We start from the raw sequence: 68,832 nt of genomic DNA, 5'->3' as shown, positions 1-68,832 counted from the left end.
CTCCTCCCTGGTTTACATTCAGAGCGTTTCTCCTGATCGACCCGTTAGTGGAGACCTGGTCTGGTTCTGGTCTGGTTCTGGTCTGGTTCTGGTCTGGTTCTGGTCTGGTTCTGGTCTGGTTCTGGATGAAGAGATGTTCCTGCAGCCACGGCAGGAAGTGGTGTCTGGAGCAGACAGGTGACCTCCGACCTGCAGCTGCCCCCTGGGGGGCGACAGGCCAGCAGACAGCAGGTCGTGTCTGTGGTCACAACGTTTGATCTCCACGATGAACGGATGAACTCTGAACAAACCGTCTCTAGTTTTCTAATCCATCTTTTCCGCCGCGTGAAGGACGGCGTTTCCTGCTGGAGCTCCGCCCCCTCCTTTAGTTTGGTTCTGCTGATCCGTCACACTCCGCTGTGATTGGTGGAACCAATCGATTTGGGGCAGAGAGCCGACAAAGAGCACCGATGAAACGAGGGGTCAGAGAGGTCGGAGGTCAGACGCCATGAGAACGGTTCTTCCCAGCATGCACCTGGAGGTTCCAGCCGTCTGTGTCTGTGGGGGGTGACGGGGGTAACCGATGAGGTGAAGGTGAGACCCGTCTCCGTGGCAACAGCCAATCACAGGATTTATGATCTGATTCTAACATCGCTGCAGAACTGGACCCCCGGGACCAGCCGGTGGCCGGGTCTGAACTCCTGGAGCTCCGCCCCCATTTTACTGTCAAGGATGTTCTACGGAGTCTGACTCAGCACCTTCAGGGTGGGCGGGGCCTTCAGGCCGCCGCTTCATGGAACACTTAACGGCCCCCGCCCTAACGGCCCCCGCCCTAACGGCCCCCGCCTTAACGGCCCCCGCCCTAACGGCCCCCGCCCTAACGGCCCCCGCCCTAACGGCCCCCACCTTAACGGCCCCCGCCCTAACGGCCCCCACCTTAACGGCCCCCGCCCTAACGGCCCCCACCTTAACGGCCCCCGCCCTAACGGCCCCCACCTTAACGGCCCCCGCCCTAACGGCCCCCACCTTAACGGCCCCCGCCCTAACGGCCCCCACCTTAACGGCCCCCGCCTTAACGGCCCCCGCCTTAACGGCCCCCACCTTAACGGCCCCCGCCCTAACGGCCCCCGCCCTAACGGCCCCCACCTTAACGGCCCCCGCCCTAACGGCCCCCACCTTAACGGCCCCCGCCCTAACGGCCCCCACCTTAACGGCCCCCGCCCTAACGGCCCCCGCCTTAACGGCCCCCACCTTAACGGCCCCCGCCTTAACGGCCCCCACCTTAACGGCCCCCGCCCTAACGGCCCCCGCCCTAACGGCCCCCGCCCTAACGGCCCCCACCTTAACGGCCCCCACGTTAACGGCCCCCACCCTAACGGCCCCCGCCCTAACGGCCCCCACCTTAACGGCCCCCACCTTAACGGCCCCCACCCTAACGGCCCCCGCCCTAACGGCCCCCGCCCTAACGGCCCCCACCTTAACGGCCCCCACGTTAACGGCCCCCGCCCTAACGGCCCCCGCCTTGCCGCGTGTTGGATCGTCGTTGGTGTGAACATCCTGTCTTCCTGCCGCCAGGCGTGAGCGGCGCCAGGACACGCAGGGCGTGGACCGCATGTTCTGACCCCGTGTTGCCGTCGCGTCGCCGTCCAATCGGGACGACGCGTGGAGGGTCAGTGGGGTCGGCGCTGAACACGATTAAAGAACCCCCCCTCGCCGCGACCTGGTGCACGAGTCAGAATGACTGGTGATCAGAGTCTCCACGTTGCCTCCTGGAGGTCACCTGCGGTCGACATCATGCAGGTCTTCTCCCCTTGGTCTCCAGGAGTCGTTGCTGAAGAACTTCCAGGTCCTTCACTTCCTGCATGGATTATTGATCAGAATCAGTGATTCCCTCAACCTGACTCTGAGCCGCTGTCTCCTGACGCCGCTGGTCCACTGGCGTTTGACTGCCCCTTCAACTGCCCCGCTGGTCCACTGGCGTTTGACTGCCCCTTTAACTGCCCCGCTGGTCCACTGGCGTTTGACTGCCCCCATTGACTGCCCCGCTGTTCCACTGGCGTTTGACTGCCCCTTTAACTGCCCCGCTGGTCCACTGGCGTTTGACTGCCCCCATTGACTGCCCCGCTGGTCCACTGGCGTTTGACTGCCCCCATTGACTGCCCCGCTGGTCCACTGGCGTTTGACCCTAACCCTGACCCAGTCTGAAGATGCTGAACATCACCGACCTTCAGCTGTTCTGTCTGGTGGTGATGGATCTTCTGGGGGGCGTCGAAGGCCCGGGTTGCGGCGCTGGACCTATGTGGTTCTGCTTCATTGCGTAGGCGCGTGAAGTCCTGGGGCGGTTTGGATGCCACGCCCCCCCACCCGGCCCCATCCATCAGCGGGGGCTCGCTCGACGGCGTGTTTATGCAACGTAAAGAGCTTTTCTTTGGTCGCCACAGTGATGTATCGCCACGGAGACCGGAGCAGATGATGTGTGCAGCGGGAGGATGGGAGGATGAATGAGGGCCCCGGGGCCGCCGGCGTGCCGCCCGCACCTCGCTGGCAATAGCAACACTAATAACGGCTGCAAGAGGGGGGAGCGGGGGCTGGGCGATGGGGGAGGGGGGGACTCTACGGGAAGATTTAGCACTCCAAAAGGAGCACGGAGCGCCACAGAGCTAACACTAGCCATGCTAATGTCAGGAGGTGTGTCCCATGGTGGCTCCTCCCATCAGGCTGCTTTGATGCTGGATGATGGATTAGTTTGGTTTAGTTTAGGTTTAGTTTAGTTTGGTTTAGTTTAGGTTTAGTTTAGTTTAGTTTAGTTTAGTTTAGTTTAGGTTTAGTTTAGTTTAGTTTAGTTTAGTTTAGTTTAGGTTTAGTTTAGGTTTAGTTTAGTTTGGTTTAGTTTAGGTTTAGTTTAGTTCAGATTAGTTTAGATTATTTGAAACAATCCAGGGGGATTAACAACTGTCTCTCTCCCTGACCCCCTACCCTCCCACCCTGGCTGGGGGGTTAATACCTCTCTGCGCTGGACGCTTTTGATTGGTTCCATTCACACCTGCTGACTTGCCCTCTGTGGGGCCTCCTCACGCCTGGAGACACCAGCCCCACCCACCAGGAGTCACAGCGTCCCTTCCCCCCAGCGCCGCCCCCATTGTCTCCGTGACGACCCCATGATGATGTCACTTCGGGGCCCCGTCCAGATATTTTTTCCATCCGTCTCTAATTGCCCTGCATGGCATCAGTTTGCCCCCCCCATCGCCCCCCAGATGAGGATAATAAAACATTTGTCGCTATCCGCCGTTGTTTTATCGGCGCGGGAAGATAATCCGATGCAGGGCGGCGTGAACACGCCAGATACCCCCCCCCCCAAAAAAACCCCCCAGTAAGCCGATTTGGAGTCTCATCCCAAAGACAAAAAGACGAACTAAGGCAGAATAAATGTTTGATTGATTTGATTGATCTGAACCAAACGACCAGGAAGGAGGGGGAGGAGCTCGGCTGGGTAGAGGCGGGGCCTCCTGGTAGCGATTATTTTTCCCTACAAAATGGATGTTCTGCTAATGGTAGCTGCTAATGCTAGCCGCTAATGTTAGATCTTTGATTCTTGATGAGCCAATGAGGTGGTTCAGAAACTGCTGGGGTTAAAAACCTTCAGGTTTAGCGTGTGGACTTCCTGTTAGCGTGACGCGCGGCGCTAGCCTGCATCTTTTAAATCCTAGCTTCGCCCCACGTGAAGCGTTCTGGTTCCACCTCTGACCGCAGAGATAAAGGATGACTCTGGAGTCGAGCCGTTTGGCCGCCGGCCAGCGCGGGGGCGCCGGCGAGGGCGGCGCAGATAAACCCCTGAACTCCCAGCATTCATTGTGCTCTGAGGGGACGTCTTATCTCACGCTGGAGTAGTGGTTGTGTAGCGGCAAGGCTGAGCCGCAGGAAGTTGCTGGGAGCGGCTCGGGATCAGGAGGTCCTCCATCGATGGTTCCATGGAGGCGAGCCGCGGCTCCTTTCACCGCTGGACGCTGCAGACGCTTCTGACATCGTTGGGCTCATTTTCCCACAGAATCGTTTTAAAGTCGATCAGACGACAGGAGAGACGATCGTGTTGGTCTGAGAAACCATATCAAACATTTCATGTGACAGGAAACTAAATCAATCAAAGCCGTTTGGCTGCATGGTTCACAACACCACGGATCCAGTTCCCTCTAGATCCAATACCCCCTCCTGACCCGGTCTAATGGTACCACCCTGTACCCTACAATACCCTACCCTACAATAGGGTATTATAGGCTAGGGTATCATACCCTAGCCTATAATACCCTACTTTATGATACCCTACTCTCTAATACCCTACCCTACAATATCCAAAAGCTGTTGAGTCGATCCACTGGACGTCTCCAAGAGACTTCTTCAGTTCAGAGAGTGGTTGATCCTGTCACATGATCAGCCACTCTCATGTCACATGATCAGCCAGTCTCATGTCACATGATCAGCCACTCTCATGTCACATGATCAGCCACTCTCATGTCACATGATCAGCCACTCTCTGAAGAAGTCTCTTGGATGAGAGACGAAACGTCTTCAAGAACGTTCTTAACGTCCAGTGGATCGACTCAACAGCTTTTGGATAACCATGACCTGGATGACTGAGAACCTACACAGATACCCTACAATACCCTACCCTGTAATACCCTATGCTATAATAGACCCGATACCCGCTCTGGACCCGGTCTGATAGTACCACCCTGTACCCTTCTTCTTCTTTTCCTTTCGGCTTCTCCCTTCAGGGGTCGCCACAGCGAATCAATTTCCTCCATCTAGCCCTGTCCTTTGAATCCTCTTCTCTCACTCCAACTACCTTCATGTCCTCTTTCACTACATCCATAAACCTCCTCTTTGGTCTTCCTCTAGGCCTCCTGCCTGGCAGTTCAGAACTCAGCATCCTTCTACCAATATATTCACTATCTCTCCTCTGGACATGTCCAAACCATCTCAGTCTGGCCTCTCTGACTTTATCTCCAGAACCTCTAACATGTGCTGTCCCTCTGATGGACTCATTCCTGATCCTATCCATCCTGGTCACTCCCAGAGAGAACCTCAGCATCTTCATCTCTGCTACCTCCAGCTCTGTCTCCTGTCTTTTCCTCAGGGACACTGTCTCTAGACCAAACAACATCGCTGGTCTCACCACAGTTTTGTACACCTTTCCTTTCATTTAAGATGAAACTCTTCTATCACACATCACACCTGACACTCTCCTCCACCCGTTCCATCCTGCCTGGACACGCTTCTTCACCTCTTTTCCACACTCTCCATTGCTCTGGACTGTTGAGCCTAAGTACTTCAAATCCTCCCCCTTCTTGATCTCTTCTCCCTGTAACCTCACTCTTCCACTTGGGTCCCTCTCATTCACACACATGTACTCTGTCTTACTGCGGCTAACCTTCATTCCTCTCCTTTCCAGGACAAACCTCCACCTCTCTAGCTTCTCCTCCACCTGTTCCCTGCTCTCACTGCAGATCACAATGTCATCTGCAAACATCATAGTCCATGGAGATTCCTGTCTGACCTCGTCTGTCAGCCTGTCCATCACCATAGCAACAAGAAGGGGCTCAGAGCTGATCCCTGATGCAGTCCCACCTCCACCTTGAACTCCTCTGTCACACCTACACACACCTCACCACTGTCTTACAGTCCTCATACATGTCCTGCACCGCTCTAACATACTTCTCTGCCACTCCAGACTTCCTCATACAATACCACAGTTCCTCTCTGGACACCCTGTCATCAGCTTTCTCCAGATCTACAAAAACACAATGCAGCTCCCTCTGGCCTTCTCTGTACTTCTCTATCAACATCCTCAAAGCAAATACTGCATCTGTAGTACTCTGTTTTGGCATGAAACCATACTGCTGCTCACAAATGTTCACTTCTGCCCTTAGTCTAGCTTCCACTACTCTCTCCCATAACTTCATTGTGTGGCTCATCAGCTTTATTCCTCTGTAGTTGCCACAACTCTGCACATCTCCCTTGTTCTTAAAAATGGGCACCAGCACACTTCTCCTCCATTCCTCAGGCATCTTCTCACTATCTAAGATCCTGTTGAACAACCCAGTCAGAAACTCTACCGCCACCTCTCCTAGACACTTCCATACCTCTACAGGTATATCATCAGGGCCGACTGCCTTTCCACTCTTCATCCTCTTCAATGCCCTCCTCACTTCATCCTGACTAATCTTTGCTACATCCTGGTCCACAACAGTCACCTCTTCTAGTCTTTGTTCTCTCTCATTTTCCACGTTCATCAACTCTTCAAAGTACTCTTTCCATCTTCCCATCACACTACTGGCACCTGTCAATAGACTTCCATCCCTATCCTTAATCACCCTAACCTGCTGCACGTCCTTCCCATCTCTGTCTCTCTGTCTTGCCAACCGGTATAGATCAGTCTCTCCCTCCTTACTGTCCAACCTAGCATACAAGTCATCATAAGCTTCTTGTTTGGCCTTTGCTACCTCTACCTTCACCTTACGCTGCATCTCCCTGTACTCCTGTCTACTCTCCTCAGTCCTCTCAGTGTCCCACTTCTTCTTAGCTAACCTCTTTCTCTGTATACACTCCTGTACCTCCTCATTCCACCACCAAGTCTCCTTATCTACTTTCCTTCCAGATGACACACCAAGTACTCTCCTACCTGTCTCCCTGATCACATTAGCTGTAGTTGTCCAGTCATCTGGAAGCACCTCCTGACCACCCAGAGCCTGTCTTAACTCCTTCCTAAAAGTCATGCAACACTCTTCCTTTTTCAGCTTCCACCATTTTGTCTTCTGCTCTGCCTTTGCCCTCTTCATCTTCCTCACCACCAGAGTCATCCTACACACCACCATCCTATGCTGTTTGGCTACACTCTCACCTACCACTACTTTGCAGTCACTGATCTCCTTCAGGTTACACCATCTACACCAGATGTAGTCTACCTGTGTGCTCCTACCTCCACTCTTATAGGTCACCCTATGTTCCTGCCTCTTCTGGAAGAAAGTATTCACTACAGCCATTTCCACCCTTTTTGCAAAGTCAACTACCATCTGTCCTTCTGCGTTCCTCTCCTGGATACCAAACCTGCCCATCACCTCCTCATCACCTCTGTTTCCTGCACCAACATGTCCATTGAAGTCTGCTCCAATGACAACTCTCTCACTTCTAGGCATGCTCTGCATCACTTCATCAAGGTCCGACCAGAATTTCTCCTTCTCCTCCAGCTCACATCCTACCTGTGGAGCATACCCACTAACAACATTGAACATCACACCTTCTATTTCTAGCTTCAGACTCATCACTCTATCTGACACTCTTTTTACCTCCAGGACATTCCTAACAAACTCCTCCTTCAAGATAACTCCTACTCCATTTCTCTTCCCATCTACACCATGATAGAACAACTTGAACCCTGCTCCTAGACTTCTAGCCTTGCTACCTTTCCACCTGGTCTCCTGGACACACAGTATGTCTACCTTCCTCCTCTGCATCATGTCAACCAACTCTCTACCTTTTCCTGTCATAGTTCCAACATTCAACGTCCCTACTCTCAGTCCTATACTCTTGGTGTTCCTCTTCTCTCTCTTCCTACGAACGCACTTTCCTCCTCTCCTTCTTCGACCAACAGTAATCCAATTTCCACCGGCGCCCTGTAGGTCAACAGCGCCGATGGCGGTCGTTGTTAACCCGGGCCTCGACCGATCCGGTATGGAAGTCATAGGTTTGATTCGCATCTTTGATTTGGCAAAAGTTTTACGCCGGATGCCCTTCCTGACGCAACCCTCTGTATTTATCCGGGCTTGGGACCGGCACAATAAGACACTGGCTTGTGTCCTCTTGCGGCTACATTAGTACCACCCTGTACCCTACAATAGCTATAGGCTATGTGGTGCAATATAGGATAGACTGTAGGGTAGGCTATCGGGTAAGCTATAGGGTTTGTAGGGTAGGCTATAGGGTAGACTATAGGGTAGGCTATAAGGTAGGCTATAGGTTAGGCTATAGGGTAGACTATAGGGTAGGCTATCACAGGAGCACCCTCAACCTCTAGTCTAAAATCAAGAGCTGCAATGCATTCTGGGACGCCCGGCATGCTCACACACTAAACACACTCCACCCTCACGTTAGCAATGAGAACACACAGAGCAGGAGGCCCCGCCCTCAGGCTGTTTATAAAAGATAACAAATGTTTTATTCGTGAACATTCCTGGACGACACCACAGAGTTGCATGAGTGGAAAAGTCCACGACATCGACAGAAGCAGCGACGGACGAGCGTACAAACAGTAGAAAACACACATGCGTCTGTTTTAAATATAGACTTCTTCTTTTTCCCCTCATTACAGGAGAACCAGGAAGTGGTCAGAGCCACGCCCTCCCGTGTGAGGGCGTGTCATGCTGACAGACAGGAAGTCGGGAGCGGCGGCGTCTCCCCAGAGGTTTTTTTCAGGTTTCAACATCGAACATCAGGCATGCATCGGCCTCCAGCGCCTCGTGGCAGCGGGTCCTCGAGGACCCGGAGGCTCTTAGAGTCGGTACAACACAGGTAGGTCATCAGCATCATCATCATCATCAGGAAACACCTACAGAATACTGGGGGAGGGGCACACGGGGCGGGTGGGAGGGGCCACTGACATCGCAAACAGTTCAAAGGAGAAGGCCCTCTTTTTTAGACGAGAGGTCTGCGGCCAGCTGAGGAATCTGATGTTTACCAGCAGGTGGAGCTGTTAGCGGGGCGGGGGCTACAGGTGGAGCTACAGGTGGAGCTGTTAGCGGGGCGGGGTCTACAGGTGGAGCCACAGGTGGAGCTGTTAGCGGGGCGGGGGCTACAGGTGGAGCTACAGGTGGAGCTGTTAGCGGGACGGGGTCTACAGGTGGAGCTGTTAGCGGGGCGGGGTCTACAGGTGGAGCTACAGGTGGAGCTGTTAGCGGGGCGGGGGCTACAGGTGGAGCTACAGGTGGAGCTGTTAGCGGGGCGGGGGCTACAGGTGGAGCTGTTAGCGGGGCGGGGTCTACAGGTGGAGCTACGGGTGGAGCTGTTAGCGGGGCGGGGGCTACAGGTGGAGCTACAGGTGGAGGTGTTAGCGGGGCGGGGTCTACAGGTGGAGCTACAGGTGGAGCTGTTAGCGGGGCGGGGGCTACAGGTGGAGCTACAGGTGGAGCTGTTAGCGGGGCGGGGGCTACAGGTGGAGCTACAGGTGGAGCTGTGCTTTGTTTTAAACCTCATTATGGGAGCTGTAGTTTTTTAACCTTTTCTTTTGTAGTTTATTAACTTTTTTATGGGACTTCCTATTTTTAAACCTTTGTAATGGGAGCTGTAATTTTTTGAAGCTTTTTTGTGGGAACTGTTGTTTTAAACTTTATTATGAGACCTGTAAAAAAATTTAGCTTTTTAGGGAGCTTTATTTTCTTTAAAACTTTTTTAAGGGAGTTGAAATTTGTTTATAACTTTTTTATAGTACTTGGTTTTGTTTTTTTTAACTTTATTATGGGAGATGTAGTTTTTTTAAAAACTTTTTTGTGGGAGATGTAGTTTTTTTAACTTTACTATGGGAGATTTTTTCCTGTATTTTGCGGTGGAGCTCATTAAGGAGATCAGGATTATTCTGCCAATCAGCGTCTTGGCTCAGACATCAGATTCCAGCTGGCGGCGTGGACGCCGCCGTTCGGATCTCCAGGCAGGAATAAAAATAAAAACACACACGATGTTCATCCAAGAAGAAGAAAACATCATCATAACAGAAGCAGCAACCGGAGGGGAACACAGAAGCTGTAGGGAGCTACACGCGGGACGGGGGGGCTGGAAAACTCTCTGAAGACGGAGGGGGCGGAGCCACAGATGAGGTCACGCCAGGTCGCCGTGGCGGCATTTGATATCAGCATCTGGGATGTAGCGTGGTGCTCGGCGCCATCGCCTGGAGGCTGACGCCCCCCGTTTGTTCCCTGAACCCCCCTCATCATCATCATCATCATCTTCATCTTCGTCATCATCATCCTCCCCCAACAAAAACATTTCTTTTCCAGCATCGTCCCAACATCCTTGTGTCTTTTTTTAAACACGCCTCCTCGCCTCTCTCTGACTTTGTGTTTGCGTGCCCAAAGGAACATCCCACAATCCTTTGCAGCAGCGTCTGAAAGTCTGCGGTGGGCAATGAAGCACGTTGAAGGAAACAAAAAGAAAAGACATTCTACTTCCTGTTTCATCCAGCAGAGCAGGAAGCAGACGTCCAGCATCAGCATCACTCCATCATCCCTCCATCACTCATCACTCCATCATCCCTCCATCATCACTCCATCATCACTCCATCATCCCTCCATCATCCCTCCATCACTCATCACTCCATCATCCCTCCTTCATCACTCCATCATCCCTCCTTCATCACTCCATCATCCCTCCATCACTCATCCCTCCATCATCCCTCCTTCATCACTCCATCATCACTCCATCATCCCTCCCTCAGCATCACTCTTTCTCTCTCTCCCTCACTGGCTCCGCCCTCCTGTGATGGAGGAACGCTATTGGATCACAAGGTCGTTTCTTCTTCTCTGCTGGACCTGAAACGGAGGAGGGACAGGGGTCATCCTGGGGTCGGTGTGGCTAGGGTTCCAGGTGAAGGGTAATGGTAACCATGGCGACCAGGTGAAGAGGGCGTTATCGGTGGGCGGGTTAATTGCCCTGAGGAGGTGAGTTATGACCCCTCAGTGTGGCAAACGACCTCTGCCAGCCTTCCTGTGGGAGGCTGGTTGTGATTGGCTCGTCTGTTTGCACTGCCTCCTTTAAAGGACCCGCCCACCTGAGCTCAAAAGAATGTCTTTGTTGAGGGACATTAAAGGAAGAGACAGAGGTGTCCCTTTAGTTATGGCCACCTCCCTATCTGCCCCCTGCAGCTGCCCCCCCACTCCTCAGATGACAAATGGCTTCCAGCCAAAAGACCATCATCAATCACTGCACCGGTATAAAAGAGGAAATGGCCTCATTTGCATATTCCCCCCCCCCCAGCTGTCATCACATGTTCTGATCTGTTTCTGCTCTGACGTTTGGGGGGGGGGGGCAACAGGAAGCTGGCAACAGTAAATGGGCGGATCCAGGATCGAGAGTCTAAAGCGTTCTCTGAATGGATCTGGCTAACAACTGGCTAATACCTGGCTAACATCAGGCTAACACCTAGCTAACATCAGGCTAACACCTGGCTAACATCAGGCTAACGTCAGGCTAACATCAGGCTATCATCAGGCTAACACCTGGCTAACATCATGCTAACATCAGGCTAACACCTGGCTAATATTTGGCTAAACTTCAGGCTAACACCTGGCTAACACCTGGCTAACACCTACCTAACCCCTGGCTAACATCAGGCTAACACAGTTAGCTACTAGCCATAGGTCTTTATTGCATGTGCAGTCATTAGTAGCGACTAGCAGTGAGGCTAGCTGTGTGTGTGTTTGCTGGTCACATGACGACCTGTCACCTGGTCACTCATGGGGGGGTGATGAGGAAGTGTGGCGTAAAGCTCCGCCCCCTCCTGCACTTACCTCAGATCAGTCATGAAGTTAACCTGTGGGTGGAGAAACACACCATTAGGGACGTTAGCCTCCCGCCTCCTAGCTGCTAGCCTAGCGTAGCTTTATAGCTTCCTGGTTTCAGTTGAATTAACTTCATTATCTTTCCGAGCATGCCTAGCTAAAACAGCACCGTGTTAGCATCAGTCAGCTGGGGGCGGGTCTTACCGTCGGGCTCGGCGTTGTCGCACAGCTCGGTCTTGGCCTCGCCGTTGGGCCGCTCGGCCTTGTGGGCCAGGCGCGAGGAGGCGGCGGCGGCGGTGACCACCGCCTTGAAGGAGCGCTTCCTCTTCTGCACGTTGAGCTCCGGGTGCAGCAGGATGACGTACACCTTAGGCAGGTAGAGCAGCGCCAGGGCGACCGACGCGCTCAGGGTCAGCGACACCGACAGGGTGGCCGTCTGGATGTACAGCTGGGGGCAGGGGGGTTAAAGGTCAAACAAACAACAAACAAATAAACAAACAAGCTGACAAACAAACAAACCCGCCCCCTCCTGTCCCGTTCAAACAGCCTGATGACCTCAGGTCAGGCCCCGCCCACAGCTTCACGCCTCATTGGCCAGCTTTAATGTCAGCTTTAATGTCTGTAATGATCCTCCCATCATCCAATCAGAACCTCCTGACCGACACAGAGCAACCAGAGGTCACCACCAATGCTCCGTTAGCTCCAGTGTTAGCTCCAGTGTTAGCTCCAGTGTTAGCCCCAGTGTTAGCTCCAGTGTTAGCTCCAGTGTTAACATGTAATCAGATTACATGTTGGAGTGGTAAAGGTTCTCCGTGGAGACCCAGTAGAACCAGTAGAACCAGTAGAACCAGTGAGAAACGCCTCTGAGCAGCTATTAGATCATTATCAACATTAATTATTCATGACTGTCCTGAATGATTCATGACATCACACTAAAGTGGGCGGGGCCAGAGTGAACAGCTGTAATTTCTTCGTTGGCATGGTGACAGCTTTTCTCACGGCGCTAAAAGAATGATTTAACACCAGAAAGCAGATGGTTGCTATCGGCAACCACATCTGTCCTGCGTGAGCGTGATGGACTTCATTTCCCTACATGCACCTGTGTTCAGTGACCTGAATTCACATGGGGATGATTTCCATACGCCTGCCTGCTTATGCATGGGGGGGACGGGGGGGTTACTGCAGGTCAGCGACTGAAATGAGATTTTAGCTCCAACAGAAAAACAAATGAAACGCACTCAAAGGGGGGGGGTCACTTTGAGTCGACGGGATGGATCCAGGATGTGCTCCAGAGGCGCTCATACCCCCCCCATCACTCAGGTGTAAGTAACCCCCTCAGGACCTGCCGGCCCCCCCTCGTAGATTTACTGCAGACGTATTGTCATGACTCTAGTCCTCAGGCTGCCCCCCACCTCCCCGTTACCCCCCACTGTAAACATGTTTACCATCAGACATAAAACACAAACAACCTCTGGACAACAAACCCACAAATAAACAAATAAACAATAAACAAATAACAAATAGAAATAATAATATTGATAAACAAAGGTCTGCAGAGGATCCTCTGAAGGAGATCACAACAACACAGAAGTACAGGCACTAGCATGGCCCGCTAACGCTGATGCTACGCTAAAGATAAAGCTAAGGCTAATGCTAACGCTAGCTGGTGTGTGACGTGTCGCTGCTGTCGAGTGACAGAAATGATTAAAGGAAACGGACGTCAGAGCGACAGGTTGGGGGGGGCAGCAGAGGAAGAGTGATGGATGAAGGGGGGCGGGGGGGATGGATGAAGGGGGGCGGGGGGAGTGAAATATGGGGGGGAGTTTGGAAAGTTGAGGCTTTGAGCAGAAGATTGATGGGGGGGACACGTGGGGGGGTGGAGAGAGATGGATGGAGGAGGGGGCAGAAGACAAAGGAGAGACATCTCAGACGGGTGAGGACCTGATGGGGGGGTCGATGACATAACCTCCATCAGAACCTCATGGTATCGTTACCATGGGAACCTTTGGGTCGGTTCTGTTCTGGTCCAATGAGGAGACAGCTGCTGATTCCTCCCCCTCCTCCCCCACCAGGCTAATCCCTCTGCATTATTCCATACTGCCAGAAGAGCAGTGTGTGTGTGTGTGTGTGTGTGTGTGTGTGTGTGTGTGTGTGTGTGTGTGTGTGTGTGTGTGTGTGTGTGTGTCTGTGTGTGTGTCTGTGTGTGTGTGTGTGTGATAACATCATAAATGTACGAGTCACTAATCACAGATGAAACGGGTAGCATTAGCGTTAGCATTAAAGTATGTCTAATCTAATCTAATCTAATCTGAAGCCTCCAGCGACTCCAGTCGTCAACACGACTCCTCCTTCCTGTGGAGACGAGGCCTCTGATTGGACGTGTGGCAGTGAAAGCTGACCAATCAGACGGAGCCTAAATCCTTTAGAGGAAACTCGTTTCAGTTCTAATCCCAGATCTAATCTCAATCCCACAGCACTAATCCCTGAGAGGGATTAGTGCTGTGGGATTGGCATCATTAAAAGTTGGATATTTGTTTGTTTGTTTGTTTATCTGATTGAATCTCTAAACAATTTCTCTCTTAACCGCTCCGTCTCTCCAGCTAGCTCTGTTAACCCGATGCTAACCTGATGCTAAGATGATGCTAACCTAACGCTCACCCGACGCTAACCTGATGCTAAGATGACGCTAACCCGACGTCATGCTAATGGTAGCTAGGCCATGGATGTTAAACATGTTTTATGTTTGAACAACTTTACTTTCAGAACAAATCATTTCTTTAGCTTCCAATGATGGGGGTGTGTGAGGGGGGGGCATTGTTCATCGCTTCACAACCCACCGTTTCCATGGAAACGCTGCTGGGTGACGGAGGTGCGAACAGCACTGATGTGTGTGTGTTCACGTGTGTGTTCTGTGTTCTCCCCATACATTAGCGTCAGTTACTCTCCAGGGTCTACACACACACACACACACACACACACACACACACACACACACACACACACACACACACACACACACACACACACACACACACACACACTGCGGGGGAGGGTATCTGCGTCTCCTTTGTTGTTGTTATTCCTTACATCAACAACAACAACCTCTTGAACAAACAAACTCCATCTGTCATCCTGCTTCACTGACAGCGTACGTGTTTACATGTTTGTGTTTACATGTTTGTGTTTGTTTTTACATTTTTGTTTTTAGATGTTTACATGTTTGTTCTCCCCTACCCGATGGGGAGGAGTCTGATGGGAGGAGTCTGATGGGAGGAGTCTGATGGGAGGAGTCCGCTCTCCTTAAAACATCCGTCTGAATAAAGGCAGGAGAATGCAGGTGGAGGCTCCTGATTGGCTGATCCTCCCACCAGAGGCGATCAGGTGACTGTAGATGTGACTGTGATTGGTTGGTTGTCGTTATATGTGGATGACAACGTGTGTATCTAGCCTAGCCTAGCCCCCTGGGGTTAGGCTAGGCTAGATTAGATTAGGACTAGATTAGGCTAAATTAGGTTAGGTTAGATTAGGTTACATTAGGCTAGGTTCAGTTAGATTAGGCTGGGATAGGCTGCAACCCCCATTCGCCTACACAGGAAGCAACGACAGGAAACAAGTGGTTAACCCCTCCCCCCCAGGCCTCCAGCCCCTCCCCCAGGCCTCCAGCCCCTCCCCCAGGCCTCCAGCCCCTCCCCCAGGCCTCCAGACCCGTCCCCAGACCTATAGCCCTGCACCATGCCTATAATCCCGCCGCCCTGTCTGTAGCCCCCCGCAGCCCTCTAGCCCCTCCCCCAGCATCTAGCCCCTCCCCTGGACCTCTAGCCCCTCCCCCTGGCCCACCCCCTCACCTTGTCGGCTGACTGCGCGGTGCCAAAGAAGATGGGGATGAAGGCGAGCCACACGATGCAGGTGGTGTACATGGTGAAGCCGATGGGCTTGGCCTCGTTGAAGCCCTCGGGGACCCCCCGGGTCTTGATGGCGTAGACGGTGCAGGTGACCATCAGCAGGATGCTGTATCCCAGCAGGCAGATGGTCTGCAGGTCGCTGATGTCACACTTCAGCACGCCGCGCGCCAGGGCGGGGTCGAAGGTCCTCCGCTCCTCGTAGTCCACCGCCGTGTCGGGGGGGTCGGCCGCCAGCCACGCCAGCACCCCCAGCAGCTGCACCGAGATCAGGCCGGAGGCGATGCCCAGCTGGGAGGCGGGGCTGATGAGGCGGGGAGCCGTCACTGCCCTCTTGCCCCGCTCGAAGATGCGGTAGATGCGGTTGGTCTTGGTGAGCAGCGCGGCGTAGCTGACGCTCAGGCCCAGCCCCAGCAGGAGGCGCCGCAGCGCGCACACGGCCACGCCCGGCCGCGCCATCATCAGGAAGGTGACGGCGTAGCACAGGAAGATGCCCCCCAGCAGCACGTAGCTCAGCTCGCGGCCCGACGCGCGCACGATGGGCGTGTCATTGTAGCGCACAAAGGTGGCCGCCACGCCCACAGTGGCCGCGATGCCCAGCACAGCCAACAGGACGGGCACCAGCGCCCAGGGCGACGCCCACTCCAGCTGCACCACGGGGATGGGCTGGCAGGAGGTGCGGTTGGGGGCGGGGCGCGAGTCGTAGGAGCAGCGCCTGCAGGTGAACTCATCGTAGCGGAACTGGTAGCCGTCGCACGGCTCGCAGTGCCAGCAGCAGGCCACGCCCCTCACCACCTTCTTCCTCTCGCCGGGGCGACAGGGGGGGCTGCACACTGAGGTGGGGGGTCGAGGCCCCGCCCCCGCCCACCGCAGGGCCTCCATCTGCAGGGGGAAGTACCGGGTCAGAGCAGGGTCAGAGGTAAGAGTGGGGTAAGAGCCCCCCCCCCGCTGAAACACCAAAGTTTCCAACTCCCAGCGGGTTTAGAGGTCCGGCTGCCGGACGTACCCAGCATGCATTTCACCTGACCACTGAAATAAAGGAAACTAACTTCCCATTGGCCGATCAGAACCTGTCCTGCACTTCTTGTCTCTGCATCTCGTCACCGTGGCAATGGCTTCCGCTGATTGGACCTGACTTCTGGACTAGAACCTGATTCTGGACTAGAACCTGACTTCTGGACTAGAACCCTGACCTCTGGACTAGAACCTGACCTCTGGACTAGAACCTGACCTCTGGACTAGAACCCTGACCTCTGGACTAGAACCCTGACCTCTGGACTAGAACCTGACCTCTGGACTAGAACCCTGACCTCTGGACTAGAACCTGACCCCTGGACTAGAACCTGACCCTTGGACTAGAACCTGACCCCTGGACTAGAACCTGACCCCTGGACTAGAACCTGACCCCTGGACTAGAACCTGACCCCTGGACTAGAACCTGACCCCTGGACTAGAACCTGACCCCTGGACTAGAACCCTGTCTACATTCCTTCCTGTCTTTCTTCCCATCACTGGTTTCTTGTTGTTTATTCGTCTCTTTTGTCGCGGTGACTTCCTGTCAGACCTGAACTTAACCTCAGGCCTTCATCTGGGAGTCGGGACGCGTTCGGACACGACGTTACCGTGGAAACAGGTCTCTTCTTTGTGTCCACTGACCACCAGCTGTTATCTGCCCTGGACACACCTCCAGCTAGCAACCCCTGCCCTCCTCATGAGGGCGGTCCAGTCTGGCTGGACCGGCCAGAGGGCAGGGGGTCTCAGCCAGAGAAGGGAGATCGTAAAAGAACTGCCCTGGTAGGGGTAGTAAGACAACAACAACACGTTTAGGTCTCCACGAGACCAGATCCTGGTTCTGACGCACACGCGTGAAGGACCAGTCTGTCTGACGCGTCTGACAAGCGTCCACTGATCTGCTGTTCGATCTGGTTTTATTGACGATGACAGTAGCGTTAGCATCGTAGCGCCGCTGCTCTTCAGTGGTTTTGTTGCGTTGTGGTTTCATTTGAAGTGTGAACCTTTGAAGCATCAGACGGAGCTAACCCCCCCAGCATTAAGAATTCTCTCTGTTAAGCTGCGTTTACCCCCCTGCCCCTCCTGCCCCGCCCCGCCGCCACTTTAAGAACAGGAACCCGTTTGTAAAGTAAGCAGCAGGCGGCTCGGCCCCGCCCTAACGCCCTTGGCTTTAATCAGTTCACTCACGTTGAGCTGCAGGCTCTCGGTCCACTGGCCAATCACGCGGTAGCCCGGCCCGCTGCTGTTGCTCCATTGGTACTGGAACAGGTCGTAGCGTCCGGGGGCGTCGCCGTTACGGTTGAAGGTCACCGACGTGCCGGCGCTTCCTGCAGAGAACACATGACGTAAAGTCAGGAGCCCGACCTGCTAGAACACTAACCGCTAACATACAGCTAGCATTGACACCCACAGACAAGCCCCACCCCCTCAGAGGAAGCTCTGTGATTGGATGGTTCTATGGGTGATGACATCACAGCTAACTAATCCTCAATCAGTTGACTGCTAGCTTAGCATCCCTTCTTAGCATGAACCACATGACCAGAATTCAGAAACCATTGCCTTCAGGAAACAGGAGGACGACTTCCTGTCCACAAGGAACTGCAGAGCTTGTCTCTGTAATGCTAACATGCTAACATGCTAACCCATAACCATAACGCTGTTAGGAAACAAACCCAATCTTTATTGTTTTGTTCAATCTGGAAGAGGCGATAGCACTGCTCTCTACTGTTTGTCTGACCTCTGACCCCCGGGATGAGGCAATCAGCCGCTAACGACCCCCCTCTTCTGCACGAATAAAGGTTATTGTTGGAACGCGGTCATAAAGGAGAAGTCGGAGGTAATTTCAGCGCGTTCTCACACCGATCACCCGCTCTCGGCTTCCAGGGGAAACGTTTGTCTCACAGGTGAGACAGCGGCGCAGCCATCAGCTCACCTCTGGCTCATCACAGGGAGGGGGGATCCATCCAACTTCCCCCGAACTACACCTGAGACTACGCATCCCTGCTCAGTACTTCCTGTTCAGTACTTCCAGTTCAGTACTTCCTGTTCATCAGTACTTCCTGTTTATCAGTACATCTCCTTTTGTTCGTTAGCTGCTTGCTAATTACATATTTCCACTCAGCAGGACGCTGCATGCTAACAGATTAGCATAGCTCATTCCATGCTAACCCCTGATCTTTTTTTAACAGTGTTTTAAAACCTTTTGTGACAATGTGTCATGTGACAGTTTAACTGATTTAAACTGACGCCGCTGCTAATTAGCATCCCCGTTAGCATGTGGGACACGTTAGCTGGACGTTCAGCAGCAGAGACTCCTGACGAGTCCATCAGGTGTTTGGTGTCAGGAGCGCCTGATTAATTCCCGCCACGAGCCGACAGCTGCTCTGGATCAATACTCAGGCTGACGCCGCGCGCTAACGCCGCGCGCTAACGCCGCGCCACTTCAAACAAATTGTGTTTTGCTTCCAGGTCAATATCTGGCTCATATTTGTTTCAGAGAATCTGTCTGTCCTGGATTCTGTCGCTCCAGAGCGTCTGTGTCCTGATTGGACGATCACAACCAGGATCAACGCCCGCACGGCACTTCCTGTTTACGTCTGTGTTCTGACGACAAACACTTCCTGTCAAATTAGCATCTAGCTAATTATCTGATGAAACAATCTGCCAGGAGGAAAAAGTCCAGAGACAAACCTCAAAGTGGATCCTGATCCAGAGTGGATCCTGATCCAGAGTGGATCCTGATCCAGAGTGGATCCTGATCCAGAGTGGATCCTGATCCAGAGTGGATCCTGATCCAGAGTGGATCCTGATCCTGGGTGGATCCTGATCCTGGGTGGAGTCTATCTCCTGAAACTGTTCACTGTCACTGTGATGATCGTTTTTAAACATCTCTCTGTACCCATAATGCATTGCGTCTGCTTATACCCAGCCTCCGGTGGCTTTGTGGACGCCCTGGTGGTCATCATGGCGGCAAGGCGGAGACTCACCGTTGAAGGCGACGCCCCGGATGTAGCGCAGCAGCTTCCTGCCCCCGGCCAGCTCCATGTCGGGGCAGAAGCCGGAGCCCTCGGGGCAAAGGTCCCTCTGCATGTGGTGCAGCGCGTGGGCCACGGCGTAGACGGCGTCGATCACGAACTGCACCTTCCCCTCCTGCTCGTACCGCGAGTCCAGGCCAATGCGCTCCTGACCTGGAGACGGGCAGGGGGGTCATAGAGGGGTCACAGAGGGGTCACTGCATGAGGTTTTCAAGAGAGCTCATTCACATATTGAGGGGGGGGGATAATAAATCAAACAATAAATCAAACATTAATTGGGGCGATGAGGCGTTCAGGGCTTGAAGGAAATCAAACGCTTAAACCAGATTCTGTGGAGGAGCCCTGGCTCCGCCCCCTCCCCTCTCGTCTCCATCTTGAGGCCGCTGTTTCTTCCTTCATGGGTGGGGGGTAACATGAAAGCCGGTGGGGGGGTTGATGATGTGAGGAAGAGCTGCAGCGTCGTCACCTGGGACCTCATTACCTGAAGGTGGCGCCGCTGAAGCCACAGCGGACGACTCACGCATAATCACATGACTGAATTATGCATGAGGCCCCGCCCCCACCCACACAAACAAAGCCAGGGTTAAAACACCCCGGTGTGAATGGAGCCGATTAGCGCCTGTTTTCTGTTGGCGTCAACATTCCTGGTAAGCCGCCGCCCCCCCGGGTCCCGCCCCCCCAGGAAGAGCTCTGCATCCGTCAGCATCCGACGCTCCGGCCTCCGACTTCTAATCCAGAAGCAACCAACGTGTGAACCGACCAGCGTTGGATGGCGTCGGATCACTTCAGGACGACGCCCCCCCCGCTGCGTCGTCGTCCCTCAGCCTGCTAACGGATGCTAACAGATGTTAATGCAGCGCAGACATGCTAATGCTGGTATAACAGAATGTGTGGATGAATGAGCCCTTCCAGCCCCAACGTTACCCATAATCCTCCTGGAGGCTCCAGGCAAACGCTTTCATGTCAGATCAATGCGCTTCGTGTCAGATAGGCTCCGCCCCTTTCCAGAATCAACACTGGGCGTGTTTCATGCTGAGCGATTAGTAGGCTAGCTAACTACTAGGCGTCTGGCTAGTGATTAGCCACTTGGTTAGCCATTAGCCACCTGGCTAACCACTAGCTGCCTGGCTAGCGATTAGCTCGTCTCCTGTGGTTGTGAATTGATGAGGCTGAACAGATGATTGAAGCTGATCAAGAGCCCCCCCCCCCCCCCCCCAGTGGTTTTCATTGCTCCATTCGATGAGCAGTAGCAGCAGCTACACTTGAATGCAAATGTTAGCAGCCTAATCAGGTTACCATGGCAACAGTCTGTAGTAAATAAAGACATGTTCAGATGGCATCGAGCCGGTCCCTCTGTCCTTCACATGTTCACGCCCACAACAGCAACAATCAGTGTGTACGGCTCCACCCACTCATCTGTAACTCCACCCACTCATCTAGAACTCCACCCCCAGAACAAACCCCCACCATCATACCACCAGAGCCTGCAGAGCATCGATACACTGGGATGGCGATCATTAGAGCTGTATTAGCCCCTCCCACCACTCCTCTTCCTCCTCCGAGCCCCCGCCCCCCCATCCTCGCATCAGATAACAATGTGAGAAAAACGCTGCTGGAGCTGGTGGTGGTGGTGGAGGTGGATGACCAGGCAGAGCTCACCTGTACACTTCCTGCTGCTGTCGTCCTTCCTGGAGGAGCTCATCAGTTTACAGTTGAAGTTCTCCTCCCAGAACTCAGCAAACCAGACGTTCCTCCGGTTGTTCTCCAGGGTTCTGGACGTGAAGTAGGCGTCGAAGCCTGCAGACAAAGAACAGGGCAAAGTGTTCATGACGCCTGCAGACAAAGAACAGGGCAAAGTGTTCATGACGCCTGCAGACAAAGAACAGGGCAAAGTGTTCATGACGCCTGGAAGACAACCACCAGATAGGTCAGTTCAGGACGTTCTGCACCAATCACAGCAGAGGAAACACAGGAGGCGGGGCCACAGTTACCATGACAACAACAACAGGGTCACGCCAGGAAGCCCGTCAGATGATTCCAGACGGATGAGTCGAAACTCCACCGCATCCGTCACACCCGACAACAGGAACAGGAAGTGGTTGTGAGGGGGCGGGGCCTTGATCTTAACCCCTGCTAATCCGGCGGGGGGAGACACCTCAGGCGGCGCCGGCTCCAGCAGATGGAGCAGTGGGTCCCCGAACGCATCATCAGCAACCGTCCAACATCCGGCGGCGGCTCCAGTTCAGACGTGTTTCTGGCGTGTGATGTCACTAATGCCCCACCTGGACAAACGGCCCCGCCCCCGGCCCCACCCCAGCCACTCCGGGTTCTGTTCAGATTCCCATGAGGCATCAGGGGTTCCTCATTACAGCAAGGCCTGCTGGGAGTTCAGCAGCATGACAGCTGATGGACCCTCAGATCCGCCTCACCGCTAACTAGCTCCGCCCCCTGTCAGATAAGAGAATAAAGTCATGCAAATTAACCGAAGGGGGGGGCGTTTTGACGCCCCTCCAATGAGGACGATGTGACTCACATCACGACTACAAAGTGTCGTTACCACGGCAACCGAGCAGCAGACAACTGTCAGTTAGCTTCACAGCTAGCTGTCACGTCTGAACCGACGTCAGCAAAAAGCACGCTGTCCTCCCATGATGCCTTTCTCTATGCTGACGCAGGCTAACTGTTAGCTCGTTTCCACCATGTCGGCTAGCAGAGGCGCTAGCAGAGGTGCTAGCAGAGGGATTAGCAGAGGTGCTAGCAGAGGGATTAGCAGAGGTGCTAGCAGAGGGATTAGCAGAGGTGCTAGCAGAGGGATTAGCAGAGGTGCTAGCAGAGGGATTAGCAGAGAGGCTGTGATGAAGGTGATGATGATGATGATGATGGTGATGAAGGTGACCTACTGCTGATGGTGGCCCTCTTGGGCAGGATGGTAATTGCCCCCAGGGCGGCGTCCTCCAGCTGCTGGATGGGGCTGCTTTTTGCCCCCCAGCTGTCGGAGCCGATCCACAGGAAGTGCCCCACCTGGTCGGCGCGCCGGCTGGCGTTCAGGAGGCCCCTGAGGTCACATGACACCAGTTACTCCCCCTCCCCACCTCCCCACCTCCAGGTGAGGCCCCGCCTCCTCCCCACCTCCAGGTGAAGCCCCACCCCCCCGGACTCACCTGATGTCCTCGTCAGCGGCGAACAGCACCACGGCGCGGGCGTGGGGCGTGTCCAGCAGGAGGCGGATGATCTTGTCGAAGTCTTTGTGGTCGTGGGGGATCTTCAGCGATTGGGCGATGCAGATCCCACCTGGGAGGGGCAACGAGACAGGAAGTGTCAGATGGCCACTCCCTGTTTGGTCACGAGGCTTCCTGTTCGCCCCCTCGACAGCGCTGCGAGCCACACGCGGCTGTACTCGTGGAGTTCTAGCGCTTCCGGTGGCGTGCGGGCGGCGGCCTACCGAGGGGGCGGGGCCTCCAGGGACCGGCGTGACTAATCACATTTTCATTTGCCATTTAGTAAATGTCACTGCAGACGGAGGTGAAGGGTTCACACCAATCAGAACGCCGTTGCTCGAGAGCCGCCGCCGCCATCTGGCATTTAACCACCCCCCCGAGGACGCCGCCCCCCCTGAGGACCCGACCCCCGAGGACCCGACCGTCAGTAGCAGCTGCTGTCAGCCAGGAGGGGCGGGGTCAACAACCACAAAGGTTCACGCCCACAAACCAGTCAGAGCAGACAGTTCTACTTCCTGTGGGACCAAACCAAACAGGAAGTAGCTCTGATCAGCTTCCTGTTTCCTTCCCTCCTTCCCGACGCCTCCGGCTGATGAGTGGTGAAGCTGCGCCGTGCGTTCAGAGGGATTTACGGCGCTGCTGTCACTGACAGCCAATCACATTCAGCTGACGGATGCCCCGCCTTAATGAGGTTCTTGAGCGGCGGCTGATGGATCGCCCCGTCACGGCGCTTCTGGGAAAACAAATGTTTGTGGCGCCGACGCGTCGCATCAGGATCGCTGACTGACGGCGCCGGAGCCTAGTCCCACCACGGCGACGGTCACGTGACCTTCTGACCCCACCCGCTCCGCGGCGTCGGCTGTAGCTCCTCCCACACGTGATGGATGCACACGGGTGGCGACACCAAGGCCAAAGGTCACCAGAGGGACCTCCAGGTGCGAGATGAGAGGCCTAAGGCGTTTGGGCGGGGCTTTAGACCGCCGTTCTGTGTGAATGAAACATGGGGGCGGGATCAGCGCCGGTCGCTCTCCCATTGGTTGCCACATCGACTGGTCAGGTCTGATCCAGGTGAGCTGCAGGCGGCTGTCGGGCCGCATTCCAAACAGCTGCAGGTTTAACAGAAACGGGCGACGGAATCGTCTCCTAGCAACCGGAGGAAAAAACATCGATCGCTTCCTGATGAGTCAGCGAAACGGTTGCACACACGATAGTTCTGCAGGGCGAGAGGTTTCAACCAATCAGAGACAAACAGGAAGTCCTCAACCTACGGACAGGAAGTCCTCAGCCGGCGAACAGGGGCAGTTGAACCAGAGCGACAGGAAGCAGAAACACGACACCAGGAAGTGACACGTGTAGAGTGTGATCGGTATGGGCGTGGCATCGCCGTCACGGGGCCCCGCCCTTTCCTGATTCCCCCTCCAGGGGGGTTCATCGGCCGCCGTGTCCTCCTCTCATTGTGCGTCGCTCAGAACCGCTTAGCCACACCCCTCCTGATGATGAGAGCACCTTCAGGACGCCATCAGCGCGGGGGGGTCAGTCTGGACCTGATTGCCCCCCTGAGCCCCCCCCCCCCCCCCCCACACACACACACACACCTGCATCTCCTAAAGGAGGAATTGATTCTCCGTCACGCCTGATGAAAATATTGATTTTCAAATCCAAGAAAATAGAATCAGAAAAATAAAACGAGTCAAATCAGATGAAGAACATCATCATCATCATCCTCCTCTTCATCATCATCATCCTCCTCTTCATCATCATCATCATCACCATCTTCATCATCATCCTCCTCTTCATCATCATCACCATCATCATCATCACCATCCTCCTCTTCATCATCATCATCATCACCATCTTCATCATCATCCTCCTCTTCATCATCATCACCATCATCACCATCCTCCTCTTCATCATCATCACCATCATCATCATCCTCCTCTTCATCATCATCACCATCATCATCATCACCATCCTCCTCTTCATCATCATCATCACCATCACCATCCTCCTCTTCATCATCATCATCATCATCCTCCTCTTCATCATCATCATCCTCCTCTCCATCATCATCATCATCATCCTCCTCTTCATCATCATCATCATCATCACCATCTTCATCATCATCCTCCTCTTCATCATCATCACCATCATCATCATCACCATCCTCCTCTTCATCATCATCATCACCATCATCACCATCCTCCTCTTCATCATCATCATCATCACCATCATCATCCTCCTCTTCATCATCATCATCATCGTCATCCTCCTCCTCCTCTTCAACATTTTAATCTTCATCCTCCTCTTCCTCCTTCATGTATATTGAAACAGTCTTCAGGTTTTCCAGCAGGTACATCCAGAGAAACATGGAAAGTTCATCAGACGTGTGTGTGTGTGTGTGTGTGTGTGTGTGTGTGTGTGTGTGTGTGTGTGTGTGTGTGTGTGTGTGTGGACACACTCCTCTGGGGAAACTTTCTATCCTATGACACGAGAAAAATGTCATCCAGGTTGAAAAGAACTATTGGTTCTACGGGAGGAGGGGCGGGGCCAATGGGGCGGGGACCAGAGGAAGAGTGTCTCCATGACAACCATTTGGATGTAAATGAGCTTCATCACTGGTGTCCCGGAGGTTTTTGGGTCCAATCCCCTCACAGGAAACACTTCCTTCATCCCTCCCCCCGTTTCCTAGGTGACGTCCTGTGCGGATGGAGACGGATGAGGCGGAGCATCCGTCTGTCGGACGGGACCGCCGAGGCCTGACGGATCCCCGGCGGTGGCGCCAACTCTGACCTTCAGGCTGACGCTCAGCATCATAAAGAACCACCACACACACGCACGCACGCACGCACGCACGCACGCACGCACGCACGCACGCACGCACGCACGCACACACACACACACACACACACACACACACACACACACACACACACACACACACACAGTACTTAAGTGAAGAGTGATCACCTGGATCAACATTTCCTCTCGGTGCTACTCAATTTATGAGTAGCACCGCTAGCGGCGTTAGCAGGGAATGACCCAGAGACGTTTGATGAAAGTTTACAGACCTCAGAGGAAACACACCAGTGTGTGTGTGTGTGTGTGTGTGTGTGTGTGTGTGTGTGTGTGTGTGTGTGTGTGTGTGTGTGTGTGTGTGTGTGTGTGTGTGTGTGTGTGTGTGTGTGTGTGTGTGTGGTCTCACTGCATCACTCATCCTTCTCTCGTCTCTTCAGGCTCTAGCGCCTCCTGGTGGCGGGAGGCTGTTTGATCTCGCCTCAGGCGGACGTCGCCGAGGGAAACGACGGATGTTAGCGCTGCTGCTGTCGGATGCTGATGCGGGTTGGATGCTGCGGCGTCCAGATTAGAGCGAAGCTGAATTATTAAAGAGCGCCGCTGGAGCCGTGCGACCCGCCGGCCTCGCCGTTAGCCTCGCTATTTACAGCCTGTTAGCGGGTCGCGCTCCATTTCCGTGCTTTGATCGCGTTGGTGTGTCCGTCCACGGGGGCCGACACGCTGCATCGACAGTGAAGAGGACAAAAACGCTTCAGGATCGTTTCCTGACTCCAGGTTTAACCCGCTAAAAATACACCACATAAAAAGTTCACGTCATTTTAAACCACCAGACGTCTGTAGAACGTAAAAACACCGGGAAAAAACACAATATCATGTTTCTGTTCAATAAATCAGAAAAAAACTTTTTTTTTTAAATATACTGGTTTGATCCCCGAAGGGAAATTTAGAACACACACTCTGGCTACTGATCACACACATACATATTAGTGAGTACAGGACCCTGTAATACACACACACACACACACACACACACACACACACACACACACACACACACACACACACCTGTAATGAATCAAATGATGTCTATGCTAATGAAGTGAGCCGCTCCGCCGCGGCGCCGTCGCTAATCTAGCGGCTAGCAGAAGCTAATCAAGGAACCGGAGTCAATTATCCTCCAGAGGAATGATCACTTGATGAGGTCCTGGTCCAGGGGGGGGGGGGCTTCCCGGTTCACCCTGGGGGGGGGCAGAACCGAGGACAATCAACATGCTAGCAGGGTGGGGGTTGTGGGATCTGTAGTTTTTTATTTCTGGCGTGTTGTTCCAACCATGTGTCGTCTTCTCTGTCTGACTCCGCCCCCTCTTCAGGTGCGTCCCGTCGGCGTCTCCTCTTCTGATTGGTCGTCTTTCCTCTTTTTCATGGCTGCTTGAAGAAACGGCGTGCTAGCCCGTTAGCGACAGCTACGTGTTCAGATGCTGATCGATGAACCTCGTCCCTGAAAGGTCATTAAATGCAACAGGAGGCGTCGCCCGGGGGGTGACCCCCCCGACTGAAGATCCACCGCAGGTCTGACTGGAATCCCAATGATTCACACACTAATGAGCCCCGGTCGTCACGGCGACTCACCGACGAGTCACGAGTCAGAGTGAGTCAGAGTGAGTCACTACCTTCACGCCCCCCCCCGCTAACGACCTGAGACGTCTCCGTTTAACGAGCCGTCAGGACGAGGCGTTTGAGGCCCGTAGGAAACCAGGAACCACCTGGACCCTCAGATCTTTGTGTCTCACTGACGGTGCGTTCAGGGTCGGCGCGGACACAGCCGTCCCCCCGGTCCCAACGCCCGTCAGGCGGGGGGGAAGCTGCCGGTTCACTTCCTGTTTGGTTGTCTCTGTGGTCTTCATCGCTCGTGTTCCTCAGACGTTAGGGTGAACCTGGGGGACCGTCGGGGGGGGGAGGTGTTCCAAACGGGGGGGTCGCCTCTGATAGTTTGATGCGACGCAGGGGTGGGCGTGAAACCACCGCGCTGACATTAAACGCCTCTTTAACGCCCCCCCCAGAGCAGAGGCACCCGAACGCATCGCGGCTCCAAGGGAGACAAATAACTGTTAGTGGAGTTAAAGTGGGGGGGCGGGGGGCGTGTTGATGGATGCTGCTCGTCCGACGGCGATCAACTGAGCAAACACCAGTTCACCATGAGAGACCCCCCCTCAAATTGCTCCAGGCCCCTCCCCCCACAAAGTAATTCAGACCCCTCCAAATTGCTTCAGCCCCGCCCCTCCCAAGGACCTCGTGCCGTCGAGGTGAAGTGAAACAACCACTCCTTTGATTTGCAGCCCCCCCACATCCACACCCCCACCCCCCCCTCACCGATGCTAAACACGTGTCACCGCTCCATGTTTACGGGAACAAAAGAGGCTAATAGGGGCCTGACGCGCGCCAGCCGGGAATCCTGGGTAATCAAACAGCAGGATTATTCAGCGCTAACTGGCGCGCTGCTCCTGATAACCCCCCCAGCGCAATAAATCTATAAATAAACGCACGGGGGCGGGGGCAGCTTACGACCAAGAAGGAGGAGGAGGAACTGGCATGCAGCTGCACGCTAGTATGTACGTACGCTAACGGCCACGCTAATGGGTACGCTAACTGGTACGCTAGCTGGAAGGCTAACGGGTACGGCAATGGGTACGCTAATTTGTATGGTAAGGGGTACGCTAACGGGCATGCTAATGGGTACGCTAATGGATCCGTGAAGCAGCAGCATGTAGAGGAGGGGCTGTTAGCTTCTAGCCATTAGCATCGAAGCTGACAACACAGCATAAGCCGGAACACACACACACACACACACGTGTGTGTGTGTGTGTGTGTGTGTGTGTGTGTGTATAAATTAACACTCCATTTCCTTCCAGTTCAAATAGGTGAGCTGATCCCTGATTGGCCGTCAGTGGTTCTGATGACATCACACTCAGGAGTTTAGAACCAACAACCTTTGGATCAATCAAACGATTTACTGTAGACAGACGAGCTAACGGCTAAATGCTAAAGGTTATCTAACAAACTGACGTGTAGCCCACGGATGAAACTTCCTGTTACATCCCCCAGAGCATTATGGGAGCTGTAGTTCCTGTCAGGATGTAATTCTTCCAACGACAGGATGAAGATCAAACAGTAAAAACAGCCGTGGTTCTTAATTCCTGAGCAGCGATGATCCTGAACGCATCTTAGAGGCTGATCTGCACTGTCTGAGGAGACGGAGGCTCTCCAGACCATAATATTCAGCAGCTAATCTGTTTACCGTGGCTACGGCTCAGCCTTGAGGGAACTTCGTTTAGAACCTGAAGGCGTTCCAGGAAAACCAGCGTTAGCTCGTGCCAGCGCGGCGCATCGCAGGGAGTGAACCCTGCAGCTGCTGGTGTTTTCAGACGGTATTCCCTCCTCCAACGTGCTGCCAGGGGCATTAAAGCCCCGTTACCCCGCCAGCACTCTGCCCCATCCCCAAGACACGCCTGTTACGGCGTTTTTTCCTGCCGTGAGGGAACGAGGGCCCTGAGGGCCGGGAGTCTGTGACTCGTTTACCTCGACCGATGTGACTCGTTTGGCTCGATGTCTGGTTCCACAACCCAGGAGAACATGCTAACACTTAGAGAACATGCTAACACTCCAAATCATCGACATGGAGGTGACAGAGACCGTTAGCTAACACTTAGCATCGCCAGCCAATCACAATCAATCAGTGCAGGGATCCCACAGACTTTGACTCTCTTCACGTGAACATGGAGGTGCGACTGATGGGGGACCTCCGGGTCGATACCGGGTGGATTCATCACTAGCAGGTGGATTAGAGCCCAACCTGCTGATAACCTGAACACCTGAGCTCCGTTCACACACAAACACGTTAAGCTCCTCGTCACGCATCCGTCAGCCGAGGGAGCATAGGAGGCATCGCCGCGGCGACTGATAGCATCAGGATCAGAGGATTTAGGAGCAATTACACCAGAATACTGGAGTTAGCATTCATCCGTTAGCTTTAGCAGGGCAGTGGGCTTTCTGGTTCCAGGCCCCACTCCCCGTCTCACCTGCGTCCCTGGACAGCTGCATGAAGGCGTCCACCCCCTTCTCGCCGTAGCTGCCCTCCGACGCCACGGTGGACACGTAGTTCCATCCCAGCGCCTTGACGACGTCCACCATGGCCTGAGCCTGGAAGCTGTCCGGAGGAACCACCCGCGAGAAGAAGTCGTAGCGCCGGTCGTCGCTCAGCTCGGGCGCCGTGGAGGCGTAGCTCACCTGAGGGATCTATGGGGGGGGAGGGGTCAGAGAGGAAACGGATCAGTGAGGTCTAAAGAACAAAGGAACGAAGTCTGAGAACACGAAACCATGTGGTACGATACGAGATACTAGACCATATAAGATACGATATAACATACGATATGAGATATAAAATACGATACCAGATAGGATACATGAGATGAGAATGTCTTTATAAACCAGTTCTTGTTAGCTTTCCGGTGAACTCGACTCGCTACGGTCAGAACTTCAAGGTCAAAGTTCTGAGGACAGGAAGCAGAATGCTCAGCTGATCACACCTGACCTGAATGAGCAGGTAAACATCATAGCCACGCCCCCTGAAGTTCAAAGGTCAAACTACTGGTGAAAACACAAGTCGATGGTGACTGAGAACAATCAAATCTGACAGAGACAGAGATGTAAACCTGGATGAGGGTAATAAAACCCGCCTGACGGGGGAATAAACCAGACAAACAGTAAACGTGGAGTAATTAAAGGAACATCAACAGATTTTGTTAAAGTCTGATGAAACGCAGCTTCCTGGGGTTTGAGCGCCGTTGATGAAGCTAACGGGCTGATGAAGACCTCGTTAGCCCAAACGAGAGAATCCTGACGCTAACGAGAGGAAGAATGGCTCCGCTAAGGGTGTCGGCGGCGTCACGCCACACCTTCAGAATTAGGAGTCCATTAGAGGAACGTGGCTGAAGGCTGATGAGCCAACAAGACGCCGCGTTACATTATTCAGCAGCAGAATTAGCGGAATTAGCTCCGCTCCAGCGGCTTCCTGCTTGAGCGGGTGGCGACGACGGTGGATGAACTTGCTGCACTCAGCAGAGGGGACGTGTTCCATTACATTATATAGATTTATATATTAATTATATTATTTTATTATAAAGACACACCGTCAGCTGACCATGAGGAAGAGGAGGATGAGGATGAAGAGGGATGACGATGTGACATTCAGGGACCCAGAGGGCTCCGTTCACCTGAGCGCCGACGCCTCAGGCGTTGGTGGCGAGCGGCGAACACCTGACTGACATTTTTTGGTGACATTTGAACGCAGCTTCGTCGCTGCCGCCGGCGGATGCGTTGACCTTCTGCTGATGTCATTAACCGACTGTTTGTCTGGGCGGGGCCTCAGTGACCCTCAGCAGCCCCTGGCGGAGTCTGGAGTTAGAGCCCAGAGGAAGCCACGCCCCCAGCTTCCTGGTGTATTCTCTGGAGGCGGAGCATCAGCTGTCGCCAGGTGATGACGATCCTCTGGTTCTCCTCCGGCTGTTGGGATTGGATCAGAACCTGGTGAGAGCTAGCATGAGCTACATGCTAACAGAAGGTCAGAGGGCGGAACAGAGGGCTGTTCCTTTAGACGTCCAGCGGCCGTTCCTTCGGATGAAGCGACACAGGAATGAGGGGGTGGACTTGAAGTCGTGACTCTCTCATAGCTGAGTGTTTGTCTCTCTACTAATTACCCAGCATTCCACATCTGGTTCCATACGACGGTTTGAGACGTGAACCCCATCAGGCTGACACGCCGACGTGGCACACACGGCGCCCGGCGGCAAGCGTCTGTTTGTGTGTGTGTGTGTATCTGTGTGTGTTATCGAGGACCAGCCTGCAACAGCATGCAGTGATTCACAAAGCAACACCAGTCTGACACAACTCACATCCTCCTCTTCCTTCCTCTGCCCTCTACTCTCACCTCTTGGTCTACTGAGAGGAGGAGCCGGGGGAGGGATGGGGGCGGGGCCAGGTGAGGCCTGACGCATCAGCGGAGGTCCAATTAAATTTCCTCTGACATTCACTAATTAAAAGCTGACTTCCTCGCAGTGCACATTTTTAACGCATTTAGGGGTCATCCTCCACAGCATCGGGATTTATTCGTAGACCTTTCCTCCAGCTGGAACACGACTTCTGTTCCGTCCAGAACCCGTTCCAGGATCGGTCCCCGTCTGCTGGCTCCACCGGTGAGGAGGCGTCCCCACGAGAGCAGAAAGTCAAGAACGCGTGTGTGATGAGTGTCAACAGACAGGAAGGCTTCCTGCTGACTGGAGCGCTTTGATGAGTTCCTGGAGGTTCTGGGGGGTCTGGGGGGCTGAAGGTGAGATGAGCAGCGTGATGAGACTCTCTTCTGATTGGCTGAATCAGGAGGGAGGAGTGGGAAGAGATGATGGATGGAGGGAGACCAGATAGCGTGGGATTAGATGAGACTCTGGGTGTATGGCGGGTCTCAGCAGATGTGGTGTGCGCACACACACACACACACACACACGCACACACACACACCAATGTGTGTGTGACGAGCAGTTCTCTCTGATTCAGCCTGTTGGGGAGACGACACTGAATTTCAGCTTCATTCCCATTTCATTAAAATTTAAATTCAACATTTAAATGTGAGAATTGTCGTCCTCTCGTCCAATCACAAGTTGTCACATCCCCGTCAGCCAATCACCTGTTAGCCGCCAAACACTCTCCTTCAGTCTCTGTTGTTGTCCAAAGAAATAGCCACAGTCTGTATATAATCTCCTTATGTAGTCTGTATGTAGTCCCCTTATCTAGTATGTATGTGGTCTCCTTATGTAGTCTGTGGGGGCCACTGAAGGAGCGTTCACGTCGCGGTCCGTGTCAGGTGTTTTTGCACTTGCGAATCCTTTAACAACACTACGCTATCAACAGCAGTTTTTCTATCTGTTGCTAATATGACTCAACAAGACCTCAGATCTTTCGGTGGTGCCCAAGGTTGCAAGCATGGGTCCTTGTCAGGACCGGCCTTGTGTGTGATATCATCGAACATTGAAGAACTTACTGGCGCCAAACAAGATCTCCTGCTGGATTTATGTATCAAGAATAACTGCGACATCCTCTGTCTCCAAGAGACACATCGTGGACCTTCACGCATCCGTCCTCGCATCTCTGGTATGACCCTCATCGCTGAGAGACCACATGACCAGTATGGGAGTGCAGTATTTCTCCGCAGAGGTCTGCATACAGACAAGGTATCAATTTCTGACAACAACATTGAAGTTATTACCATCTGCACAGAGGGAATCTCTGTCACTTCAGTGTATAAACCACCCTCCATTATTTTTGACATTCCCCCTGATCCCACCGATGATCGCATCAACGTGATTATGGGAGATTTTAACAGCCACAGTGTCAACTGGGGTTATGCTGAAAGTAACGAAGATGGTGAGCTGGTTGAGAACTGGGCAGAATCTAATCAACTGTTTCTCATCCACGATGCTAAGCTCCCTCCTTCTTTAAATAGCTCCCGATGGAGAAGGGGATACAATCCAGATCTGATTTTTGCATCAGATGCCATTGCCGATCAGTGTGAGAAGATTGTCCTGGACCCAATTCCCCACACCCAACACCGTCCAATAGGTCTCAAGATCAATGTAGTCATTTCTCCTCGCACTGTCCCTTTTAGGCGACGCTTCAATTTGAAGAAAGCCAACTGGGAAGGCTTTGCCAAAGACCTAGACTCTGCCATTGTGAATCTTCCAGCCACTCCAAGCAACTATGATGCCATTGTAGAATCAGTCAAGACGTCCTCATGTTGTAACATCCCTCGTGGTTGCCTAAAAAATTACATCCAGATGACTCCAAGGTATTATATGATGACTACATCTCGCATTTTGAGAATGATCCCTTTTGGTGTTGACACCATCGAGCTTGGCGAAACACAAGCAAATTCCATCACAGAAGAAAGACGGAAGAAGTGGCAAGAGCTAACGGAATCAACTGATATGACCCATAGTAGTAGGAAAGCCTGGAAGACTATCCGTATCCTGGGAAACGACTACACCAAGTTGCAATCAAGGCCGCAAGTCACCGCTGACCAGGTTGCCCACCAACTCATGCTCAATAGTCGGGGTAATCCTCAACAACGTACACAAGGGCCAAACTTCCTCAAGTGTCTGATGCGCCTTCAGAAGACTCTACAGGCTTCACAAGGCCTTTCACCGTGGGTGAACTAGAATCTGCAATGAAGTCCATGAAGAACAACAAAGCTGCGGGTCTTGATGATATCCTTGTGGAACAGATCAAGCACTTTGGATCAGGTGCACGCAGATGGTTTCTCAGTCTGATAAATGAATGTGTCGCCTCCAACAAGATCCCAAAGATGTGGAGAAAATCAAGAGTCATTGCCCTACTGAAACCTGGCAAAAATCCTGCCATCCCAAAGAGCTACAGACCAATATTGTTGCTCTGCCACATGTACAAGCTGTTTGAACACCTCCTCATGAATCGCATAGCTCCCTTTGTTGATGACTTACTTATGCCAGAGCAAGCAGGCTTCAGACCTGGGAAGTCATGCACAGGCCAATTGCTGAATCTAACCCAGTTCATTGAGGATAGTTTTGAGAAGAAGAAAATCACAGGTGCTGCATTCGTTGATCTATCTGCAGCGTACGACACAGTCAACAACCGCATACTAACCAGGAAACTACATGAGATGACGCCAGATGTCAGGCTCACCCAGCTGATCTGCAATATGCTATCAAATCGCAGATTTTTTGTAGACCTGAATGGTAGTCGGAGTAGATGGAGGACACAGAAGAACAGACTCCCTCAAGGTAGTGTGCTCGCCCCCCTGTTGTTCAACATCTACACTAATGATCAACCAACCCAACCAGACACAAGACGTTTCCTCTATGCTGATGATTTGTGTATTGCCTCCCAGAAGAGTACCTTTGAAGCAGGTGAAGTCTCCCTTTCAAATGCACTGGACCTGCTCATCCCTTACTACTCCATCAACCACCTAAGGGCCAACCCAGGCACAACACAAATTTGTGCATTTCATCTGAAAAACAGGGAAGCCAATCGCAAGCTACAGATCAGCCGGTACGGGAAGAGGCTACAATACATCTCAAATCCAGTCTACCTAGGGGTGACACTTGACAGGTCTCTAACCTACAAGGAACACATCACAAAGACCAAAGCTAAAGTTGCATCAAGGAACAGCATTCTCAGGAAGCTTACCAACACAAAGTGGGGTGCTGATGCCAAGACAGTGCGTACAACAGCGTTGTCTGTATGCTTCTCTGCAGCGGAGTATGCATCACTGGTCTGGTGTAGATCAGCCCATGCCACCAGGGTTGATACTGTGCTAAACTCGGCTTTCCGTGCTGTCACTGGCTGCTCGAAGCCTACAAAGGTTGATGACCTATACCTACTGAGCGGGATCGCTCCACCAAGCATCTGGAGGACAGTTGCATCCCACCCGCCACCAACTCTACGATCAAGAGCCAACAGCAAAAAGGCTAAAGTCAAGGCAAAGCTTCCTGCACTCTGTAGAGGCTCTGGACAGAAATCCGGACAAGCAGCGTGTCACTCTGTGGACAGAACACCTTACCCATGCCCTACACACAGTGTCTTCTACCAGGCCATGCGAATCTCTTCCATCTGGCGCCAGTGAAGCATGGCCTCTCTGGTCCTGCCGTAACCGCCTGAGAACTGCTGTCGGCCGATGCAAAACAAACTTGACAAAGTGGGGGTTTAATGAGAACGGCGACATCTCTTGTCTGTGTGGAGAGGATCAGACCATGCAACATCTTCTTGTCTGCCCACTCCTTCCGACTTCTTACACCCAAGAGGACCTAGCTGATCTAACCCCGAGTGCCAGACAATGCATCCAACAATGGACTGGAATCATTTGATGATACGTAGTGACTCGAGAAGAAGAACAAGAATGTAGTCTGTATGTCGTCTCCTTTTGTGGTCTGTATGTAGTTTGTATGTAGACTGTATGTAGTTTGCATGTAGTCTGTATGTCGTCTCCTTTTGTGGTCTGTATGTAGTTTGTATGTAGTCTGTATATAGTCTGCTTATGTAATTTGTATGTAGTCTCCTTATGTAGTCTGTATGTAGTTTCTTTATGCAGTCTGTATGTAGTCCCCTTATGTAGTCCGTATGTAGTCTCCTTATGTAGTCTGTATATAGTCTCCTTATGCTGTCTGTATGTAGTTTGTATGTAGACTCATCGTGTTGTCAGGACCGACCCACATGCTTCATGTTGCGTTCACTGACCACCATCTTGTTGGGAAAGACAAAGCCAAACAGCTGAGTGGGCGTGGCCTGTTACAGAGAATGTGTTGAAGTAAACACAGGTGTGTACCACTTTCCAGGTGTTTCCGATGATGCTACTTTGAGTTTACACGACGCTGTTGGAACTCATGGAACACATAAACACAGAACACTATGCCCCTCCCCCCTCTCCTCTCTCATCCTCTAGCGGTCCTTGATGCTAGACGTCAACCCGTCTCCAGCGGTTACGAACACGAACAAATGCGTCGCTCATTCCTCGGGTCCCTGAGACGTCGCTATCGATCAGGCGTCCTACGCTTCCTGAAAGCATCGTCTCCATTCTGCTGAGCAGCCGTGAAAAACTGGACCGGAGGCGCTCCTGGCTCTCTGCGTGGCCCCGCCCTCTCACCTCCACAGCGCCCCGCCCCCTGAGGGCTCTTTAAATGTCGCTCAGCTCTGCGCCGGGCGTGTTTCACACAGATAGTTGCCCAACTGAATGACCCCCTCCCCCTAGTGCTGGCTAGCGGCTAGCTCGCTAGCTATCACAAGCTATCATGCACGCTGAAGCAGACAGATTACACTCCGGGCCCAACGCCGGCTCGCAGACACAGGATGGATGGCCTGGAAATGGAATGGCTTTGTTCGGATCAGGCTATCGCTGTCAGAGCGCCGGGGGCCGGGGGGGTAAAATTGCTGGTATTGTAATGGAAAATAAAAGTGAGAAAGAAAAACGACAGGAAATTGTGGGTCTGTGTGACGCCTCAGACACACAACGAGGCGCTGTCTGCAAAGCTACACAATTTCACTACAATTTCCTGTGGAATTAGCATTTCACAGGAGAGCAGAGCGACAAGCCCCGAAGGAGTGTCTGAAAAGGGGGGGCAACCTGAGGCGGGGGCCACAGGTGGCATTAAGGCCACCTGTGGAGCACACCTAGCATGCTGCTGGAGATGTGCTGCTAATGAAGCCATTTGTTTCTCAAAGTAATCACCTCATTAGATTAAGCTAACACGCTAAATACATCAAGGGGGTGGGGGTGGGGCGCCTGGGTCATTCATCTGCAGGGGAGGCCATTAGCATGCTACGACAACGCCGTTGCCCCAAACAAAGAATGATTGGCTGCTGCGCCTGAAGGTAGCGCTCCAGCTGTAATCACACAGGTTTGTGTTCGTGAGCGGCGGGATTAGGATTAGACAGATTATAGCAGATATTCATATTAATCAATTTGAAATGTTCGCAGTGGCAGGGAAACAAAGAGTCCCAGCCGTTAACCGGTTTTCCCTCCATCACCGCTGCTCACGACATCCAGTAGGAGCAGATTATCAATCCAGGAGAGGAAAACAAACCAGATTAATATCTGTTACGACGTGTCGACTGGAAGGACATAATGGGATAATTCCTGAAGAACCTGGCCAACGAATGAGACGCTAACGATATCACCACAGCAGCGCGTGGAAACATTTCTCAACCGCAGGACTTTAATGCTGATGTTTAAATTTAGGAAATAAAAACCTACTTCCTTTTCCTTCCCTTTCATCTTAACGCAGGTTAAAGCAGGCTAACGCTAGCAGGCCAACACAGGCTAACGCTAGCTGAATCCTGTTATCAGGATGAAAATTCTCACACGCCTTCCTCACGTTGTCTTCATCGTGTTTAGCATCTAGATTTTAATAGCATTAGCTTCTGTTGAAGTAAATGTAAGCTAGCCATGCTAACGCACTGACGCATCAGTGGTAAGTAAAGGGAGACAGTCCTGAATCATCGTTAGTACAGAAACCAAAAGCCTGGTGGCTTAAACAAAATGTGGCTAATCGGTAGCTGTTTACTAACGACCACCAGGGGGCGCTCTAGCAGGAAGCTCTAATTAACTGAAGGAGATTCTACCGTAGTTTGATTGCGTTTTGAACAGACGTGTTCCACATCACGCACATTCCTCACGATGAAAACATGTAAGCTTTCATTATTGATTCGCTATTGATTAGCTTAGCTGCGTCGCTAACGGTAATCTGTTTTTGACATCTTGATGCACCATTAGCTTATATCAGCGTACAACACTCATGCTAACATGGAAAGCTACACAACATGACAGACATATGTACACACACACACACACACACACACACCACCTCCGTGTATGTACATAACGATGAAACAAACATGCAAACAGTGTGATCCTGTGCGCCCACACGCGCTGACTAATGATTCTATTTGGAGGAGACACACACACACACACACACACACACACACACACACACACACACACACTCACACACACACACACACACTGACAAATGAGGTGCGACCCACACCATGTGTCGTGTTTGTGTTCATGAGAGAATGCTATCGGCACAGATGCCTCGTAACCGTTGGTAACGGCGCTGGTGCGACGGTTGTTGACGTTCACGCGCACGGCGGCCGTTCACGCGCGTGACCGAACGTCACGCGCGCGGCGTCCTGCACACGTGGGTTGATGTCCAGCGGAATCCCCGCCGCTTCGAGTGGCACCACAGCTCGATCTTCCTCCACTGCGCCGACGCGCGGCGAGCTTTGAGGGCCAAACGTTTTCCAGACACGTCTGTCGCCGGCGCCGTCTTGAAGCCGCGGTCGATCGGCGTCGATCCGCTCGGCCTTCAGCGTAACGACGAGTCTCCACCTCGTCTCAGGGCTTCAGGAACGGCGGCGTAAGGAGGAGCAGCGACCCGATGGAGGTTCTCCAGAGAACACGAGGGAACGACCGGGGGTCAAAGGTCATTCCCTTTGGGGAATAAAAGTAATCATCATTGTGAAGCATTCAGGAGCTCCAGGAACCAAAACAAGCTGCTAGCACAATGCTACCGTCAGCTAACGTTTCCTTAGCGAGCAACATGCTACGTGGGTTGAGCCACTGGTTTATAACCTGTGGTTCATAACCTGTGGTTATAACTGTACGTAGTGACTCCATTCAGTGAAGCGCTGACTCAGACGTCCTTGATTTTCTTTTCATGAATCTCATTATCGACTATAAAGACACGTTAATAGCGTGTTCCTGACGGGACCTGAGCGTGTCGTTGTGTGTTTGACGTGTTTCTATTCGTGTCCTGGTGGAGCGGCGTTCCGCCGAGCCGAGCAGAACAGAGTCGGGGGGTCTTGTTGGGGGGGGGGCGCAGCGTCGGAGTCGTGCTCCTTCTGTTCCGGGGGACAATTGGGGGGCCGACGGGGGCCGCTCCAGTCAGAACCATTAAAGATTAAACAGCCAATCAAACGCTGAGACCCGGGGGGCGGGGCCAGAGGCGCCGGGGGAGGGATAAAGACAAGACACGAGGAAGACAAAACAGTAACAGTACTACAGTACTACAATCTGAACGCAGTAACAGTACTACAGTCTGAACGCAGTAACAGTACTGCAGTCTGAACGCAGTAACAGTACTACAGTCTGAATGGAGTAACAGTACTACAGTCTGAATGGAGTAACAGTACTACAGTCTGAATGCAGTAACAGTACTAGTCTGAACGCAGTAACAGTACTAGTCTGAACGCAGTAATAGTACTACAGTCTGAACGCAGTAACAGTACTACAGTCTGAACGCAGCAACAGTACTAGTCTGAACGCAGTAACAGTACTACAGTCTGAACGCAGTAACAGTACTACAGTCTGAAAACGCAGTAACAGTACTACAGTCTGAAAACGCAGTAACAGTATTACAATCTGAACGCAGTAACAGTACTACAGTCTGAACGCAGTAACAGTACTACAGTCTGAAAACGCAGTAACAGTATTACAATCTGAACGCAGTAACAGTACTACAGTGTGAACGCAGTAACAGTACTGCAGTCTGAACGCAGTAACAGTATTACAGTCTGAACGCAGTAACAGTACTACAGTCTGAACGCAGTAATAGTACTACAGTCTGAACGCAGTAACAGTACTACAGTCTGAACGCAGTAACAGTACTACAGTCTGAACGCAGTAATAGTACTACAGTCTGAACGCAGTAACAGTACTACAGTCTGAATGGAGTAACAGTACTACAGTCTGAATGGAGTAACAGTACTACAGTCTGAATGCAGTAACAGTACTAGTCTGAACGCAGTAATAGTACTACAGTCTGAACGCAGTAACAGTACTACAGTCTGAACGGAGTAACAGTAAAACAGTCTGAACGCAGTAACAGTACTACAGTCTGAAAACGCAGTAACAGTACTACAATCTGAACGCAGTAACAGTACTACAGTCTGAATGGAGTAACAGTACTACAGTCTGAATGGAGTAACAGTACTACAGTCTGAATGCAGTAACAGTACTAGTCTGAACGCAGTAATAGTACTACAGTCTGAACGCAGTAACAGTACTACAGTCTGAACGCAGTAACAGTACTACAGTCTGAACGCAGTAATAGTACTACAGTCTGAACGCAGTAACAGTACTACAGTCTGAATGGAGTAACAGTACTACAGTCTGAACGCAGTTACAGCACTACAGTGTGAACGCAGTGACAGTACTACAGTCTGAACGCAGTAACAGTACTACAGTGTGAACGCAGTGACAGTACGACAGTCTGAACGCAGTAACAGTACTACAGTCTGAACGCAGTAACAGTACTACAGTCTGAACGCAGTAACAGTACTACAGTATTACAGTTCAGGGTTCCGGAGGCGGACTTTGACTCTCGTCCTATTGGTCGATGGGTTTGTGAGATGGCGTTGGGGGCGGGGCCTGTGAGGCGAACTCGTCTAAATGTTGGAGCTGCTCTCTGGGGGCAGCAGGTCGGGTCCTGGGGGGCCGCGACCCCGACTCGACACGGAGCCTCCGTGTTTTAATGAGCCGCGGCCCCCGGGGGCCAGGAAATTAGCACAATTACACCCCAGCTAAAACTTTAAGACCGCCGGCACAACAGGATGCTAACCTGCCTTTGGATAACCCCCCAGCTAGAGGGGGGAGGGGCTTAGAAACAGACGGAGGGCGGGTCTTAAAGACAATAGGAGGGCGGGGCTTAAGGACGTATGAAGGGTGAGTCACCCATCCCATGGACAGGAAGTGGCAGGAGACGACGGCGTTAACAGCCTAGAAGGTGTTAGCTTCGTTAGCTTAAGCGTTAATGAGTCAGATGCTAACTAGGAAATTAGCATGCCAAACTATCCTGACAAATCCTTAGCGAGCTAGCATAGTGACTGTGAGCGTGTTAGCGGGTGCTAGCATGCCGTGTTAGCATTGCGCTAGGCGTGACGGTCCTGATGGAACCCGACTGAAAAGATTGAACGCTGTTGTCATGGAAACGCTGATTGTTATGATGCTGCTTGTCAAATTGAAGGAAGAGGTGCCCTACTTACTACCACACACACACACACACACACACACACACAGACACACACACACACACACACACACACAGACACACACACACACACACACAGACACACAGACACACACACACACAGACACAGACACACACACACACACACAGACACACACACACAGACACACACACACACACACAGACACACACACACAGACACACACACACAGACACACACACACACACACACAGACACAGACACAGACACACACACACACACACACACACACACACACACACACAGACAGACAGACACACACACACACACAGACACACACACACACAGACACACACACACACACACACAGACAGACAGACACACACACACACACAGACACACACACACACAGACACACACACACACACACACACAGACACACACACACACACACACACACACACACACACAGACACACACACACACACACACAGACACACACACACACACACTAAGATCTCTCACAAATCACGTATCATATAAACACGACAGGCCAAGATAAAAATAGAGCCAGGATCAAAGATTGTTCCGTGTGTGTGTGTGTGTGTGTGTGTGTGTGTGTGTGTGTGTGTGTGTGTGTGTGTGTGTGTGTGTGTGTGTGTGTGTGTGTGTGTGTGTGTGTGTGTGTGTGTGTGTGTGTGTGTGTGTGTGTGTGTGTGTGTGTGTGTGTGTGTGTGTGTGTGTGTCTGTGTGTGTGTGTGTCTGTGTGTGTGTGTGTGTCTGTCTGTCTGTGTGTGTGTGTGTGTGTGTGTGTGTGTGTGTGTGTGTCTGTGTCTGTGTCTGTGTGTGTGTGTGTGTGTGTCTGTGTGTGTGTGTCTGTGTGTGTGTGTCTGTGTGTGTGTGTGTGTGTGTGTGTCTGTGTGTGTGTGTGTGTGTCTGTGTCTGTGTGTGTGTGTGTCTGTGTGTCTGTGTGTGTGTGTGTGTGTGTCTGTGTGTGTGTGTGTGTGTGTGTGTGTGTGTGTGTGTGTGTGTGTGTGTGTGTGTGTGTGTGTGTGTGTGTGTGTGTGTGTGTGTGTGTGTGTGTGTGTGTGTGTGTGTGTGTGTGTGTGTGTGTGTGTGTGTGTGTGTGTGTGTGTGTGTGTGTGTGTGTACAGATGTCTGGCCAGCCATGCAACATGCATTTGATCTCAGTGGCCAACAGGCAATAAATTTTATATCAGGCTGGAAATGGAAATCCTGGAGAGTCGCTGGTGGGGGGGTGATGGGAATACTGATGGAGTCATGGGGGGTGGGGGGCAGAGCGATAGATGGATAGGCTGGGGGGGTAACAGAATCAAACCGCCATCTCTATCGACCTGACTCCGCCCCGTTGCCGTGGCAGCAGCGCCGTGTGTACCTGTCTGAGGGGGAGGGGCAACAGCCCCCCCCAGTAGGAGGAAGTGACACGCCTGACGTTTGTAACCATGCTAACAGCCTGTCGTCAATCCATCTATTGATCAGAGCCGTTAGCATGTCTTAGCCGTTAGCATGTCTTAGCTCCAGTGCTAATCATGTTTTATGGTGGACGCAGCTACATGTTAGCCACAGGCTGCTAAACCCTGAGCAACGGCTAACAGGCTTCAAGTTGGTTTCAGTAGCATCCCACTAGAACTGTAGAAGAACACGAGTTAGCAGTTAGCATCCGTGTTCAGAAGCTAACGCTCCTCACAGCCCCGAAACAACTTCTGTCTGCCGTTAAAAACAGAAAAACGGACGTGAGCAGAGTTTCAGTAGCGTCAGCACGATGCTATCAGCTAGCGCTTTACTTCCTCCACATTAATCACAGTTACCACCACAGAAGACATTTGAACAACACACACACACACACACACACACACACACACACACACACACACACACACACACACACACACACACACACACAGCGCATTCAGCACATACAGGAGTTAGCATGTTAGCATGTCTTGTCCATAGCGCTGTGTAAAGGTGACTGTGGACACATTAATGATGCAGCAGCTAAATGCTAACTAGCGCGGGACAACACGTGGTGTCACTGGAGGAAACAAAGCTTTTAGGCAAACAAGGAAACAGGCAGCCAAACGGGCGAGTCAGCGCTTTCCCGATGACAGCGGCGATAATGAACGCGAGGATGATGAAGCGTCCTTCGTCAGCAGCCGCGTGTTCGCGTCCCGGCGAGTCAGCGGAGACTTTTTGGAGGCCGAGGTGTGGATTTAATCTCCCGGGCGGAGCTAAAGGTCAGCGGGAGCGCTTGATAAATGCTGCTTCGTAAACGCCAAGGAAACACAGCCTGATGCTATCTGCTACGCTAACGGCCAGCGGTAAATAAAAGCACCGCTGCTGAATCTGTGACCACGTGTGGGTGTTAGCGCTGCGGCTGCACGCATCAGGGTTAGCGTAGCGGCGCTGCAGGAGCGCTTACGTGTACAGGAGGGGGCGCTAAACTTCACCACTGTTCACCGCCTCCGAAACAAGGAGCAACTTCCTGGAGTTAAAACAGCACAAAAAACAGACCACACCCCCTGAGGTACAGTAGAACCCACAATAGAACCCACAATAGAACCCACAATAGAACCCACAATAGAACCCACAATAGAACCCACAATAGATGGATACATCAGTGAGACCGGATCTGGTTCTTTACCACGTGTTGAAGCTTCGTGGTTGTTCAGACGTTGAGGGACGCTATTGCTTCACTCGGGGGGGGGGGCATTAAGTTGGCCCCTCCCAGCAGGTCCTGCTTTGTCTCTGTCACATTAATTTTTCAGTTCCCCCCTTACAGCAGTGTTTTAATCAGCCCCCCCCACCAGATGGTGCAGCAGAACACTTGATTGTGGTCGTGTTTCTTTAACTGGTCACATCTGGACCAGCAGCCTCACGAGCCAATCAGAATTAATTACACTCCTGTTTAAATCAGTCACGTCCACGTCTGGTTGGACAGGAGCTCCGCGACAAGAGAACATCTGTGAGTCTCAGACTGGAGTACCTTCAGTATTTAGTACTGAGTAGTACACAGTACCTCATAGTACTGGTACCACTGGGATGGATACTTCACTGTTTATCATGATGCTAAAGCTAAAGCTAGTGGAGTTAGTGGTAGTGGTGAACATCTCTCTGATGACAACTCTGACTCTGACCACAATAACTCCTCCCTCCTCCTTCACTCTAAGGCTACATGCTACATGCTAAAGTAGCTACAGTGGATCAACATCAACAGCTGACTCTAAAGGTATGCTACCGGTAGCATCAACACACTACCGGTAGCATCTACTGGTTACCAGTAGCGTCAACACGCAACCGGTAGCACTAACGCGCTACCATTAGCACTAACGCGCTACCATTAGCACTAACGCGCTACCATTAGCATTAACGCGCTACCAGTGGAGGTGAAGGAATCAAAGGGACCGGTGGTGATGAACCGTAAACGTGCGGCGACACGAACCGCCCCTGCCGCCGCCGGTGTTTCCTGTGTAAACATGACAGCCGCCGTGTTGCCGCGGTAACGCTGCAGCCGCGGCTAACAGAGATAACGAGCTCCAGAATAAAAGCCGGTTCCTCCACGACTTCCTGACAGATCACGTTTAATTAAATTCCGCTGACGCGGCGCTTCTTCAGCCGGCGGTCCGAGTCGTTAGCGCCGCTCGATTGGACGACACGCATCTCATTATCCAACCAGCTGCCACCAAGCGCTCCGACGAGCACCAATCACACCCGCTTTTAATTTGAAGCTGTCGAGTTCAACTTCCTGTGGCGGGGGGGGTGGCGTCATCAGGACCGAACATGTGACCCGTCACCTTCACCTCAACAGAGCAGCACCTGTACCTCACCTGAACCTGAACAAACCACATTTATTCAAGGTACCTGGAGGCGGAGTCATGTGATGTCAGCATCCTCCTAACAGCTGGACGACCCCAACAGGAAGTGGACGGAAAACATTTCTGTTTTCGATCAGGATTTCATCGCTGCTGGTCCGACCTTTGACCTTTGACAACAGCGTGATAAAACACTCCGGTCCAGCGGGGGGGCATGACACCGACGCCAGAGGGCGGGACCTCCGAGGTACGACGGTCCAATTAAAAGATGTCCAACCCGGACGCCAGACAGGAAGTCTCACCCTCCTCTTCCTCTGCCTGGTCGCCTCCTGATCACGTCCCATCATGCCTTTGGTCGCCGTCTGGCCTCAATCCCTGCCGCCTCTTATTGCTGCTTTTTATTGGCTGTTGCATCATTTTACGACGTTTGGCTCCGTTTGAACGACTAAAACCGACTGATTCACGTCTTTGTTCTGGAACCAACGGCTAGCAGTGCGCTAAAGGCACTAATGCTAACTCAGACGCTCTGACCACCAGGAACATCTGGTGTTTGGACACACTTGTGATGTTCTACCGTAGGCTTTCCAGGGTCGCTATGAAGCTAAGTTAGCATGCTAACACTTGTGATGTTCTACCGTAGGCATTCCAGGGTCGCTATGAAGCTAAGTTAGCATGCTAACACTTGTGATGTTCTACCGTAGGCATTCCAGGGTCGCTATGAAGCTAAGTTAGCATGCTAACACTTGTGATGTTCTACCGTAGGCGTTCCAGGGTCGCTATGAAGCTAAGCTAGCATGCTAACGATTCATTTTCCTCGGACAGATGTTAGCATTTTAGCATGTAGCTTCCTCTGAAGGCTAATAGCAGGTTAGCTGGTGACACCTCATGACTAAATGTTAGCTCCGCCGTCAACAAACCAACACAAACACTCGTGGAACGACCCGCAGTCGTTTACCTAAAGGAGGCAGCGGCGCAGCTCGAATCCCCGGCGTCACACAAAGAGGCTCCGGCGCAGCAGAAGAGGATATTTATTCTCCACAACAAACAGGCTTTTGTTCACGGCGAACAAAACCGGTGCAGCGATTCTGTGTTTACCATGAATCACCGCAAACAGCCGTCCTGTTGGGGTTGGCGGCGGCGGCGGCGCTGATGTCGGCGTCGGGATGACAGGATGACAGAATCCTTTCACTTCCAGTCACAGCCGCGCATAATTGAGCTGCTTTTACTGCGTGCCAACATTCATTCTGAACCGAACCCGTCTGGGGGGGCGGGGGTTCAGGTGACAAAACTAAACGTTCATTGATTTCATTTCTGTCGCGCTCGACTGGAACAGGAAGTCAGGCGCTGCGTGTTTCCTGTCGGGGTGCGAGGAAACGTTCAGCGCGTCCGACGACGGCCGCAATAGTCTCATCTGTCTGGGTTCACGGGCGACAGGTGGGGTACACCCCGAGTGGGACGCCGGCTCATCGACAGGAATGAAGCTTCATGAAGATCACGAAGCTAAAGAGGAAGTCAGCGACAAAACTCCTGACAGAAGTTGTTGTTCGCTAACGGTAAAATGCTAATCGCTAACTTTCCCCGACGGCGTTACGATCCGTCTGGAAACACGACGTTTGATTCCAGAACGTTTTCAAAATAACTAATTGGATTTGTTTTCCTTATTCCGTCTTAATGAATCCCGCGTTCCCATGGTAACGGGCCCGTTGCGGCGCCAGCTATCGAAGGACATCGATCCGCCCGGCGCCGCTTCCAGGGGACGAGTTCACGCCAACGACTGCTTCTGCAAAATTTAACAAATTAATTCCAAATCGATGCGTTTGGCTGCAGTTTGCTAACGAGGCGTCACCCCGTGAACCCGGAGCGGGGCGACCGAAATTTTTCACACATGAAATGCGAAACTTTTTCAAGAAAAAAACATCAAAGTTACGTCTCAGAGAGTCGAGTTTAACTTAAACCTATACATTATTTTATATCATGTCATAAAAGTCATGTGACTAAATGTCGTCCTAGCTTGAGCTCCACTGCTAATTGTTAAGGTTAAAATGTTAGCATGCTAACATCATGCAGTTAGCCGCACCGCTTCTTTTTACATTAGCAAACACGTTTGTGTGAGCAGACAGGTTTTAGCGCGTCGCAGCGCTAGCGGTACGCTCGTCATGTTAAGTCGGTCCTTATCCGTGACCCTCGGGCACCGCCCCATCAATCGGGCGCCGCCCCATCGATAAAGTGTAGGGGGGGCAGGAAGTGGGGAATGATAAAACCAGCGGGGCCGCATTCCATTATTGGGTTCAGTCTGAGCGACCACACGCGTGTCTTTTGTCACGTTTAGGGGCGTCCTACATCAAAGCCACCGCCACGCATGTAGACGGAGGCGGGGTCAGACATCAAAGTGACCCGTGACTCCATCTGTATATGGGGGCGGAGTCAGACATCAAAGCCACTCGCCAAACCATCTGTTCCCCACAGAGCTGCGGCTCCCAGATAACAAAGGGGCGTGGCCATGGAGGCGGGGACAGAGACACACCTGGTGACCTCATAGTCTTTATGCAGATGATGTTCACCTTTACCTGTCAGGTGACACTCAGCACGAATCCTTGTTAAAGTATGACGTTAAAGCTCCGCCCCACAAGCAGGATTTAAACGCTGCTCTCTGATTGGTCAATGCGTTGAACATCAGAAGAAGATGAGAACCATTATCTGTGATCGTCTTCCTATCCTGTCCACCAGGCTCCTCCCATCCTGCTTGGAACCCCTCCCCCTCGTCTCCTCTACCTTAACCTGTTTGCCTTTCGCTATTATTAGCATCCCATTAGCATGCAAGCGCTAGCCCGCGGCTAGCAGCCGACACGCCGGCTACAGCCTTCAGGAACAGACGCAACACGTCGACTCGCTGGAAGCGTCGCGTTCCAGCAGGGTCAAAGGGGCGTCGGCCAATCAGGCGTCTGCAGCTCCATCTTCATCGCTCTGACCCGGTTTGACATCGATTCGTCACAGCAGACGACTGGGCGGGGCCTTAGACGCCGCCGCCACGCCATTGGTAATGAGACCACCGCTAACAGGAAGTCAGGTTGTTCCAGCAGGGCGGCGCCGCGCAGCGGAGCGACACGCTGTCAAGGTGTTACCAAAGCAACTTGAACACGCTCGAAAAGAACCGTCCTGAACAGAGTTCAGTGTTTCAGCCCTAGTGAGGGAATTAAACATGAAACATCATGAAAGACGCTGACGGAGCAAAACCAGCAGGAAACAACGGGGGGGGGGGCAGCTACTCAGTTTAATCAGGTCACGTCAGGCCACACCCCTCACATCAGCCAATAGGATCCTTCGGTTTGATGAAGTTTAAACTGAAACGGATCCTGTCCAGTTCTTCGGGGGTTAACGTGTTCTGGCTCCGCCCCTCCACAGAGGCGGAGCTCGCCAGTGGAAACCAGGCCGATCCAGTGACGGAACAGAGGACGGCCAATCAGGAAGAAGCTGATGATGACGCAAAAACGTTTGTGTCAGAGGTCATCGGCGAGGGAACGCCGTGTCGTTCTGAGCAAAGCATCATGGGATTGATCCAGAACAGAAAGGGATGAGCGGCGGGTCGGTTGGATGTAACGGTCAGTTGGATGTAACGGTCGGTTGGATGTAAGGGTCGTTTGCAGGCGGGTTGTTGGCTCATCACGATCCTGAACGCTGTTTGTGTCCTGATCAGCGCCGCCGTTGCCGAGCGATAAATCGCTGCCTCTGATTGGTCGGTTTGTGCGTTTGAGACCCGCTGAGCTGAAAATGTGATTCTGCTGCTTGATTAGAGCGACAGGAAATAACAGCTGGAAGCACTTCCTGTTTGAAGAGTCACTGCAGCAGGACGCCAACGAGGCACAGGGACGACAGGAGACACAGGGACGACAGGAGACACAGGGACCGACAGGAGGCACAGGGACCGACAGGAGGCACAGGGACGACAGGAGACACAGGGACGACAGGAGACACAGGGACCGACAGGAGGCACAGGGACCGACAGGAGGCACAGGGACCGACAGGAGGCACAGGGACGACAGGAGACACAGGGACGACAGGAGACACAGGGACCGACAGGAGGCACAGGGACCGACAGGAGGCACAGGGACCGACAGGAGACACAGGGACCGACAGGAGGCACAGGGACGACAGGAGACACAGGGACGACAGGAGAGACAGGGACCGACAGGAGACACAGGGACTGACAGGAGACACAGGGACCGACAGGAGGCACAGGGACAACAGGAGGCACAGGGACGACAGGAGACACAGGGACCGACAGGAGGCACAGGGACCGACAGGAGACACAGGGACCGACAGGAGACACAGGGACCGACAGGAGACACAGGGACCGACAGGAGACACAGGGACCGACAGGAGACACAGGGACCGACAGGAGACACAGGGACCGACAGGAGACACAGGGACGACAGGAGACACAGGGACGACAGGAGACACAGGGACGACAGGAGACACAGGGACCGACAGGAGGCACAGGGACGGACAGGAGGCACAGGGACGACAGGAGACACAGGGACGACAGGAGACACAGGGACCGACAGGAGGCACAGGGACCGACAGGAGGCACAGGGACCGACAGGAGGCACAGGGACGACAGGAGACACAGGGACGACAGGAGACACAGGGACCGACAGGAGGCACAGGGACCGACAGGAGGCACAGGGACCGACAGGAGACACAGGGACCGACAGGAGGCACAGGGACGACAGGAGACACAGGGACGACAGGAGACACAGGGACCGACAGGAGACACAGGGACCGACAGGAGACACAGGGACCGACAGGAGACACAGGGACCGACAGGAGACACAGGGACCGACAGGAGACACAGGGACCGACAGGAGACACAGGGACCGACAGGAGACACAGGGACCGACAGGAGACACAGGGACCGACAGGAGACACAGGGACGACAGGAGACACAGGGACCGACAGGAGACACAGGGACCGACAGGAGACACAGGGACCGACAGGAGACACAGGGACCGACAGGAGACACAGGGACCGACAGGAGACACAGGGACCGACAGGAGACACAGGGACCGACAGGAGGCACAGGGACCGACAGGAGGCACAGGGACCGACAGGAGACACAGGGACGACAGCAATGTCTATATACTGTATATATACACAGACATGAACCAGCTTCCCGTCCCGCTGCCGACACTCCGTGGACGACTCTTTCCACCCCCCCCAACCCCCCCCGGAGGCGGGCGGGGCCACGTGACACCTGTGCACCGGACCACACGCCTGACTGCAGGAATTAGTCCCCCCCGGTTCTCCAGACCCGCTGTGGGATTAGTTCTGACAGGATGATTCACACGGATGGAGGGACGCGAGGTCACCGCCCCCCCACGCCCCCCACGCCCCCCAGCTCTAAATCAGTGACTCAGGGAAACGAGAATCACTGAAGTCACTCAGACGCAGCGGAGGGAGACAGCGGCGCAGGGAAACCAGGAAACGTCCCCTCCGTGAAACTGTGTGCATTCCTATTGGCCCCAGCCTGGGGTGAGGGCGGGGCTCAGCTGCGCTAAGGCTACTATTGGCTCTTTAACAGGGCGCTGGTGCTGAGTCAACAACCAATGAAAGACGAGCTGACGAGACGAGTTCAGGTCCAGGAGTAACGGCTCCGAAGACAAGGACAACCGCTAGCACAATGCTAGCACAACGCTAACAGAACGCTAGCACAATGCTAGCAGAACGTTACCAGAACCGTTAACAGAACATTAGCAGGATGCTAGCAGAACCATTAGTGGAATATTAGCATAACGTTAGCAGGACATTAGCAGGACGTTAGCTTAATGTTAGCAGGACGTTCCCCCACTGGAACCCGTCTCCACCGCATGAGGACCTGTTCAGCCGGTCGCCACGGCGACGAGCGCCTCATCAGATCCATGTTTCACAGCCGAGATGAAGACATCAAAGCTGGGGGGGGGTTCAGCTCCCTCCACCCCCCAGAGGTTCTACCATCCCCACGGGTTCAACCCACCTGGTCACATGACCATGTCCTGACCTATCAGGATTGATTTTGTGATTCTAATTGATCCTTTTAAAGGTTTCAGTCGGCTCTGTTTCCTATCACTGGCGCACCAGGAGTTAACCCCCCGCAACCGATTGATCAGCCCGGATCAGCGTATGGAGGGACGGGGGGGGCAAGGGGGCGTATGGAGGGACGGGGGGGTAAGGGGGCGTATGGAGGGACGGGGGGGGTTTGTGGGTTTTTGGTTCCATCCCAAACAAACAGGCACTAAAGTGAAAAACTGACAGGACCTCAAGACGAGACGACTGATCTACTCATGAAGCGTCCTGTCAGCTGTCACACACACACACAGACACACACACACACACACACACACACACACACACACACACACACACACACACACACACACACACACACACTCGAGTTAATGCCGAACAAATTCAATCCTGATGAACATCAGAGCGAGAATGGAGACGGTATTGATCCAGAGTGTGTGTGTGTGTGTGTGTGTGTGTTTGTGTGTGTGTGTCTGTATGTGTGTGTGTGTGTGTGCGTGTGTGTTTGTGTGCGTGTTTGTGTGTGTGTGTGTGTGTGTGTGTGTGTGTGTGTGTGTGTGTGTGTGTGTGTCTGGGGGAACCCTCGTTACAGCACCAGCGAGGCGATGGCGGCTGACAAGCGGTCCCAACGCCCCGGTTTATGGCGGCAACGAGTCGAGACGGAGGTCATGTGATGTGTGCTAATGTGGGCGGGGCCAGAAGCATTTGGTGTCAAAATAAAACAAAATAAAGTTGAACACTTCTTGATTCTGTGAGCTAAAGGCTAACACGTAGCCCTGCCAGCTAAGTGCTAACATTTAGCCCTGCGAGGTAAATGCTAACATCTTAAACCCAAAGGTATTTTAATTGATCAGTGTGTCGATCAGTTGATCAGGTTTCATTGATGTCGTGGGATAAAAGCTAGCAGGGGAACACAGTTTAACGCTGAAGCTGTGGGCTGTTAGCATCTTAACTCCATGTTTATATGTTAGCAAAGGCTAACTGATGTCTGCATGAGCTCATAAAATCACATTAACATCATGGTTAGCAGGTACAATGCTAATAGCTGCACCATCACATGCATAAATAGCAGTAAGTATAGCTGAGTCTAATGGGAATGCTAATGCTAATAGCCCTGGCGGCATTAAATCCTGGGACAGATGAGGCTGTGAGATGTTTTTACTTCTACTCCTTATTTTCTGATGCTAACGGTAGCACCGAAAGGAAACGCTAGCGGTAGCGTCCTGCGAGCAGCAAAGTCGTTCAAAACTTTACAGCAATCCATCAAGGAGATAAGTAGTTGTCATAGCGACGGACCTACGTTGTGCAGTCCTGCTGTTAGCATGGCTAGCAGCTGGTTGGGTTCAGGCAGGAGGAAGAACGCCGCTAACGTTTCGCCTCCGTCAGCGCCGCTCACACTGCCTGACTGGATCCTCGCCTAAAGCGGAACCCCGCCCCCTGACTCCACGTGGAGGCCACGCCTCTCAGGTCATGTGACCAGCTGATCCTGTCCATCAATAGGATCCATTTCACGTCCACGGCGCCTCGTTAGCATGCTCAGGTCCCGAGAGAAAGGAGCTAATATCAGCTGCCGCGGATCAGATGGGAACCGGTGTAACGTGTGATAGCGTTAGCGTCAGGCAGACCATAATGAGCTTCCGCTCTGTGTTCATCGCCGAGGGTCTGTGGAGAACAGCACCTGGAGGGGGGGCCAGACGCCCCCCGCCCCCCGAGAAGGCGCTCCAGGCTAATAGAGGACGGGCTACTGAGTCCGCATGAGTGAGCTAACGCTATATATAATGCTACGCTAGCAGACTGGGCTCCACAGAGCTAACGCTGCTACGCTAGCAGACAAATAGCACATCATGGTTTTCCTACAATGCTAACCTATTGTTCTTGTTGTGTGTTGATCTGTTAGCGTTAGCACGACTAGCCATCCTGTGATATAAGAAGTCTCTCTCTTTAAAATCATACAATGGCTCTCTCAACGGCTGCTACCGACGTTAGCATTAGCTCATAGCAGCATTTCACCCACATACAGTGTGAAAGGGCAGCTAGCATGCTAACGTGCTCAGATTATTTTTACATGACTAGTAGCATTAAAACAACTGAAGCCAGGCGGTGGATCCACACTGTCGCCCCCTGCTGGCGACTCTGGAGCATCAGAGCTCGCCTGGCGCTGGGATCAGAGTGTAGACTCCGGGGGCAGAACCACTTCCTGTTGGACTGGAATCACTTTAATTTCGCTGCACAAAATCGAACAGCTTGGACTTTTATTAGAGGAGCTGCTGCCAGCAGGGGTTTGAGTCCCGCCCATCAGGGCGTGGCTCCATCAGTCTGGTCCAGAGTCCCGCCTCTCGCTGGCAATGACGGGGGCGGAGCTGCACTGCAGTGACATAACGAGGCGTCGTGATGTGTGATAATAGATGTGTGTTTAAAGGGTAGTGTCGCCCCCTGGGGGCGGTTGCTAGGCGACGGGTACAACAACAACAATCTGACATCAAAGCCCCTTCCAAGCGCCTGCAGATGGGGGCGGAGACATCAAAGCTGCCTGAAGCATTGTTGTGAAGTTCACCGTGACCTCATTGGCCGTTTAAGCGGTTTCCTCGGTTTCCGGCAGGAAGGACGCCCCCACACCCCCCACACCTCACCCCACCCCCACGCCCCCCACATCCCCCACACCCCCCACCCCACACCCCCCCACCCCCACGCCCCCCACATCCCCCACACCCCCCACCCCACACCCCCCCACCCCCACATCCCCCACACCCCCCACCCCACGCCCCCCACCCCCACGTGAAGATGCTGAAGCATCAACGCCAAAGAAGAGACCGTCCTCCAATAACAACCCCAGAAACGAGGTGGGCGGGAACTCCTGACAGAAGGCACCAGCAGGGACCCCCCCAGCAGGAACCCCCCCAGCAGGGACCCCCCCAGCAGGGACCCCCCCAGCAGGGACCCCCCCAGCAGGGACCGTCCAGAACTGAGATGCTTTGTTTACCACAATTGTCGACATCAAAGCTGCCGGGCGACCCGTCGGTCGAGGTGGGCGTTTACCCATAAACCCCAGCGTGCCAGGGGGTTGTGATGAACACGCGTGACGCGTCAGTCAGCTGATCAGCTGGAGAACACGCGGTGCCGGTGACACGGTAGCGGCGGCGCCGTAAATCCGGCGGTTTAACCCGATCGATGGTGTTTCTCGTCGTCGCTGAAGCGCGAGGAGCGAAATCGATGGTGACAGGATGTGATGTCGTCCTGCGACCCGCTGAGCGCCGTTATGGACATTAATGTCATGTACGGCGGGGCCATAATTCACTGGGGGGGCTAATGGGCTGCGCTGGGCAGCCCCGCCCACCAGCTGCCGCCGCTCGTACAGCTGGCGACCACCTCTGGCTCCTAAAAGACTTTTATTTTCCTCTCATCCTCATGGGGGGCGTCCCATTACGTACCGCCATATCAGAGAGCCAATCACCTGGGAAGGAAGGGGAGGGGGCGGGGCATCCACAGGTAACCAATGGAGTGACGGTGTGCAGCGATTCGTCATCGCTGAGATTCACGTCGGTTTCCTCTAAACGTTCGTGAACTAAACGACATCAGAACCAATCAGAGCAGAGCTGTGGACAAGGAGGGATGATGGATGGATGATGGATGGATGAATGATGGAGGGATGATGGAGGGATGATGATGGATGGATGAATGGATGATGGATGGATGATGGATGGATGGATGAATGGATGATGGATGGATGATGGATGGATGATGGATGGATGATGGATGGATGATGGATGGAGGGATGATGGATGGATGGATGATGGATGGATGATGGATGGATGGATGAATGGATGATGGATGGATGATGGATGGATGATGGATGGATGATGGATGGATGATGGAGGGATGATGGATGGATGGATGATGGATGGATGATGGATGGATGATGGATGAATGATGGATGGATGGATGAATGGATGATGGATGGATGATGGATGGATGATGGATGGATGATGGATGGATGATGGATGAATGATGGATGGATGATGGATGGATGATGGATGGATGATGAATGGATGGATGGATGATGGATGGATGATGGATGGATGATGGATGGATGGATGAATGGATGATGGATGGATGATGGATGGATGATGGATGGATGATGGATGGATGGATGGATGATGGATGGATGAATGGATGATGGATGGATGATGGATGGATGATGGATGAATGATGGATGGATGATGGATGGATGATGGATGGATGATGAATGATGGAGGGATGATGGATGATGGATGGATGATGGATGAATGATGGATGGATGATGGATGGATGATGGATGGATGATGAATGATGGAGGGATGATGGATGATGGATGGATGATGGATGAATGATGGATGGATGATGGATGGATGATGGATGGATGATGAATGATGGAGGGATGATGGATGATGGATGGATGCCTGTTTCTCTCAGACATAGGAACTCTCAGACATCAAAGTGGGGGCGGGGCTCTCAGCCAGATGTTGACTGAACTTGTGAAGGAGGTCATTTTTTGAACCTGTCTCATCTCCATGGTAACCACACATCCCAACCTGTTCCAGAGCAGCTCGTTTCCTGACGTCTGACATCAGATGTGAAATACGTCCCATCAGCCCCCACCACCTCTAGTCTCCTCAGGTCCATCAGCCCCCACCTCCTCTAGTCTCATCAGGTCCATCAGCCCCCACCTCCTCTAGTCTCATTAGGTCCATCAGCCCCCATCTCCTCTGATGTCGTGGCTCCGCCTCCAGGAGGAACATGAACGCCACACGGCGTTTGCTGGTGTCATCGTTCTGACGGTCGTTAACGTTACGAGAACAAATGAAGGCAGAAGGTCAGGAGGGGGAGGGGCTGTTCTGTAAGCACCCCCCAACCCCCCCACACCCCAACCCCCCCCCCACACACATCTGTCCTCTGAAGGAATTCTAACCTACTTTCATTTAATTTCACTAAAATCAGAAGCAAGCTGACAGAAACACACACTGATACACACACACACTGATACACACACACTGATACACACACACACTGATACACACACACACTGATACACACACACACTGATACACACACACTGATACACACACACTGATACACACACACTGATACACACACACTGATACACACACACTGATACACACACACACTGATACACACACTGATACACACACACTGATACACACACACTGATACACACACACTGATACACACACACTGATACACACACACTGATACACACACACACTGATACACACACTGATACACACACACTGATACACACACACTGATACACACACACTGATACACACACACTGATACACACACACTGATACACACACACTGATACACACACACACTGATACACACACTGATACACACACACTGATACACACACACTGATACACACACACTGATACACACACACTGATACACACACACACTGATACACACACTGATACACACACACTGATACACACACACTGATACACACACACTGATACACACACACTGATACACACACACTGATACACACACACTGATACACACACTGATACACACACACTGATACACACACACTGATACACACACACTGATACACACACACTGATACACACACACTGATACACACACACTGATACACACACACACTGATACACACACACTGATACACACACACTGATACACACACACACTGATACACACACACTGATACACACACACACTGATACACACACTGATACACACACACTGATACACACACACTGATACACACACACTGATACACACACACTGATACACACACACACTGATACACACACACTGATACACACACACTGATACACACACACTGATACACACACACACTGATACACACACACACTGATACACACACACTGATACACACACACTGATACACACACACTGATACACACACACTGATACACACACACTGATACACACACACTGATACACACACTGATACACACACACTGATACACACACACTGATACACACACACTGATACACACACACTGATACACACACACACTGATACACACACACACTGATACACACACACTGATACACACACACTGATACACACACACACTGATACACACACACACTGATACACACACACTGATACACACACACTGATACACACACACACTGATACACACACACACTGATACACACACACACTGATACACACACTGATACACACACACACTGATACACACACACACTGATACACACACACTGATACACACACACTGATACACACACACACACTGATACACACACACTGATACACACACACACACTGATACACACACACTGATACACACACACTGATACACACACTGATACACACACACACTGATACACACACACACTGATACACACACACTGATACACACACACTGATACACACACACTGATACACACACACACTGATACACACACACACTGATACACACACACACTGATACACACACACACTGATACACACACACTGATACACACACTGATACACACACACACTGATACACACACACACTGATACACACACACTGATACACACACACTGATACACACACACACACTGATACACACACACTGATACACACACACTGATACACACACACACACAGTGATACACACACACACACAGTGATACACACACACACACACTGATACACACACACTGATACACACACACACTGATACACACACACACTGATACACACACACACTGATACACACACACACTGATACACACACACACTGATACACACACACACTGATACACACACACACTGATACACACACACTGATACACACACACACTGATACACACACACTGATACACACACACACTGATACACACACACACACTGATACACACACACTGATACACACACACACTGATACACACACACTGATACACACACACACTGATACACACACACTGATACACACACACTGATACACACACACACTGATACACACACACACTGATACACACACACACTGATACACACACACTGATACACACACACACTGATACACACACACTGATACACACACACTGATACACACACACTGATACACACACACTGATACACACACACACACACACACACACACACACACACACACACACACACACACACACACACACACTCTGAACATGAACTCAAACCAACAACCTTCACCTTCATCCACCTGTTGATCCCCGTTAACCGGCAGTGACGTCACACACACACACCTCAGCAGCCAACCAGACGTCCTGTAGCTTCTCCGTGACGCCATCAACACGTGTGTGTGTGTGTGTGTGTGTGTCCCGGTGTGACGTCACGGCCTACCTGGAACAGACGCAGGATGTTGGCCACCATGATGGACACGGAGCTGGCCGCCGCCCCCACGACCCCCACCACCTTCTCGGGCCGGACGAACACCGGGGGCTCCCCGTTGGTGCACCGGACGTCCGACGTGTCCTTCTGGATCAGAGCCTGAACGAACGTGAGCGACTGCTCGAGCGCGTGCGTGTCGCGCGAGCACGTGTCCAGGATGCGCGCCCCCAGCGTGACGTTGGGCAGCAGGTCGGGGTCCCCGTTGATCTGGTCCAGCGCGAACATCATGGCCTCCAGCCGGTGCACCCCGTTCTCCCGCCGCAGGGCCCCGCACGGGACCCCCGCGACCCCGCGCGCGTGCACCGGGAACAGCCCCCCCAGCGTCACGTCCCCCTCCACGCGGATCGAGTGCGGCGCGTAAAGCTCCTGGGGGCGCGCCAGGTCCACGACCCGGAGCAGCCACAGGACCCGGAGGAGCCCCGGTCCCGGTCCGCGGGGGGGCGGGGCCCCGGTCATGTTCCGGTCGGGGGTGGAAGCGGGTCCGAAGCGGGTCCGGTCGCACGCGCGCACGGGGACACTTCAGGACAGTTGGACCGATCCGGTAACCGAGTTCATCCCGGTCCGGGAGGCGGGGAGAGCACAGCACCGGGACCGGGACCGGGGCACCGGCACCGGGACCGGGGTCCTCCGTCCACCTCCGCGACCGCTTCACCAGCGAGTGTTCCTCCGCCGCGGCTCCCGGTCGCTTGTTGCTTCAGAGCCCATCCGGTGCTCCGGTCCCCCCCGTGACTCCTAGGGGGCCCCCCCCGGTGACTCCCACTGCCCCCCCCCCCGGTGACTCCTACCGGGCCCCCCCGGTGACTCCTACCGGGCCCCCCCGGTGACTCCTACCGGCCCACGCGCGGTGCCGCGGACGCGCTGCTCACACCTGCCGGTAATCAGCACGCGGGGTTTCCGTTTCCCGCGAAACGGACCTTCAGGTGAGGAACCGCGCGCTGCATGGCGGGAGCGCGGAGCCTCGAGCCGCGCGCTCCTCCTCCGTTCCCCCGGTGACGCGGCTCCGTTCCGCCGCTCCGGGATCCGACGCTGCACGGAAAGCGAGGAGCGGAAGACGGCGGCGTCCGCGGAGCTCCCGGTGAAACTGTCCGGTACCGGGAGGAGCGAGATGTCCCCCCTCCCCCACCACTCTCTCTCTCCCTCTCCCTCTACCACACACACACACACACTCTCTCTCTCACACACACACACACACACACTCTCTCTCTCACACACACACACACACACACACACAATCTCACACACACACACACACACACTCTCTCTCTCACACACACACACACACACACACACACACACACACACACACACTCTCTCTCACACACACACACACACACACACACACACACACACACACTCTCTCTCTCACACACACACACACACACACACACACACTCTCTCACACACACACACACACACACACACACACTCTCTCTCACACACACACACACACACTCTCTCTCACACACACACACACACACACACACACTCTCTCACACACACACACACACACACACACACACACACACACACTCTCTCTCACACACACACACCACCCACGCGCGTTCTTGTAATTATCAGCCCCCCCCCATAGAATCAGGAACTGTTGTTTGTTTGTTTGTTTGTTTGTTTGTTGGTAAACAGAATAAACAACAACAATCTGAACTAAATCTGCAGCGTGGAGCTGCGGTGATTCACTCCTGGGGGGGGACGACAGATATTTACCCCGCCGGTTTACAACAGTGACCCCCTCCTGTTGCATTCTGGGAGCCCCCACCTCTCTGGGTGGTGCAGGGGTTGTTGGCTCGAATCCACCCGATGGGGAAGGGCAGGAAGGGCATCCAGCAGGAAAAACCTTACCCAACAAACACTGGAGGAAACAGATGCCAACAGGAAGTTGTTAGCATCCAGCGCTAATCCGTTGGACGGAAGTCCCTGAACGCACCACTGGTTGTCTGGAGCTGAAAACACGTTAGCATCGCTCAAGCTAACTGAGGTGCGTTAGCATCGCTCAAGCTAACTGAGGTGCGCTAGCATCGCTCAAGCTAACTGAGGTGCGCTAGCATCGCTCAAGCTAACTGAGGTGCGCTAGCATCGCTCAAGCTAACTGAGGTGCGTTAGCATCGCTCAAGCTAACTGAGGTGCGTTAGCATCGCTCAAGCTAACTGAGGTGCGTTAGCATCGCTCAAGCTAACTGAGGTGCGTTAGCATCGCTCAAGCTAACTGAGGTGCGTTAGCATCGCTCAAGCTAACTGAGGTGCGTTAGCATCGCTCAAGCTAACTGAGGTGCGTTAGCATCGCTCAAGCTAACTGAGGTGCGTTAGCATCGCTCAAGCTAACTGGGGCACATTACCATCGCTCAAGCTAACTAACGCGTATTAGCGTTGCTCATACTCAAGCTACCTGAGGTGCGTTAGCATCGCTCAAGCTAACTGAGGCACATTACCATCGCTCAAGCTAACGCGTACTAGCGTTGCTCATACTCAAGCTACCTGAGGCACGTTAGCGTCGTTCAGACTGATGCTAACTGAGGCGCGTTAGCGTGGCTCAGACTGATGCTAACAGACTCCGTGGCAACTTAAGGGCGACTCGTTCCACCAATCAAAGGTCAGCGTTGCTGCGGGGGCGGGGCGCCGCTGAGTACACTCATTTAGCGCGAGCCGGTCTGAATAAAGAGCCATCAGAACGCGATTAGCGCCGCTGCCTCATCAGCCGCTGACATTTGAGAGTGTAAAATGAGGAATAACCGTCATTAATCAGCGCCGCTGTCTGGAGGCAGCGGCGCTCCGGCGGAACCCGATTGGACGGACGAGCGGCGGCCTGGAGCAAAGCCAGCGATGCCTCAGCTGATCAACGCTGCCAATAATCAACCAGGAGCCGAGTTTACGGCCGGCGTTCGTCCGGGGGTTCCCCCCGCGAGAGAGGCCATGGCATCGATCTGCGTCGGCGCCGTCCAGGAAGTAGTCGGATCCCGGGTTACCTCCGGCTCCGAAACTCCCTCAGCTTTTGTTCCCCTTTGATTAACTGATCGCAGATCAATATGTAATCGATCAATGTTACCAAAACTCTGGAAGCTGTTGTGAAGACTCAAAGGAGTTTTATTGATCAGTAACAAACGTTCCATCACTGATCAATGACACGTGATCACAAACACTTCTGATCGTCGCTTTGATTGATTAGCCTGAAGCGTTTGATTCGCTGGCCGTGAAACTGTAAACGTGGATCAGAGGATCAATCACTGGGTTTGATCCCAACGGTGTTCTGAAGGGGGGGCCACGAGGGTCTGTATCGGACCCCCCTTATTGATTAGTCAGAAACGATCTGATCAGACGTGTCAGAATGAATCTGAGGACACAATAATTTACTACTGAACAGGATCAGGAACGTCTGGATGGACCTGAACGTGTCGCCAGGAAGAGAAGAACCCCAGGTCTGGGGGGGTCCACCGGGGGGGCTGGAAGAAAATCCTGTAAATGTGAATAAAACCTGAACCAATCGATTCAAACGCGGTTCTGTCAGTAAATCAGACAGGAAGTGGATCACCTGCTGCGCCTGAAGCAGGAAGTGGATCACCTGCTGCGCCTGAAGCAGGAAGTGGATCACCTGCTGCGCCTGAAGCAGGAAGTGGATCACCTGCTGCGCCTGAAGCAGGAAGTGGATCACCTGCTGCGCCTGAAGCAGGAAGTCCTCCAGAGTTGCCGTGGTGACGACGTGATGTTTCCGCTGAGACGGGTCAATACAGCTGACCGCTCCTTCATTATTGATAGGAAACTGATCGATAGCCGGCGTAGGACGACTGCAGGTGCACATCAGGTGCACACCCACAGCAGGAGCAGGAGGCGGAGTCCCGGAGGGCGGAGGAAGACCTGATGTGAGGCGTGGAACCAACACCCAGCTGGCGTGTTGGTGTGTCCACGTCCTTCAGATTTACAGGACGAAAGCGTTGGTGGGGGGGGTTCCGATGGTGTCCTGCTGCCCTTTACCGATGAAAATTATTAATAAGTTAAGATGTTAAAAAAAACAAGTTATTAACGGGATGAGAACCAGAAACACGCCGTCATCAATCTCCTCCAGACCAGCTTGTTGACCTCAGAAACACGTTCAGGTGACATTTTCAGCCCATGAATATCAAAGAACTGAAGGATTAGCAGAGTTCAGGGTACCTTAAGAAAGCAGTGCATCATGGGATTCGCTTTAATAGGATGTGTTCATCCCAACATGACGTTTATGCATCCCATAATAACAGAATATACGGTAGAAACGTATGCAAGGATTGAGTTTAAGTAATATCTGTAGTAATAGTCAGACAGGAATCTCCATGGACTATGATGTTTGCAGATGACATTGTGATCTGCAGTGAGAGCAGGGAACAGGTGGAGGAGAAGCTAGAGAGGTGGAGGTTTGTCCTGGAAAGGAGAGGAATGAAGGTTAGCCGCAGTAAGACAGAGTACATGTGTGTGAATGAGAGGGACCCAAGTGGAAGAGTGAGGTTACAGGGAGAAGAGATCAAGAAGGTGGAGGATTTGAAGTACTTAGGCTCAACAGTCCAGAGCAATGGAGAGTGTGGAAAAGAGGTGAAGAAGCGTGTCCAGGCAGGATGGAACGGGTGGAGGAAAGTGTCAGGTGTGATGTGTGATAGAAGAGTTTCAGCTAAAATGAAAGGAAAGGTGTACAAAACTGTGGTGAGACCAGCGATGTTGTTTGGTCTAGAGACAGTGTCCCTGAGGAAAAGACAGGAGACAGAGCTGGAGGTAGCAGAGATGAAGATGCTGAGGTTCTCTCTGGGAGTGACCAGGAAGGATAGGATCAGGAATGAGTACATCAGAGGGACAGCACATGTTAGAGGTTCTGGAGATAAAGTCAGAGAGGCCAGACTGAGATGGTTTGGACATGTCCAGAGGAGAGATAGTGAATATATTGGTAGAAGGATGCTGAGTTCTGAACTGCCAGGCAGGAGGCCTAGAGGAAGACCAAAGAGGAGGTTTATGGATGTAGTGAAAGAAGACATGAAGGTAGTTGGTGTGAGAGAAGAGGATGAGAAGACAGGGTTAGATGGAGGACACTGATTGGCTGTGGAGACCCCTGAAGGGAGAAGCTGAAAGGAGGAGGAGATCTGTTGTAATACTGTAGTAATACTGTAGTAATACCTGTAGTAATACCTGTAATAATACTGTAATAATACTGTAGTAATACTGTAATAATACCTGTGGTAATACTGTAGTAATACCTGTAGTAATACCTGTAGTAATACCTGTAGTAATACCTGTAGTAATACCTGTAGTAATACCTATAGTAATACCTGTAGTAATACTGTAGTAATACTGTAGTAATACCTGTAGTAATACCTGTAGTAATACTGTAGTAATATCTGTAGTACCTGTAGTAACACCTGTAGTAACACCTGTAGTAACACCTGTAGTAACACCTGTAGTAACACCTGTAGTAACACCTGTAGTAACGCCGGAGCGTGGCCGTCCTCCAGCTGCTCTCAGGCCTGAAACACTCTAAAGTGAGTCGTGGCGTTCCGACTGTCTCATCGCTGATCTGCAGCAGATCAAAGCCTCCACAGCAACAAACGTTCACGCCCAGAGAGGAGGAACGCCGCTCTGGTCGCTCGCTGATTGAAAAACGCTGAATGAGGGGAACGGCGGTGAATCCCCCCCCCGTGACCTCATGAATCAGCACAACCTGCTGATTGGCCTCTCGTTGTCCCCGCCCTCCTCTCTGCAGCCATTGGTACGTTCTCTAAACGAACAACAGCTCACCTGTAGGTTCACCTGTAGGTTCACCTGTAGGTTCACCTGTAGCTTCACCTGTAGGTTCACCTGTAGCTTCACCTGTAGGTTCACCTGTAGGTTCACCTGTAGGTTCACCTGTAGCTTCACCTGTAGGTTCACCTGTAGGTTCACCTGTAGGTTCACCTGTAGACTCACCTGTAGCTTCACCTGTAGCTTCACCTGTAGGTTCACCTGTAGGTTCACCTGTAGGTTCACCTGTAGCTTCACCTGTAGGTTCACCTGTAGCTTCACCTGTAGGTTCACCTGTAGGTTCACCTGTAGGTTCACCTGTAGCTTCACCTGTAGGTTCACCTGTAGACTCACCTGTAGGTTCACCTGTAGCTTCACCTGTAGGTTCACCTGTAGGTTCACCTGTAGGTTCACCTGTAGCTTCACCTGTAGATTCACCTGTAGCTTCACCTGTAGGTTCACCTGTAGCTTCACCTGTAGGTTCACCTGTAGACTCACCTGTAGGTTCACCTGTAGCTTCACCTGTAGGTTCACCTGTAGGTTCACCTGTAGGTTCACCTGTAGCTTCACCTGTAGATTCACCTGTAGCTTCACCTGTAGGTTCACCTGTAGCTTCACCTGTAGGTTCACCTGTAGACTCACCTGTAGACTCACCTGTAGGTTCACTTCTACGTCAGGTGACTTCACCTGCTGATGGCACTGCTGTGCCACCAGTCACACCACTAGCAGGAAATGACATCACACGACACTGACCACAAAATCAAGAGAAAAGCAGAGAAAAGGTATTGATATGTATTGAAAACTGATCACTGATCAGTGACAACAACTGAAGTCAGTGAAGCTAATTGGCTAACAAGCTCTCAATGAGTTTTACAGCTTTACACTTAGCATCATGCTAACACGCACGCTGGTGGTGCTACTCAACAGGAGGCAGGATGACATCACCAATAAGGGGCATTAGCTAACATGCTAATGCTAATAAAGGAATCGACAATGCTAACATGCTATCGTTAATAAGCACTGCAGCGTTAGGAGAAATCATCCGACTTGAACCGTTCACGTCCATCTGATCTAAACATGGCCGACCGTCGGACAGCGAGCAGGAAGTAGGTCAGCGGAGGAAGACAGACATCCGACCAATCCCGAGGGGGCGTGTCGGTCGGACGACCTGGCGGACGGACGCCGTGGTTCAGCTCCTATAATTAGTCTGGTCCCATTTGAAAATGGGCTAATTAGCCACACGTAGCTCCCGAGGGTTTCAAACCAGTTTCCTGTTTCAGTGTGAACGCCGTTCAACCGCCGCCGCGCTGTGGTGGGGGGGGGGGGGCGCTACAACGGGACGTCCCTCAGGTCGGACCGGACCAGACTGGGCCAGATCGGGACCGGATCAGGATCAACACTGGATCAGGATCGGATCAGAACCAGATCAGGACCGGATCCGGATCAGGACCAGATCCAGACCGGATTGGGACCGGATCAGGAGCGTTGCCATGCCGATGACAGCATTAACACCTCTAACAAGGAGACCCGTCGGTTTCTTGTTCACTTATCTCACCGTTCACCATGTGCTTCCTCGTTCTGTTTCCATGGCAACACCTGGGGGTTGGACTAACACCTGGAATAATCACCGGATTGGAATCTGAACCACCGTAGGGATGAAGATGATGAAGATCACATGGATTCCACCAACCTGAGGAGGAGGAGGAGGAGGAGGAGGAGCTCCCAGCAGGAGGACGTCACACGGACGTCACCTGATGAACCCAACGTTTCATTTCAGGACAGAAATAATTAGCGGGTGACGGCGACGGCCGATTGGTCACCTGAACCAGAGGAAGGTGATTGGTTCGTTCTGCAGCACCTGAAGATCTGAGACGAAGACAGAACCTGCAGAATGTCAGCTAGCAAACCTTAGCGTTAGCACGACTGTTAGCACGAGGTCCAAACCCTTGTGGTCAGACTGATTGGCTTTGACTCTGATTGGCTTTGACTCGCTGGGCGTTTCCCAGCCTCGACCCGACCCCTCCTCCCTCAGTCGGAGTTGATCGTCTGTTCTTTGGTGTAAAAACGCTGCTAACAATGCTAATCCATTAACCGCTAATTATTGCGTTGTAGCACGCTGCCGTTCACCTGTTTCACTACAGCTGCTGGATGCTCCTCTGCATTCAGCTAGCTGCTAGCGTAGCATGCACAGGTGCTCAGCTAACGGTTAGCAGCTAGCAGCTGGGTTTCGATTTGCTCTCCGCCCCTCCTGGACGCTCCTGTTGGATGGCGAGCATCACATGGTGTTCCTGGAGCGAGTGGCACTACAGCTGGGAGTCAGGTGACGCCTGAGTGAGCCTACAGTCAGTAGGTCTTCAGTCGGTAGGTCTACAATCGGTAGGTCTACAGTCGGTAGGTCTACAGTCGGTAGGTCTACAATCGGTAGGTCTACAGTCGGTAGGTCTACAGTCGGTAGGTCTACAGTCGGTAGGTCTACAGTCGGTAGGTCTACAGTCCCTTGTGTTAGTTGAAGAACCGACTGACTTCACACCTGCAGCTCCCTTCACACCTTGTGGGCCCTGAGTCCGTTGCCGTGGAAACGGGGGTGAAATCCACGCGTTGTTATTTGCAGGCTTTGACTTCACAGTTCCAGACGTCCCATCATGCATCAGTTCTCACCCAACAGAGAGGCGAGGAGTGGGAGGTGAAAGTGTGTGTGTGTGTGTGTGTGTGTGTGTGTGTGTGTGTGTGTGTGTGTGTGTGTGTGTGTGTGTGTGTGTGTGTGTGTGTGTGTGTGTGTGTGTGTCCTCTATCCATCCATCTAATTTAATTATGTTGTTTTATAAACATCACACTTCAGGTCAGAGTTCACTTCCTGTTTTCATTACTGTAACCATGACAACCAGGTTCTGTTGGTTCTCAACTCTTTAAAATTTTTCCATTAATCAATAAAAATGGACGAAAAAGTTCCCATGATGCACCAAGTGTCCTGGGGTATTATGGTATGTAATTTGGTGCTGTGGTGTTCCTGTGGGAGCTGTTTGGTTCTCCATCTGATTCACTGGAACAGAATGTTTGTTTGTTTGTTTGTTTGTTTGTTTGTTTGTTGCCAGAAGAACAACAGGATGGTTCTGACAGCCAACAAAATGTGAGGGTGTGGCATCAGCAAGGAGGCGGAGCCAAATCCCAGGGTTGGAACACCACGGGTTCAATATCAAGACAGTAACGGGACACAGGACACAACGAGACACAGGACACAACGAGACACAGGAGACAACGAGACACAGGAGACAACGAGACACAGGAGACAACGAGACACAGGACACAACGAGACACAGGACACAACGAGACACAGGAGACAACGAGACACAGGAGACAACGAGACACAGGAGACAACGAGACACAGGACACAACGAGACACAGGACACAACGAGACACAGGACACAACGAGACACAGGACACAACGAGACACAGGACACAACGAGACACAGGACACAACGAGACACAGGAGACAACGAGACACAGGACACAACGAGACACAGGACACAACGAGACACAGGACACAACGAGACACAGGACACAACGAGACACAGGACACAACGAGACACAGGAGACAACGAGACACAGGAGACAACGAGACACAGGACACAACGAGACACAGGACACAACGAGACACAGGAGACAACGAGACACAGGAGACAACGAGACACAGGAGACAACGAGACACAGGACACAACGAGACACAGGACACAACGAGACACAGGACACAACGAGACACAGGACACAACGAGACACAGGACACAACGAGACACAGGACACAACGAGACACAGGACACAACGAGACACAGGAGACAATGAGACACAGGACACAACGAGACACAGGACACAACGAGACACAGGACACAACGAGACACAGGACACAACGAGACACAGGACACAACGAGACACAGGACACAACGAGACACAGGACACAATGAGGCACAGGAAACAACGAGACACAGGACACAACGAGACACAGGACACAATGAGGCACAGGACACAACGAGACACAGGACACAACGAGACACAGGAGACAACATGAAGGAGCGTCTTCTACACATTTGAAGTCTACATCTACAAAAACTTCATCTTGGGGAGCTAGGCCAGCTATCGCTGTTAGCATCAGCTAACCGTCTGGATATTAATGGAACTGTCAACACGGACACGTGGAGCCGAACGGACCGGGGGGGTGGGGGTTTCCTTACAGGCTGCCGTCGACCCCAGGGTTGCCACATTACCCACAATTCCTTTCACAGCGGCATAAACTGAATGAAGAGGAATGCGGTGCAGAAACGGAGCGTCTGCCTTCATCAGAGGAGCGTTTGGGCGCGGGGGAGGGGAACAGCGGAGGGGGGGCGTGTGGGGGCACAGCGAGGGAGGGGGCATGTGGGGGAACAGCGGGGGATGGCGGCGTGAGAGGGAACAGCCTGCCCCCCCCCATGGGTGAAAACAGAGGAGGAGGAAAGGATAGAAGAAGAAAGGGTGCATGCTGGGAGATGACCCATGATAACCTCTCGATCCCGCAGCTCCACCCACCATCACAGGTGGGGTGGACCCCACAAGGGTCAGCTGATCAGTGTCTGATAATCAATCCATACCGATCAAAAGACAGATTGGGTGAGTAGGCCTCAGTCGTCATGACGATCTTCAGTCTGGTTAGAATCTAGGATGAAACCTAGAGTAACTCAGTTAG

The 68,832-nt window shown here is 52.6% G+C and overlaps 1 protein-coding gene across 1 annotated transcript; it reads right to left on the bottom strand.

The window, feature by feature from the left end:
• Positions 1-8,209: 8,209 nt before the first annotated feature.
• Positions 8,210-59,063, bottom strand: LOC137595829 (metabotropic glutamate receptor 7-like). The gene is made up of 11 exons (XM_068316155.1): positions 58,330-59,063; positions 29,552-29,768; positions 22,626-22,755; positions 22,365-22,519; positions 21,124-21,261; positions 19,417-19,617; positions 17,618-17,757; positions 15,365-16,300; positions 11,724-11,967; positions 11,529-11,551; positions 8,210-10,550 (listed from the first exon to the last, which is right to left on the bottom strand). Exons 1-10 carry the CDS (start codon positions 58,831-58,833, stop codon positions 11,547-11,549), a joined length of 2,670 nt encoding a protein of 889 aa, XP_068172256.1. The 5' UTR covers positions 58,834-59,063; the 3' UTR covers positions 8,210-10,550; positions 11,529-11,546.
• Between the last annotated feature and the right edge of the window lie 9,769 nt (positions 59,064-68,832).

The sequence above is a fragment of the Antennarius striatus genome, chromosome 5, assembly GCF_040054535.1.
Source record: "Antennarius striatus isolate MH-2024 chromosome 5, ASM4005453v1, whole genome shotgun sequence".
NCBI lineage: Eukaryota > Metazoa > Chordata > Actinopteri > Lophiiformes > Antennariidae > Antennarius > Antennarius striatus.
This window is presented reverse-complemented; position numbering and strand designations above follow the sequence as displayed.

What these genes read in the sequence shown, in the direction of transcription:
- LOC137595829 (XM_068316155.1), bottom strand. Translation starts at nt 58,833, where the DNA reads ATGACCGGGGCCCCGCCCCCCCGCGGACCGGGACCGGGGCTCCTCCGG. An exon ending in ACATCCTGCGTCTGTTCCAG is followed by an intron (nt 29,769 to 58,329) that starts GTAGGCCGTGAC and finishes CCCCCCCCATAG; the next exon opens with ATCCCTCAGGTGAGCTACGC. An exon ending in CAAGAGGGCCACCATCAGCA is followed by an intron (nt 21,262 to 22,364) that starts GTAGGTCACCTT and finishes CTTTGTCTGCAG; the next exon opens with GCTTCGACGCCTACTTCACG.